Genomic DNA, 72,089 nt, shown 5'->3' on the forward strand with positions numbered 1-72,089 from the left:
GTGTGTTGTGCGTCTAGGTGCATGTCTGTTTGTGGATGCGTGCGAGCGTGTGTGTGCTTGCACGCATCTGTGCATGTGTGTGTGAGGGGTCAGGACAGTGAATGAAGGGCGTGATAGGGGCGCAGGGTTTGGTAAAGGGCCAGGTCTACAGGGGAGAAAGAGAGAGGGGACTTTAGAGAGAGGACACAGGATGTGCCACAGCCCCTCTCTCCTCTCCCATCGCCTCATGCTGTCATGGGATGTCGCCGCGGGTGACAGTTGCCCTAGCAACGCCTCGGTGCTCGGAGGCTGCATGCTCGGAGGGTTATGCAGAGCGGGGATGGGGTGATGGAGGTGGTACAAAAGGGTTGGGATGGGGGTGGGGGCGGGGGCGGGGGGAGTGCTAGGGGGGGTCCGTACCAAAGAGGTAAACATCAACACACACTTTCTCTTTTTTCTCATCAACACTAGGCTTGATTAAAGCGGTAACGAAAAACAAAATGAGCCCTCATTTGCATATACATGCTGCGTAAAATTAAACTCATACTTTGGTGTGAATTTGCTTCGAACAGGGCCGTGGTAAATATATCCAATAATCACATCGAAAAAAGCTGAATAGTGTCTCTTTACTCTTGTTTCACATCAGTTTCCTACCATGTTCTACAGACAGTTTACACTAAACCAACATATCACCACATAACATATAACCCCATCATAATGTCTGGATATACAGTATGGATACAACACAGCCACTGTTGGTGTTATGTGTCTCTCTGTGCTCAAAACAGATGGAGTACGTAATAGCTTCTCCTAATCACTGATATGGGGTCAGCTATTTTATCATCCCCCTGATGGTTAGGATTAGGGATATGGTGATCTGACCCTAGATCAGTGCTTAAATCTTCTACCTGAAGTGCAGTAGATACTCACCCCTGCTCTCTCTGCCAGTGTGTTCTCCAGGGGAACTCTGTCAGTGCGCCCCCTGCTGTCTCTCAGGGTGAAGTGGTCCTCCAGGTTGCCTATCTGTTTGGGTTGAGCACATATTTGTTACTGAAACACACACACACACACACACACCACACCACAACATCAAACTCTATGCTAGCACACAACTATAGTATCGCCCCATTCATGTCCAGTGCAGCCATATGCCGTTTAGGACCTCTTTTCCGAAGGGTTGAGGTTACGTTGAGGGTTAGAGAGGTTTATGATTTGATACCACCTGAGCTAAGTGTAGAAACGAGAGCATATCATGAAGATACCCTTTTATCACCCATGTGACCCCTTCCACAACATGATTTCAACATTTACCCTGACCATCTGTCTCTGTAGTGGAATTGCTCAAAGAAGTGGTGGTGCTAAAATCAAATAGCCCACATTTCATCTGGCCAAATCCCAGGCTTTTCATTTCCAAGCCTTATAAACTCAAACCTTTTGACTCGCCTGGGAGACCTAACTAAGTGAAATCTACTTTGTGGCAATTGTGTGCCTTGTACGAGAGGGGGTTGTGTATGTGCACTGTGTGTGTGTGTGTCTCTTGCTGATTCTATCTTCCTTCAGTTTCATTCTCTCCTATTCTCTGTTCCCAAGGTACATCAGGGCTGAGACTGCAGAGTAAATTGTCCCAAATTGAGTTCCTTTTCCTTGGCAGATACAGGCTACACCCCCACCGTTTAGAGAGAGAGGGAGAGGAAGATGGAGAGAGAGAAACAATATCACAGCACACGCTTGCACGCTTAACAATTTCCTCTAATTTCTCCCTCTCTCCCCATCCCTTTTTCTTCCACATTTTTCTCCCTCCCTGATTTCCCTATTGCCTCTCTTTTTCTTCCCTCACACTATTCTTATCCTCCTCTCTCTATATATCACTCCCTACGTGCTCTCTTTATCTCCCACACCATGTATCATTTCAGCCTTCCCTCCCTCTGCTTTTTTTCCTCTTAAGTCAGTGCTCTCTACTCCCTGTTCTCTCTCTCCTCCTCCCTCCCGTCCTCCCAGGCTGGCTGTACTCAGGGACACACTACCCATCAGTGCAGACCCCCCGGGCAGCAGAGTCCCGCTCTGACAATAATCACACAGTAAGTTTATAATGCTGGCAGTCCTGAGCCCAGCTGAGCTGTGCTGAGAGCATGCGACTCCCCTGGCTCCTGCACACTCCATTAGACTCAGTGGGAGGCAGGCTGGAAGCAGGGACTGCGGATGGAGCTGACTGGGGCTGGGGAGTGAACTGAGACTATAGGATGGGGATGACTAGGGATGGGGATAGAGTTGGGGGTGCGGATGGGGATAGAGTTGGGGATGGGGATAGAGTTGGGGGTGGGGATAGAGTTGGGGGTGCGGATGGGGATAGAGTTGGGGGTGCGGATGGGGATAGAGTTGGGGGTGGGGATAGAGTTGGGGGTGCGGATAGGGATAGAGTTGGGGGTGGGGATAGAGTTTGGGGTGGGGATAGAGTTGGGGGTGCGGATGGGGATAGAGTTGGGGATGGGGATAGAGTTGGGGATGGGGATAGAGTTGGGGGTGGGGATAGAGTTGGGGGTGGGGATAGAGTTGGGGATGGGGATAGAGTTGGGGATGGGGATAGAGTTGGGGATGGGGATAGAGTTGGGGATGGGGATAGAGTTGGGGGTGGGGATAGAGTTGGGGGTGGGGATAGAGTTGGGGATGGGGATAGAGTTGGGGTGGGGATAGAGTTGGGGGTGGGGATAGAGTTGGGGGTGCGGATGGGGATAGAGTTGGGGATGGGGATAGAGTTGGGGGTGGGGATAGAGTTGGGGATGGGGATAGAGTTGGGGATGGGGATAGAGTTGGGGATGGGGATAAAGTTGGGGATGGGGATAGAGTTGGGAATGGGGATAGAGTTGGAGATGGGACGGATATGGATGGGGCTGGGTATGACTGGGGTTGGTGATAGGGTATAGAGCTGGGGTTCTGACTCGGGCTGGGGCTGTACTCGAACACACAACATGGAAGCCAACCTACATTACACAAAATGACTGCATCCATCTACTGACGACACCCACCAAAAAAAACTACCCAATCCCACCAAAACAAACACAGCCACCCTGCCAGGGCAGGTTCTGTGGAGAACAATATGAGGACAATCAGTGTTAGAGTTGGTATGGATCTTCCCCCTGCTAATGAAGGCACTTTAAAAGGTAATCTAATTCTCCACCAGCAATTAAAGCGGGTAGAGACTTGTCACTATTAATTATCCACTCCTTCACTCATGTCCTCCAGTGTGGAAGTATAAGGCCTTACACACACACACACACACACACACACACACACACACACACACACACACACACACACACACACACACACACACACACACACACACCGCCAATGAGAGAGAACACTAATCATATCACACATGGGAGCAGACAGAACCTCTGTCCCTACAACCCTCTCTATGTGTTAACACATCAACATATCTCATAACCCATCAGCCAACGTATCAGTCCAGCTTCAGGTTGTGTTTAGTATGGAGTCATCAAAATAATGTGTTGTCTCGATAGCTCGATATTGATAGCTCTAGATCTTGAGTGGTATAAAGCAGTACAGTATAGTAGTGGTCTTGGCCTTGAGTGCATGGGTCCCTGATGTATGTGTACTGTATATGAATAAAACATGAGCTAAATCCTTTATTCTCATAGGGCGAGAGTTAAAAGTCTTCAACAGCCAAGGACTGACCTCTGGCATCCAACCAACCTCCCAGCCTTCACCCTCTGATCCTAGTTTACAGAGGATACAGTTAATGCTGTGTGTAGGGCACTTCACCTCTCTCCCCTAGACCTGAGCTATGAAAGAAGCACCTTTTTCTGCCAGTCCCTCTTTAAAAGAGAAAGAAGGAAAATCTGAAGGAAAACATTTTGCTTTTTTAAAACCTGGGAAAAATCGAATTGGCTTTTAATTTATGGAGGGGACCTTTTGTAATAAGGACCACCAAGGGGGGAAAAATATTCAAATTGCATAAAGGGCAGAAAAAGGTATCCTTAATTGAGTGTGTGTGCACCTGCGTCCGTGCGTGTGTGCGTGTGGGCGAAACGGCGTGTCTGCTTGTGTTTATCTATGTAGAGTTTAGGTATTGAAACCGTCCTTAAGATATGATTCTTTATGTGTGTGCATGAATCAAAGCTTGAAGTCACTGCTCATCATATGCATCACAACATACAGGTGTAGGATCTTAATTTGATCACCCTGTTGTCGCACACTTGTAGTGTATTCAAGGTTTAAAAAGGCTTCTAAAGTTAGTCATTTCCACTTTAAAATGTCAGACTTGATTTGCCCTATTGAAAAATGTATTAACCCCTACAAAAATGTCCATTAATTATAATCCACATAATAATTTCATATTTCCTGTTGCTGCAGGATTATTTTACTGCTGCGACAATAATGGTCAAATGAAGATGCTACCATGCCACTGGCATGTTGTGACTATTATCATTACCTGTCAATCAAAATCTGCACTAACCCAGTGACTACACCAGGGCTGCCCAACCCTCTTCCTGGAGATCTACCATCCTGTGGGTTTTCAGTCCAAACCTAATTTAACACACCTGATTTTACTTATTAGCTGCTCAACAAGACCTTAACTAGTCAGATATGCTAAATTAGGGTTGGACTGAAAACCTACAGGACAGTAGATCTCCAGAAAGAGGGATGGGCAGCCCTGGACTACACCATCTAACCTTTTACTGCAGTGGCCTGTCACGATCGTCGACAGATGTGGACCAAGGCGCAGCGTGATAAGCGTACATTCTTTATTTAGTACACACGAACCAAAACAATAAACAAACGATACGTGAAGTCCTAGGTTAATAACACAAACCTTAACGGAACAAGATCCCCCAAAACTAAAATGCCAAAAGGCTGCCTAAGTATGGTCCCCAATCAGAGACAACGAGCTACAGCTGTCTCTGATTGGGAACCACCCTGGCCAACATAGAAATAAACGATCTAGAACAAAACCCATAGAAAACTAAACATAACAAGTCCACAACCTGGCTCAACATTTAAGAGTCCCCAGAGCCAGGGCGTGACAGTACCCCCCCCCCCCCCCCCCCCCCAAAGGCGCGGACTGCGACCGCGCCAACCAAACACAACAGGGGAGGGGCCGGGTGGGCATTCCGCCTCGGAGGCGGATCCGGCTCTGGGCGTGACCACCACTCTCCCTCTACCCCCCCGTAGCGCCCCTGGTCTGGTCTGGCCCCGCTGGCCGGAGCTGGACTGGACACCGGTGGAGCGGATTGCTCTGGCTCCGGTGTGGAGCAGCTGACCGGTGCCGGACCAGGCACCAGTGGAACAGGCATGGACCGTGCCGGACTGACGACGCGCACCACTGGCTTGGTGCGGGGAGCAGGAACGGGCCGGACCGGGCTGGCGACGCGCACCACAGGCTTGGTGCGGGGAGCAGGAACGGGCCGGACCGAGCTGACGACGCGCACCACTGGCTTGGTGCGGGGAGCAGGAACGGACCGGACCGGGCTGACGACGCGCACCACTGGCTTAGTGCGGGGAGCAGGAACGGGCCGGACTGGACTGTGGAGGCAGACTGGAGGCCTGGAGCGGAGAGCTGACACAACCCGTCCTGGCTGAATGCCTATCTCCACACGATATGCGTGAGGCATCAGCACAGGACGTACAGGGCTGTGCACTCGTACTGGCGCTACAGCACGTGGAACTGGCGCAGGATATCCGGGACCGAGGAGGGGTACTGGAGGCCACGAGCGTTGAGCCGGCACACTCCGTCCTGGCTGCATGCCCACCTTAGCACGACACGTGCGTGGTGCTAGCACAGGACGTACAGGACTGTGCCGGAACACTCGCGCCACAGTACGTGGCTCCGCATAACCCGGAGCCTGCCCAGTCTCACGCTGCCTAGCCTGAGTACGGGGAGTTGGCTCTGCTCTACCTCTAGGCTCCGCCAACCACCCTTCCAGCCCCCCAAACCTGGTGGCCTCCTCTCCTAGATCGCCGATGCGCCCTGTAGCTGCCTCCAGCAGCCCCGTCGTCCACGCCGTGTGCCCCCCCCCCCAAAAAATTACTTGGGGTTGCCTCTCGCGTGTCCGTCGTCGGCACGGTTGGCGCCGTTTCTCCTCTCCTGCCTGGGCATTTATTTTTGCCCATGGCCCTCTGCCCGCGAATATGTCCTCCCAAGACCACCATTCGCCCACCTGGGACATCGCCAACTTCTCCTGTTTGGCACGTTGCTTGGTCCTCTGATGGTGGGATCTTCTGTCACGATCGTCGACAGATGTGGACCAAGGCGCAGCGTGATAAGCGTACATTCTTTATTTAGTACACACGAACCAAAACAATAAACAAACGATACGTGAAGTCCTAGGTTAATAACACAAACCTTAACGGAACAAGATCCCACAAAACTAAAATGCCAAAAGGCTGCCTAAGTATGGTCCCCAATCAGAGACAACAAGCTACAGCTGTCTCTGATTGGGAACCACCCTGGCCAACATAGAAATAAACGATCTAGAACAAAACCCATAGAAAACTAAACATAACAAGTCCACACCCTGGCTCAACATTTAAGAGTCCCCAGAGCCAGGGCGTGACATGGCCTGAATCAGGGTCACACAGAGTGTTTCTTGGTAGTCTTAAACAAATCTACTTTGAAACAAAAGTATACAGCTCACACACATGGTTATGGGCTTAAAAAAAAGAAGACACCTGTACCATGTTAGATACAAAATTTGAGTTTGCATCCCAATATTACACTTTATATACATCACAGAAGACTGAAATATAACAAAATCATTTGACATTGAAACACCGGACTTTCGGCGGGTTTTTATTAATTATGAAATTATGAAAAATATTAATAACATTCCACCCATGAGGCCACTAGGGGGCAATTTGATCATTTGAGTGCAGGAAAGGGCTACGAGTCAATGTCTCTGAGTTAACAGGTCACAATACACTGATGCGTAGCAGCCTATCTGTGACTTTATAGCTATGCCTGCCTCCATTCTAAGTCTGCGTCCCAAATGGCACCCTATTCTCTATATATCGCATTACTTTTGACCAGAGCCATATGGACCCTGATCAAAAGTAGTGCAGTTTAAATGGAATAGGGTGCCATTTGGGACGCATCCTAGGTCTGCCATAGTATGGATTTGAACAGCTCTCTGACACATCTATCAAACAAGCCGCATGAGCTGCTCCCACTGACAGCCTCCGACAGACAGAGGAAGGGAGGGGACGGCGTAGAGGAAAAACAAAAACAAACAGAGACATCAAGAGTCACTGAGGCGGTGTGCAAGAGCCACGTGTGGCGGGCCCACCCTATGGAGAGAGAGACAGCTGGTGTGTATGCTTACTGCTCTACAGGGGTTTAGGCCTGTGGAAGCCAATAGAAGCCATAACTAAGAGATACGACCAGGCGTGTGTGTGTCTGTGTGTGTGTGATAGAGAGAGAGGGAGAAAGAGTGTGGGGGGGAGAGGGGTTGTGTGTGATGGTGCCCTGTTGGATGGGGTAAGTGGGGGGAGCAGTGATGTCTTGTTGGCTTCAGGGTTGGTAGAGAAATCTGGGCTGTGTAGTTGGACAAAGGTGTTTTAGATGAAGGTCTGCTCTGCTGCTAACACAGAGGGAAGGGTAGTACTGTGGTAGTGTGTCACGATCGTCATAGGGAACAGACCAAGGCGCAGCGTGATGAACAAACATACTTTAATTAGTTAAAGTTTAAACATGAATACAAAACAAGAAACGACTCGTGACGTCCACGGTATCAATGACCGAACACGGAACAAAAACCCACAAACACAAAGGGAAAACAGACAGTTTAAATATGGCTCCCAATCAGAGACAACCAGCCAACAGCTGACACTCGTTGCCTCTGATTGGGAGTCACTCAGGCAAACATAGAAATCAACAAACTAGAACCCCCAACATAGAAATAAACACATAGAATAAACACACCCTGGCTCAACAAATAGAGTCCCAGAGCCAGGGTGTGACAGCACCCCCCCCTAAACTGCGACCGCGCCTCAACTAAACAAAACAGGGGAGGGCTGGGCGGGCATACCTCCTCGGCGGCGGTTCTGGCTCCGGCCTTGACCACCACCCTCCAATACACCCCCCATAGCGCCCCTGGTCCAGTCTGGCCCCGCCGGCTGGAGCCGAACTGGACTTAGCAGGAGCGGTTAGCTTCAGCTCCATCGTGGAGCAGTTGACCGGTACCTTACCAGGCACGGGTTGTGCTGGACTGACGACGCGCACCCCTGGCTTGGTGCGTGGAGGAGGAACGGGCCTTACCAGGCTGACGACGCGCACCTCTGGCTTGGTGCGTGGAGGAGGGACGGGCCTTACCAGGCTGACGACTCGCACCCCTGGCTTGGTGCGTGGAGGAGGGACGGGCCTTACCAGGCTGACGACTCGCACCCCTGGCTTGGTGCGAGTGGCAGGAACAGGCCGGGCCGGGCTGGCGACGCGCACCGTAGACTTGGTGCGAGTGGCAGGAACAGGCCGGGCCGGGCTGGCGACGCGCACCGTATACTTGGTGCGAGTGGCAGGAACAGGCCGGGCCGGGCTGGCGACGCGCACCGTATACTTGGTGCGAGTGGCAGGAACAGGCCGGGCCGGGCTGGCGACGCGCACCGTATACTTGGTGCGAGTGGCAGGAACAGGCCGGGCAGGGCTGGCGACGCGCACCGTATACTTGGTGCGAGTGGCAGGAACAGGCCGGGCCGGGCTGGCGACGCGCACCGTATACTTGGTGCGAGTGGCAGGAACAGGCCGGGCCGGGCTGGCGACGCGCACCGTATACTTGGTGCGTGGAGCAGGGACTGGCCGGACTGGGCTGGCGACGCACACCATAGGCTTGGTGCGTGGAGCAGGGACAGGCCGGACCGGGCTGGCGACGCACACCGTAGGCTTGGTGCGTGGAGCAGGGACTGGCCGGACTGGGCTGGCGACGCACACCGTAGGCTTGGTGCGTGGAGCAGGGACAGGCCGAACCGGGCTGTGGAGACGGATAGGAGCCCTGGAGTGAAGAGCGGCCACAACCCGTCCTGGCTGAATGCCTACCCTCACACACTCTGTGTGAGGCATCCGCACAGGACGTACAGGGCGGTGTATCCGTAACCTGGTGGCCTCCAGAATCCGCCCCTTTTTTTCCTCCGTCAGCCCCGTCGTCCATGCCGTGTGCCCCCCCCTAAAAATTTTCTGGGGTTGCCTCTCGACCGCCCGACGACGACCCTGATCACGCCGTTGCTCCTCTCTACGGCGCGCCTCCACCGTCTCTTCTCCCGGCGCTTCCTCCCATGTCCAGCCCAAGAGCTGCCCCTGGACACGCTGCTTGGTCGTTGCATGGTGGGTTTTTCTGTCACGATCGTCAGGGAGAGACCAAGGCGCAGCGTGATGAACAAACATACTTTAATTAGTTAAAGTTTAAACATGAATACAAAACAAGAAACGACTCGTGACGTCCACGGTATCAATGACCGAACACGGAACAAAAACCCACAAACACAAAGGGAAAACAGACAGTTTAAATATGGCTCCCAATCAGAGACAACCAGCTAACAGCTGACACTCGTTGCCTCTGATTGGGAGTCACTCAGGCAAACATAGAAATCAACAAACTAGAACCCCCAACATAGAAATAAACACATAGAATAAACACACCCTGGCTCAACAAATAGAGTCCCAGAGCCAGGGTGTGACATAGTGGTTCTGAAACCTCTCTATATCGCCCGCTAATCTAGAGTCCTCCTCACACTCCTTATCCACAGTTCTGAAATATTCATTCATTTCTGCCTGTGGTTGGACGAACAGTAAGTGATGAGCAGAGGAAGATAGCATGCTACCTTACACTGACCAACCTGAATAGAGTACCATTGACAGCACTAATACACTGACCAATCCAAAACACAGAATGACCTACATGATTATTCACCAACCAATCAAAATTAGCATTACATGATCTTTGCACCACACTGTAAAAAAAATACTTTCATCTAACAAAAATAAAGGATTTAATAAAGCTAATGTATGTCTTGGTCTTCAGTGCATTTTCTAAAGTCTAATTTCTTCCAAATATCGCCATTATCTACAGTAGCTATAACAATGCTAAACCCCCCACGCTAAAAGGTCTATACAGCAATATCTCTCATAGCAAGTCTATTTCCACATAGCCTAAGTGCATTGGGTGAGTAAATGTGTTTGTGTGTTTCTCTCTTTCTCCAATCCCATCCCATCCCCTCCCTCTCCCTCTCTCTCTCTCTCTCTCTCTCTCTCTCGCTCTCTCTCTCTCTCTCTCTCTCTCTCTCTCTCTCCTCCTCTCTCCTCTCCTTCTCCATTTCAATATTGAAGAGAGTTTTATTAAAGGCTGGACTCAGGGGTGCTGAGGCGCTCTCAGTAATTTTCCTACAAAGTGCTTTAATCCATCACACTACCAACATGTGGCCTTTGCAGCCATACATCATCTCAGCCTGGAGAGAGAGAGGAGAGAGAGGGAGAGGGAGAGGAGAGAGAGAGGAGAGAGAGAAAGAGGAGAGAGAGAGAGAGCACCCAACATAATTTCTGCTCTCCTCCTTCTCGTCCTCCATTTCTTCCTGGCATTCCCACCTGGAAGGGAGAAACTGACATCTACATCTTCCATAGTCAGAGCCTACTCTTTGCCTGTTTTTGTGTCTGTATGTCCGTTTTTCCTCCCTGTCTTTACGTTTGAGAGTGAGGCATGAGTAGGAGAGGTGGAAGAGGAGATAAGAGTGAGCAAAATCAAAAGAAACGCGGTGCATTTTACAGTGTGCAGCTACCCTCCTGCCATGGCCATCACCTGCCTCCATTACGCACACACACAGAGAGAGAGAGAGAGAGAGAGAGAGAGAGGAGTGAACCCTCAGCCCTCTAACTAATGGAATGGGGCCTCACTCCTAGCCATTAGAGTATTGGTGTTCCTCCCCGTGCCCCTAAGTGTCCTGCACAAAGAGCAAAGCGAGGGAGAGGACACAGGAGAGAGGGAGGGATGGAGGAGGGAGAGGAAAGAGAGGTGTGCCTTGGGGTCTCTTCCATGCCATAGAGAAACCTGGTCATTGCATTTCAGCCAACATGCATATGAACACTTCGGGAATGGAGGTCGTTCGGAAGACTTAAATGTCCAAACTTTATAAAATATATTTATTTGTGTATTTACCTGCATTTTCTAATAATTTAGCCAGATACTGTCAATATTGTATCTGTTTTAGCACATGTAAGCAGCATTTACGTTTGTCTGCAGTCCGCATTTTACATGTCCTTGTCACGATCGTTGACTGAAGACACGGACCAAGGCGCAGCGTGATAAGCGTACATACTTTTATTTAACGTACTTAACGACAAAAACAACAAACAAACGATACGTGAAGTCCTGAGGTTATAACACAACAAACCTTTACGGATCAAGATCCCAAAAAGACTAGTGCAAAACAGGCTGCCTAAGTATGGTCCCCAATCAGAGACAACGAGCTACAGCTGCCTCTGATTGGGAACCACCCTGGCCAACATAGATCAAATGATCTAGAACAAAAACATAGAAAAACTAAACATAGCAAATCCACACCCTGGCTCAACATTTAAGAGTCCCCAGAGCCAGGGCGTGACAGTACCCCCCCCCCCCCAAAGGCGCGGACTGCGACCGCGCCACACAAACACAAGAGGGTAGGGGCCGGGTGGGCATTCCGCCTCGGAGGTGGATCCGGCTCCGGGCGTGACCACCACTCTCTCTCCACCCCCCCATTGCGCCCCTGATCTGGTCTGGCCCCGCTGGCCGGAGCTGGACTGGACACCGGTGGAGAGGATTGCTCTGGCTCCGGAGTGGATCCGCTGACTGGAGTTGGACCGGACCCCGGTGGAGCGGATTGCTCTGGCTCCGGAGTGGAGCAGCTGACCGGTGCCGGACCAGGCACCGGTGGAACAGGCACGGGCCGTGCCGGACTGGACACACGCACCACTGGCTTGGTGCGGGGAGCAGGAACGGGCCGGACCGGGCTGACGACACGCACCACTGGCTTGGTGCGGGGAGCAGGAACAGGCCGGGCTGGACTGGGAACACGCACCATTGGCTTGGTGCGGGGAGCCGGAACGGGCCGGGCCGGACTGTGGAGGCGGACTGGAGGTCTGGAGCGGAGAGCTGACACAACCCTTCCTGGCTGAATGCCTATTTCCACACAATATGTGTGAGGCATCAGCACAGGACGTACAGGGCTGTGCACTCGTACTGGCGCTACAGCACGTGGCACTGGCGCAGGATATACGGGACCGAGGAGGGGTACTGGAGGCCACGAGCGTTGAGCCGGCACACCCCATCCTTGCTGCATGCCCACCTTAGCACGACATGTGCGTGGTGCTAGCACAGGACGTACAGGACTGTGCCGGAACAGTCGCGGAACAGTACGTGGCTCCGCCAACCACCCTTTTAGCCCCCCAAATTTTTTTTATTGGGGCTGTCTCTCGGGCTTCCTCCCCGGCCGGTACCCTCTGCGTTGCCGCTGCTCCTCTCAGTAGCGCGCCTCCACAGTCTCCTCTCCTGCCTGGGCATTCACCTTTGCCCATGGCCCTTTCCCCGCGAATATCTCCTCCCAAGACCACCATTTGCCCACCTGCGACATCGCCATCTTCTCCTCCTGGGCACGCTGCTTGGTCCTCTTATGGTGGGATCTTCTGTCACGATCGTTGACTGAAGACACGGACCAAGGCGCAGCGTGATAAGCGTACATACTTTTATTTAACGTACTTAACGACAAAAACAACAAACAAACGATACGTGAAGTCCTGAGGTTATAACACAACAAACCTTTACGGATCAAGATCCCACAAAGACTAGTACAAAACAGGCTGCCTAAGTATGGACCCCAATCAGAGACAACGAGCTACAGCTGCCTCTGATTGGGAACCACCCTGGCCAACATAGATCAAACGATCTAGAACAAAAACATAGAAAAACTAAACATAGCAAATCCACACCCTGGCTCAACATTTAAGAGTCCCCAGAGCCAGGGCGTGACAGTCCTGGTTTGATATTGCACGTTCGCTCGGTTGACTGGTCAGTCTGTAACTCGGAGGTTTGTATATTTTGTTGAAAGTATATTGAGATTCTAAATGAGGTATACAGACTAAGCCCTGTTCAAAGGTAGTTTTAAGCGTGTATGACAGCCGAGCTGACTGAACTCTGAGCGCTCTGATTTCATTTAGCCCAGTAAATCCAGTTCTCTACATCAATTACATGTGCTTTACTCATATAGAAAACACACCTCAAGAGTATGATTGGTTTAGAGAGACAGGCAGAAAACACACCTCAAGAGTATGATTTGTATAGAGAGACAGGTGGAAGGTAGGGTATGTGTAAAATAGGCATGGGGGGGTTGAATCTCTTGATGAGCTGATACAATGTCCACAGACACCAACACAAGCTGTGCTTTGGTAATGTTATGGTAATGATATGGTAATGATATGGTAATCTGGTGGCAGTATTCCACATCACTAGAGAGAGGGGAATTCTGGGAGGCCTTTCACCATTGGGTGGAGAGGGGGGACTTCCTGGTCTCAGAGTAGACAACAACAACAACAACAACAACACACACACATACGGTCATATGTACTACTATCACATATACACACTCTCTAGAGTCAGTAAAACAAATACGGCATAACATGATACGACACATTTACAAATACACATGCAGAATGCATATGCGCATGTGAGTGCAAGGGCTCTGAAGCCTGTACAGTATTTTGAGTCCGTCTGATGTTCTGTGTAATAAAATGAGTATGAGGAGATTAAGGGGAGTGTGTGTGTGTGCTAGGGGCCATGAGAAGTAAATGTGTATGTGTGTGTGTGTGTGTGTGTGTGTGTGTGTGTGTGTGTGTGTGTGTGTGTGTGTGTGTGTGTGTGTGTGTGTGTGTGTGTGTGTGTGTGTGTGTGAAGTGGTTAAGAACGATCCTGTTGTTTTCCATGTCTGAAACCTCACACCAGTAATGTCTGCTATTACCTACCCTGTCTGAGCGTGCTCTTGTCACACACACACACACACACACACACACACACACACACACACACACACACACACACACACACACACACACACACACAACTACAAACAATGGACAACTGCAACCGTGTACTACATGGGTTTGGAAGACATATTCTGACAATAATCCGTCCTGAGTACACACAAACACATGCATGGGGGAGTTTATGGTACTACAACTCACATCCTAGTGATCCTCTGTAGCTCAGCTGGTAGAGCACGGCGCTTGTAACGCCAGGGTAGTGGGTTCGATCCCCGGGACCACCCATACACAAAAATTTATGCACGCATGACTGTAAGTCACTTTGGATAAAAGCGTCTGCTGAATGGCATATTATTATTATTATTATCCTTATCCTCTCTTGAGAGAACTAAAACTAACTTAAAATATGAGTTTTTTTCTGTTCTATATTTTCACTTCGCCTCATCTGAAGATTTTCTGACGTTGAGACATCTAAAGTACAGGCTTGCTGAAGGTTTTAATACCACCCTTCAAATGAGAGGAATCTTTAACGCCCTTTTGAAATGACTGCTCAGGCAAAAAGCTGGGAGCCATACAGTATGGTAAGAGAAAAACAACATTATGATGTTTAATCATGGCCATCATCATCAGAACCAAAGAAGAAGAGCACTGAGAAATCTGGACAGCGAACTGCAAGTGTCCTCTTGAATCTCCCCAGTTACCGTCAATTAATCAAATAAAATCCAAAATAGGAAGGTGAATATTCTGCTGTGTTGGGGTCAATATTGCTTTTCAGTCAAATTCTGACATTATTACAAATTCTTTTTTTTAAATTCTGCCACTGAAAAGCAATGAGGAAAACTGGAATTTGGAAATGTCAGTTTACTTCCTGAATGAATTGATATGGAATTGACTCCAATCCTGTCTGCTATGCTGTATTATACAGTATTGAAGAGTGTGCCCACAAAGTAAACAGGCCTATAGTGCATTGTTGTAAAATATATGTCAAAAATGTCTCTGTTTTTACCTTTTTGCTTTTTTTATCCCAGTTGAAATTAATATGTCAAGCCAGCACAATACAATACACAGAAACCTGATGATATTCTCCTAGGTGCGCTACTAAATCAAAGAGACCACCAATATGTTGAGTGCTAGCGTCAAGAGACATTTGATTCCCATTCAGTTCATACAATATTACCACTGGAATGCTAGAAGCAGATATCATAATCCTCCAAAGCCCGCCGTGCTGTCAAACTTTTCATTTCACTTCAATGTTTTCAAAAATATCACAGTCAATTGTGAAGTGCCGGTCTTGATATACAATATTGTATGCATGCAATGAGCAAATCACCAGTGACACAATTAAATTGGATTTTACTTAACAAAGGGATTTAATGTCATTGACATTTAGCATCAGCCTGTGGCGACAGGTAAAACAGGCCAGTCAGCAGATTGGAGGAGCTACAGGAACCTGACATGGTTGGCTTGGCGTTCCTCTGCAGCTGAGACCAAAGTTGCTGAGACTATACTATACACAAGAGAGAGAGAGAGAGAGAGAGAGAGAGAGAGAGAGAGAGAGAGAGAGAGAGAGAGAGAGAGAGAGAGAGAGAGAGAGAGAGAGAGAGAGAGAGAGAGAGAGAGAGAGACACTCTCATTAATACCTGAGAAGAGAGGCTACATTTACACGTGTGTGTGTGTGTGTGTGTGTGTGTGTGTGTGTGTGTGTGTGTGTGTGTGTGTGTGTGTGTGTGTGTGTGTGTGTGTGTGTGTGTGCGTGCATGTATGCTTGTGTGTGTATATGTGCCTGTGTGTATGGGTTCAAGATGGAGGGACACTGTCCAATAAACTCCTGATAAAGGTCAACTCAATGTATTATTCATGGTCCAGGCAGCAGCGGGCAGAGCCAAGGCTGAGATGTGCTTACGTCCTCAGGGTGAGCATTAGGGAGTCGACCACCAGGGCAAAAGACACATCCCTGATCACTTATCAATAACCTCACACTCTCTCACCCTCTCCTTAATAGTTTGGCCAGGCAAAACCAGAACTTGGAAACACCATATACTGTATAACACAAACACTGTACCTCAAACTACAAAAAAATGAAAATCTTGGCGAATTACATACAGGATCTACAAAATCTACTAAGACACACAATTACAAAACTTGACTCAAACTCACGTCCCCTAAACATCCATGGCATCAGCTACACAAACACCATGAATAGGCCTACACACTTTACAGATGACAAGACAATAGATACATTGGAAGCCAATAGGGCTAATCATTTCAAAAGACATTCAACTGGATTTCTTATATCAAATTTTTGTATAGGATTCCAAGGTTGGCCAGTGACGATAGGTAAGAGTGAAAGTGAGTGTGTCCGTGTGTGTGTCCGCATGTGTGTGTGTGTGTGTGTGTGTGTGTGTGTGTGTGTGCGTGCGTGAGATGGGGTCTTTGATCAGATATGAAATATTCAGAAAGGCTGCTGTAATTTGATGAAAGTCAGATATCCTCAAATGGAAATGGAAGTCAGCACTTTCATACATCTCCCGACAAAAAGCCCCTCAGTAAACGGATTTAAAGAATGAAAATTGCGGGTCCATAGGATGAAGTAATAAAGGCAGGTTTTAAATATGCACTGACCCGTGATATGAACTGTAGCCCGTGCTGCTCGGCCAGGGCTTGTGCGGCTCTGGTGCCTCCGTCCATCTCCACAGCATAGAAGATGTGGGGCTTGGTGCCGGGCTGCCTCCCTGTGGTCGCTAGAGGCCACTGCAGCAGGCAGCATACAGTCAGCAGCACAACCACCGCCCTGTCCATCAAGGCCCTGCGAACATACAGATACACAGAAATATGGTTTACTAACTCATGCCAAGTTAAAGCCTGAGGCTAGTTACTGTGAGAGAGCAACTACAGAATTTAAGCTTACATTTCTAAATCCTCAATTACAAATCAATAGTGTTTACAAGTTACACATCATTATGGTTTGTTAACCAGCACAGAGCATTAACATTTTAACTAGCTATGAAACTGCATAGCCATAGAATAACAAAATGTTGTAACAAAATCAAAAGGTCAAAGGGTCTGCAACAGTAGTAAGTTTGACAGGAAAATGCCTAGGTCAATAAATAATTACATGATCAGTTATGTATCGAAATTCAACAATCACTTTCTTGCATCATGAAATAGATAAATAGGGGATCCACTGCATGATAACTCCCGCTTTCAGAGAGAGTGTGACTGGGGAAATGCAGGCCTGAGGGCCATCCAGCTAGAGACACAGAAATAGACAGATAGTACCGATAGTACTGAATGTTAAGTCCTTCGTGTTGCTTTACAAGCAAAAGAAGGTGCCTGCCTGAGCCTGACCGGCTCAACTTAATGAGTTATTAAGTGAGAATAACATTATAATGCATTGTAAGATTTGTCATGAGCAAGACCCCTTTATAATGTATTATAATCATCTCGGACTAAAGAACAGCCCATTTGAGACAGTTTAAAATGTTATGCATAGAGAGACCTAACAAATAAGTGTTGTTATAAGAAATAATAAAGGCTCTGGATAAGTGTCTGCTAAATGACGTAAATGTAAATGTACATACTTATAACAAGGTATAAATCCTCTCTCAGAGGCATGGTGTAGATTTAAATAATCTACTAGCCAAATTATTGCTGAAAATGTACTGAAACAACCCAACCTAATTCAAGCAGGAGCATATAGTGTAGATGTTAGTTCCCCTTCAGGTAATTACTTTTGCAGAGTATCATAGTCCGCAAGTTGTCATATCATATGACAATGACTATGGCTTTGTAACAATGCAGGACCACGGTTAGTAACAGGATCCAGCAACCTCTCCCTAGGCCTATAACATTATACTGGAACATTTAATAATAGCAAACCGTCAACATAGACCCTAATACTTCCCATATGAGCCACTGTATCAAATTCACATGTTGCCTATAGTGTACAGTATAAATACCACCCACCTGCAGCAGCAGAAAGTGAAAGCAGAAAGTGTCAGAGTCTGATCCTTCACTGGTCTCTGCCCGTACGCTGCACTGGGTTAGAACTCTGGCATAAGAGCCCAAAGCATGAAAAGACACACTTTCACACACACTCTTCCCACACATTTAATCTCTTGGCCTTAATGCAAATGTCTCAAATGCAGAAACACAGCACTCTCCTTCTGTGGACTTTCATCTTCATGCAAAACCAGCTCTTTATCTGCCTTTTTATGCCATCCCTCTATCTATCCTCTTTATTTGCGCCACCATTGTGTGGGGCTCATGTTATTACATTGGGTTACTGCTATAACCTACTCATACCTGTTCACTGAGCCTAAAAGGTCCAATGCAGGCGTTTTTATCTCAATATCAAATCATTTCTGGGTAATAATTAAGTACCTTACTGTGACTGTTTTCAATTAAAATGATCAAAAATAAACAAAACTAGCTTTTTAACAAAGAGCAATTTCTCAAGCAAGAATTTTGCTAGGACTGTCTGGGACAGAGTGGTTTGGAACTCTCTTTTGTATTGGTCTATTAACTAATTTGTCACCAGGCAGGACAAAACTCCATCCCACCAAAACAGGCTTAAATTTAAGTTGGCCTTTTCAAACAGCTCTTACTAGAAGGTCATTATAATAATTTTCACAATTTCACAGTATTATTCCAACCTCATAGAGTGGAAATATATATAAAACACAGAAAAATCATGTTTTTTAACTGCACTAGGCCTTTAAAGGATGTATAGGAGACTTTAGATGTATCGACTGTAGGGAAGCCATAAGGATTTCCCAGGGAAGAATGAAACACTATATACACAAAAGTATGTGGACACCCCTTCAAATTAGTGGATTTGGCTATTTCAGCCACACCTGTGTATAAAATGTATAAAATCAAGCACACAGCCATGCAATCTCCAAGACAAACATTGGCAGTAGAATGGCCTTTCTGAAGAGCTCAGTGACTTTCAACGTGGCTCCGTCATAGGATATCACCTTTCCAACAAGTCAGTTTGTCAAATTTCTGCCCTGCTAGAGCTGCCCCGTTCAAGTATAAGTGCCGTTATTGTGAAGTGGAAACATCTAGGAGCAATAACGGCTCAGCCACGAAGTGGTAGGCCACACAAGCTCACAGAACGGCACAGCCGATTGCTGAAGCACGTAAAAATTGTCTGTCCTTGGTTGCAACACTCAATACCGAGTTCCAAACTGCCTCTGGAAGCAACGTCAGCACAATAACTGTTCATCGGGAGCTTCATGAAATGGGTTTCCATGGCAGCCGCACACAAGCCTAAGATCACCATGCGCAATGCCAAGCATCGGCTGGAGTGGTGTAAAGCTCGCCGCCATTGGACTCTGGAGCAGTGGAAACGCGTTCTCTGGAGTGATGAATCATGCTTCACCATCTGGCAGTCCGACAGACAAATCTGTGTTTGGAGGATCCAGGAGAACGCTACCTGCCCCAATGCATAGTGTGGTGCCAACTGTAAAGTTTGGTGGAGGAGGAATAATGTTCTGGGGCTTTTTTTCATGGTTCGGGCAAGGCCCCTTAGTTCCAATGAAGGGAAATCTTAACGCTACAGCATACAATGACATTCTGTGCTTCCAACTTTGTGACAACAGTTCGGGGAAGGCCCTTTCCTGTTTCAGCATGACAATGGCCCCGTGCACAAAGCGAGGTCCATACATAAAATGGTTTGTTAAGATCGGTGTAGACGAACTTGACCGGCCTGCACAGAGCCCTGACTTCAACCCCACCGAACACCTTTGGGATAAATTGTAACGCAGACCACAAGTCAAGCCTAATCGCCCAACATCAGTGCCCGACCTCACTAATGCTCATGGCTGAATGGAAGCAAGTCCCCGCAGCAATGTTCCAACATCTAGTGGAAAGCCTTCCCAGAAGAGTGGAGGCTGTTATAGCAGCAAAGGGGGGACCAACTCCATATTAATGCCCATGATTTTGGAATGAGATGTTCGACGAGCAGGTGTCCACATACTTTTGGTCATGTAGTGTATCTATGAAGGACTATGATATACGGACAGCAGAACAGCTGTAAACAGTTTTTGGGGAAGCGATAGTTCCCCCAAATACAAAATGACATATTGGTTTCCTTACACTGTAAGCAGTCTATGGACAAGGTACAGATGTAGGATCTCTTTTCCTGTTGTTGCAAACTGGCTCAAATTAAGATTCTACGTATGTAAGACAGAAATCCAAGCATGCAATGGTTTCGTTTACCTGGCTAATGTTTTCAAATGCTAACTTTTTAGCATTTGTGGCAAAAATCCAAGTCAAGCCACATTACACATTTCCCTCCATTTCTCCCCACACAAATGGGATGATTGTTTGATTAATAATAATTTATGTTTAATTATGCCTTTGTTTTCATTCACAGGTTTACTATTGGCCAGAGTAATGTGAATTGTGCAATCAAATTGCCATTAAAGTGTATTTGGTGATTGTTTTTCATATACTGTCCATACTGTATATTTTGTAAATAACCCATCTGGATCCAACCTTCTTCATCACCTGCACTGTAAAATATATTCTTTTTTTTGCACCTGACTGAGTCTGAACTGTTGCCTCTCCACATTACACAAAAAATCGTAGAAAAAAAAATACTTACTTAAATGAATCATTTAGCTTTACATTTCCTAAAAGAGTAGCTTACTTAGACTATTAAAATGTGTTCATGTTTGTTCTTTATCGCTGCTGTTTCAATTTATCCCTCTATATTCACTGAGCAATGATGAACACGTCACTCGGGTTATGCTCTTTCTCCTTCCTTTCCTCTTTCACATCAGCTCCCTTCAAAACACTCAACAGTCAGCCATATGAAAACGGCTACCCACACTGCTCCCCAAACTACCCCATCAATAGGATCATCGTGGTTCAAATCTACACAATCACTCAGGCCTAATCTACAGTAAGAATCCCCTAGCTGAAATCAATAACATCGCCAGGGGACTTAGCCCTAGTCAATCCCTGTGTGGAGCTGGAGGAGCCGGGTCTGGGCTGTGCAGGGCAGGGCTATACAGTACGCCCCCTCTGTAAGCAGGCCCCAGGCACAGGCAGGCTGAACAAGGGACCAGATGGGTCGTAGAGTGAATGAGCGTACAGGCAGCAGCAAACTGAATGCAGAGGCGGCCTGGGGGCCTACTGGGATGCTGATAAAGCACCTGGACATTTTTATAGACAAACTACTTATTTCCGTCCTGCATATCGGCTTGGAAAGACTGATAACTTTCTATTCCTCTCAGGCGGAAGGATGAAAGGGCCAGGGGAGAGAGGCCTTTCAGGAGTTTAATTGATCAAGCAGAGGCCACAGGGCCTTACCAGAGATAAAAGTGACTACCACTCTGCTCAGCACAATGAGGAGATCTATTTAGGAGGAGACCCAATGAAGAAGGAGAATGTAGCTCATTATGCAAAGTCATTATGGGACTCATTTTTTAAAGATAGTTTTTAAAGAGTTTGTGGTAGAATTGAACATGATTTCCAGAGGTCAGGCTATAGGTCAGGCTATAGGTCACGCAACACTGCCAGGGTGTTAACTTGTAGACCAGACTTGTTACTGTACTCAGTACAATTAAAAGACATTTAAAAAAACAATGCTGCTCCTTCCTTGAGCATGACATATCTATAGATCCCCCGTTTAGCATGTTTACAATTTCTTTCCTAAATCATATCTTAAATGGATTGTGTTGCTCAATGACTTAGTATACAATTATTTTGAGATGACAGGGCATGAGATTTAAAACATGGTAAACGGGGGAAATTGTTACATTATTTATTGCTCTGAAAATACTAGCATGGAGCCTATGCATGGAACCTATGCATTAGCAAAACATTTGCATTTTTGTACCGTTTCAGAACTAGTGGGTAGATTTAAAAACACTGAATCCTACATACTTAATGGAAAATATGGTTGGAGAACCTTAACCCATGAAACTGTGGTTTGATTAATTCTGAAAGTGCCACATTCAGTTCTTCAATCCATGGTAGGTATTTCATACTCAAATGTTGAGTTCCGTAAACCTCTAAGGAGCGCCATTTGTTCCTTATTTTCCTTGTAACATGACGAGCGAGCTTCTGCAATTACAAATAGCGAACTTACCTAAATATTGCTAGGTTTTTACCCCAAATGACATATCTGGGTTTCACTTTACTGAGAGCCAATCGACTGGTCAGTTCGTCTTACTGCTAGAAATTGAACAACTTAACTCCTCCACCTCCAACTCCACCTCTATTGCCTCATTCTGGGGTCTGGCTCCTGGCGTGGCTTTGTCTCTGTACTGCCTGCTCGGTATTCCCGGTAACATCGCAGTGATAGTCGTCCTCCGTCGGAACCATGATCTATCCAGTTTGAGCCGGAGACTGATGTTGAACTTGGCTGCATCTGACCTACTCTGCATCCTTACCCTACCTTTGCGAATATACAACCTAGTCTTCACCTGGAGCCTGGGTCTAGTGCTCTGTCAGCTCAACATGTACCTTTTCTACTGCAGTATCTGTACCAGTCTGCTGACTGTCACATTTCTGAGCATCCAGCGCTACCTCCAGGTAGTGCATTCCCACAGCTGGGCCAGACTGGGAGTGGCAAAGGAGAGGGGGCTACTGGTTGTCCTGTGGGGGGTAGCTGGGGTCCTGTCCATCCCTTATGGGGTGACGGTGCGGGATGTGAAGGAGGAGGATAATGGATGGGTCCGGTGCCAGTATGATTTTGCATCAGATGCTGAGCTGGTGGCTGTGTTGCTCCTGCAGACTCTCCTGGCATTTGTAGTTCCTTTCTTCATCATGGCCACAGCCTATATCCGCCTCCAGAAAAGGGTGAACCAAACAGCTTTCTTCAGTCACCCCAGGATGACCAGATTAGTGAGCCTCATCGTTGGGACCTTCATAGTTCTATGGACTCCTCACCATGTCATGAACGTGCTGGGAGTGACGGCCATCTTGGCAAAGAATAAGGCTCTGAGAGTGTTCTGGGAGGACAATTGGAGGATTGCTGGATCTCTGGTCTTCATCAACAGCAGCTTGGTTCCATTCCTCTATGCCTTTGCCTCCAGAAACACCCAGAGAGCACAGAGTAATGACAGTCAGGTAGTGACCACGAGTAGTCACAATCTGTAAGATTTCAAGTCACTCATTGGTAATTTCAACTATTGAAATACAGTGGGGAAAAAAAGTATTTAGTCAGCCACCAATTGTGCAAGTTCTCCCACTTAAAAAGATGAGAGAGGCCTGTAATTTTCATCATAGGTACACGTCAACTATGACAGACAAAATGAGAAAAAAAAATCCAGAAAATCACATTGTAGGATTTTTAATGAATTTATTTGCAAATTATGGTGGAAAATAAGTATTTGGTCAATAACAAAAGTTTCTCAATACTTTGTTATATACCCTTTGTTGGCAATGACACAGGTCAAACGTTTTCTGTAAGTCTTCACAAGGTTTTCACACACTGTTGCTGGTATTTTGGCCCATTCCTCCATGCAGATCTCCTCTAGAGCAGTGATGTTTTGGGGCTGTCGCTGGGCAACACAGACTTTCAACTCCCTCCAAAGATTTTCTATGGGGTTGAGATCTGGAGACTGGCTAGGCCACTCCAGGACCTTGAAATGCTTCTTACGAAGCCACTCCTTCGTTGCCCGGGCAGTGTGTTTGGGATCATTGTCATGCTGAAAGACCCAGCCACGTTTCATCTTCAATGCCCTTGCTGATGGAAGGAGGTTTTCACTCAAAATCTCACGATACATGGCCCCATTCATTCTTTCCTTTACACGGATCAGTCGTCCTGGTCCCTTTGCAGAAAAACAGCCCCAAAGCATGATGTTTCCACCCCCATGCTTCACAGTAGGTATGGTGTTCTTTGGATGCAACTCAGCATTCTTTGTCCTCCAAACACGACGAGTTGAGTTTTTACCAAAAAGTTATATTTTGGTTTCATCTGACCATATGACATTCTCCCAATCCTCTTCTGGATCATCCAAATGCACTCTAGCAAACTTCAGACGGGCCTGGACATGTACTGGCTTAAGCAGGGGGACACGTCTTGCACTGCAGGATTTGAGTCCCTGGCGGCATAGTGTGTTACTGATGGTAGGCTTTGTTACTTTGGTCCCAGCTCTCTGCAGGTCATTCACTAGGTCCCCCCGTGTTGTTCTGGGATTTTTGCTCACCGTTCTTGTGATCATTTTGACCCCACAGGGTGAGATCTTGCGTGGAGCCCCAGATCGAGGGAGATTATCAGTGGTCTTGTATGTCTTCCATTTCCTAATAATTGCTCCCACAGTTGATTTCTTCAAACCAAGCTGCTTACCTATTGCAGATTCAGTCTTCCCAGCCTGGTGCAGGTCTACAATTTAGTTTCTGGTGTCCTTTGACAGCTCTTTGGTCTTGGCCATAGTGGAGTTTGGAGTGTGACTGTTTGAGGTTGTGGACAGGTGTATTTTATACTGATAACAAGTTCAAACAGGTGCCATTAATACAGGTAACGAGTGGAGGACAGAGGAGCCTCTTAAAGAAGAAGTTACAGGTCTGTGAGAGCCAGAAATCTTGCTTGTTTGTAGGTGACCAAATACTTATTTTCCACCATAATTTGCAAATAAATTCATAAAAAATCCTACAATGTGATTTTCTGGATTTTTTTCCCTCAATTTGTCTGTCATAGTTGACGTGTACATATGATGAAAATTACAGGCCTCTCTCATTTTTTTAAGTGGGAGAACTTGCACAATTGGTGGCTGACTAAATACTTTTTTTCCCCACTGTATACCCCTTGATACAGACAAATATGACATATAAATACCTTATTGAGATTAGCACAGCTGTCTTAGCTTATAATAACCACCCCAAAAAACAAAAGGAACTGTATGCATTGTTTATGTTTTTGTAAAGCTTAAAATCATGTTTAAATAAAGTAATATTGCTTTCATGACCAAAAATATTTTTGAGATGATTTGGGCATGATATTTCAGCAAGTTTAGAAGGGGTGAGTGTAATGGAGTTAAGAACGTACCGTAAGCTCCCTCCACAGCTAGCTTGAAATGTCGCCGATGGAGCCATCCAAGGGGTACCTTTTGTATAGCTCAATCGGTTTGCACAGTGTCAAGGAGGGTGGTCATGTGTGTTGTGAAACAGAGGATAATTGGTTCGAGCCCAGCATAGGGCAGTCGGACAGTGGAGGAAGCTAAGCTGTTAGCAGCACTGCTTAGCTTCCTCCACTCAGGAGACACTCTTATCAGTTGCCCCAACTAATTTTCCCATCAACATGCATTTTCTCTCCGCATCGAGAGCTTGCGACTACTGTATAAGGTTCTATCTGCATTTTTGTCAAAATTGAGTTATTGACATAGCCTTGTTCTGTTCAATGTTCTCTACCTATATAGTACCTCAAAATACCCCAATTCATGTTGTTAAGTTGAAAAGAATACTCAATACAAATTGCTGACACCATTCAAACCAATGAGGGTTCGGAAATGTAAAGCCAATTATCTCAGAATTATCTTTTTGCAGATAGAACCTTATAGTCCCAAGCTCTCGGTATGTCTCACATGCTGATTACGTTCACAAGTAAAAACGAATACTGTATTTCCGAGAATCAGTTGCTGTTTCACTGCAACTTACATGACACAATTCTGGGTTACACCAAGGGGAAGGGGGCAATACAGTAGCCCTATATAATAAATTACACTAAATAATGCAATAAAATCAGTGCGTTTCTAGGCCAATATTATGGTGGGTTAATAAGAGGCAGCTAGGGGGCCCACAACTAAGGGGGAAGTCAGGAAGTCAATTGGGGTCTCAACTTACTGTAAGTAAGGATAGTAGAATACACAATGTGCAATTTCAAAAATGTGGTAGTACATCAGCAGTTTTCATCAGTTATGTTTTCATCAGTTATGTCAGTCACTGTCACTGAATTAGTCCATGTCAGCTAACATTTTATTGATTGCTAGGTAAGTTAGTCTAGCCAGCTATCTAAACCTTGTAGTAATCATGGCCAAATTATTGGCTGGGCATGCAAAGAACGCACGTGCCCAGGGGCCCTGACCTCGAGGGAGCCCCCATTGATTTTGTTAGTTACTCTCACTCAGATGTCATATGAACATGGCATAACTCATTGCAAAATGTGTAGAACTGCAAGAAATTTGCTAAAAAACTGAAAACAATTATCTCAACCCCATGGACAAATGTGTAGAATTGCAGGAAATTAGTTTTAAAACTGAAACATTTTCTCTCTGTCCCATGGAAAGTTTTAATTTGCTTTAAAACTTTAAAATGTTCCTTATGCTGCCAAATATTTTTCCCGGAAGGTGGAAGGGCCCCCCAACCAAATCTCGCTTAGGGTCCCCAAAAGGCTAGAACGCCCCTGAATAAAACGACAGAATTGATATCATATGTACAATTGAGCATCTCACAACATAATGGACCATTTGGAAAGACTAAGTTACACACTTTTTCACTGCAACCCATCAAAGTGACAGAGATTTTGAGGGCTTGTGGGAAGGGGATGTATTCATTTACACAGGCTGAAATTGCCCTCCCCTCTCTTCAAAGAAAGATTAGCAGAAATGATGGAACCTACCTTCACATACAAGACGACTCGGTGTGCTTGCTTTTGGGTCTGGATCTCTTGATTGAAAAACATATACGTTACCGGGAGAACGCCAAACAAATCCAATTCAATGTCTCTCGGTCCTCTTTATTGTCTCTGCCTGTGGTGTGTAGGGGGATATTCATAAAAATTCGCCCAGTGGTATAAACACGCAGTTGTATGCACATTTATCTAGCCTATATATTCCCTAGTTCTCGAGCATGCATGCAAACGAAAGCGAATTAAATCCCGTCACAAACTACTCCAGCAAACGAAAACATTCTGCTCCTGTCGAAAAGGATTTTAGAAAAGATGTGAATATGCATTTGAACGCAAGCATGGTGAGATGGCGAGATACCGTTTTGCAGAGACAGATCTGCATATGGAAATTAGGGTTAGCCTGGGTCCAATTTTATTTCACTATTGTACTGTTTTTAATGAGACGGGGACAACACGAGACAGAATGTCACGGAAGGGCATAGGACGTGACTTTTATATAAGGCTACAAATGACATACAAATATAATGCATTACATCATCTATACCAGGGATGGGCAACTTTGATGGAGGTGGGGGCCACAAAAACCTGAACTCATCACCTGAACTATCCACGTGTGCATACCCCACCCAACCCTACCACATTGCGAGCAAAACAGTGTAGCAGCCCCCCTGTTTTTTTTTTTTTACGTTTTAGTTAATTTCGTGCAATTCTATACATTTTGCCATGGGGCAGATACGTTTTCGCAATTTTACAGCAAATTCCCTGCAATTCTACACATTTTGCCATAGGGTGGAGAGAAATGTTTGCAGTTTTTAATATGATATGAGTGAGATTGACTAACAAAATCAATGGGGGCCCCCGGATGGCAATTTGACCATGATTACTAACTTTAGATAGCTGGCCACTTACTAATTTACCAATCTAAAAAATGTTAGCTGACATGGGCTAATTGAGTGACTATCAGTGACTGACATAACAAGAGAAAAAATGCTGATGCACAACCACATTTCGAAATTGCACATTGTGTATTCTACTATTCTTGCAACAGTAAGTTGAGACCCCGACTGAGTTTAATATATATATATATATATATATATATATATATACATACATGTAATGTAATGAGGCCATTGGATCAAATAAATATATATATATATACAGTATATATATACAGTTGAAGTCGGAAGTTTACATACACCTTAGCCAAATACATTTAAACTCAGTTTTTCACAATTCCTGACATTTAATCCTAGTAAAAATTCCCTGTTTTAGGTCAGTTAGGATCACTACTTTATTTTAAGAATGTGAAATGTCAGAATAATAGCAGAGAGAATGATTTATTTCAGGTTTTATTTATTTCATCACATTCCCAGTGGGTCAGAAGTTTACATACACTCAATTAGTATTTGGTAGCATTGCCTTTAAATTGTTTAACGTGGGTCAAATGTTTCGGGTAGCCTTCCACAAGCTTCCCACAATAAGTTGGGTGAATTTTGGCCCATTCCTCCTGACAGAGCTGGTGTAACTGAGTCAGGTTTGTAGGCCTCCTTGCTCGCACACGCTTTTTCAGTTCTGCCCACAAATGTTCTATAGGATTGAGGTCAGGGCTTTGTGATGGCCACTCCAATACCTTGACTTTGTTGTCCTTAAGCCATTTTGCCACAACTTTGGATGTATGCTTGTGGTCATTGTCCATTTGGAAGACCCATTTGCGACCAAGCTTTAACTTCCTGACTGATGTCTTGAGATGTTGCTTCAATATATCCACATAATTTTCCTTCCTCATGATGCCATCTATTTTGGGAAGTGCACCAGTCCCTCCTGCAGCAAAGCACCCCCACAGCATGATGCTGCCACCCCCGTGCTTCACGGTTGGGATGGTGTTCTTCGGCTGGCAAGCAACCCCCTTTTTCCTCCAAACATAACGATGGTCATTTTGGCCAATCAGTTCTATTTTTGTTTCATCAGACCAGAGGACATTTCTCCAAAAAGTACGTCGCAATGTGCAGTTGCAAACCGTAGTCTTGCTTTTTTATAGCGGTTTTGGAGCAGTGGCTTCTTCCTTGCTGAGCTGCCTTTCAGGTTATGTCGATATAGGACTCGTTTTACTGTGGATATAGATACTTTTGTACCTGTTTCCTCCAGCATCTTCACAAGGTCCTTTGCTGTTGTTCTGGGATTGATTTGCACTTTTCGCACCAAAGTACGTTCATCTCTAGGAGACAGAATGCGTCTCTTTCCTGAGCGGTATGACGGCTGCGTGGTCCCATGGTTTTTATACTTGCGTACTATTGTTTGTACAGATGAACGTGGTACCTTCAGGCATTTGGAAATTGCTCCCAAGGATGAACCAGACTTGTGGAGGTCTACATTTTTTTTTCTGAGGTCTTGGCTGATTTCTTTTGATTTTCCCATGATGTCAAGCAAAGAGGCACTGAGTTTGAAGGTAGGCCTTGAAATACATCCACAGGTACACCTCCAATTGACTCAAATATATGTAAATTAGCCTATCAGAAGCTTCTAAAGCCATGACATCATTTTCTGGAATTTTCCAAGCTGTTTAAAGGCACAGTCAATTTAGTGTATGTAAACTTCTGGCCCACTGGAATTGTGATACAGTGAATTATAAGTGAAATAATCTGTCTGTAAACAATTGTTGGAAAAGTTACTTGTGTCATGCACAAAGTAGATGTCCTAACCGACTTGCCAAAACTATAGTTTGTTAACAAGACATTTGTGGAGTGGTTGGAAAACAAGTTTTAATGACTCCAACCTAAGTTTATGTAAACTTCCGACTTCAACTGTATATTCAACTGTATATATATATATATAGAGAGAGAGAGAGAGAGGGAGAGAGAGAGAGAGAGAGAGAGAGAGAGAGAGAGAGAGAGAGAGAGAGAGAGAGAGAGAGAGAGAGAGAGAGAGAAAACTGATCCAATAGCCTTCAAAACAAAAACAAAACAAAGTACAGTGGATAAAAAGACAATTAGGCACATATTTTAGTTTAGATAGCTACAATTTAATTACGCTTTTTTGCCGACGTTTACTGACACTGGACGGGTGTTGAGCTTTCCTAAATTATTACATTATTCTGCGCTCTGGCACACTCAGACGATGTAATCGGAGTAGATAGCCAGAGGGCATTTACGAACGCACCCTTTAACAGATCATCTACATCACGCCTCTTGACAGACTAAAATGTAAATGTTATGAAAGATTTCACAGCAAAGGAGTTAAATGGAATATTATCAAAAGCCGTACCAAATTCTCAGGTCCTAGAGCCTGAGAAGGGAGATATGGAGAACTAAAAGAAAGAAGAAGTGGGAGTTTTGTTTGTTTTGGCAATGTACTATTTTTATTAGGGTGGATTGTTAGCATCAGTATTAAGTATGGATTTATTTAAATTTTATTTTTGGTTTCAAACCGTCCAGTTGGTGGCGGAAATACAACTTTTGGATGTAGTCCGCCATAAAACCCACAGAAGAAGAAGAAGAAGAAGAAGAAGAAGAAGAAGAAGAAGAAGAAGAAGAAGAAGAAGAAGAAGAAGAAGAAGAAGACTCTCGAAAGAACTTCGGACCAATCATCGGAAAGATATCGTTTGCGGTGCCCGAATTTGCGCATGCGTAGCGCGTGTGCTCCTTTGCGCGGGAGAGACAGGCTAATGAAGTGAAAACCCCAACAGAGCATTCAGAAAGGATTTCAGGATTTCATCTGGATGTAAGCTAGCTCGTTAACAAACTGTGAACTGTCTTTTGACTTTGCATTTACTTTGATGGTGCAACTGCAGTTTATTAAACAGTGCCGTTAATGTAGGTGTTTTGACGATGTTATTCTCGGCAGGGCATAAAGTCAAGACTCAGAGTAACTGCTACTACTGATCCACGGCACAGATAAAACAGTGAGTTAGTTAACGTTATTCAAATATTTCAGTGAACTGTAACGTTAAATAGCTAAGTAACGTTAGAGGTTTGCCAACATTAGCCTTGTAAGGTTAACGTTACTAGGCTAACTACCTGTGTGTTTATTGATATGTTATTTAATTGTTTATGTTGTCATTTGTATAGTTAAAAAAATTATTATATCGATAATTCATTGACTGTCATTCCCTGCACTTAACTTACTAACAGTATAAGCTCTAACTATTAATTTGACACTTCCACAGCCCCATCCCTCATCTTGCCAACTAAAGTGCCATGGCCAGACTGTTGAAATGACAGATTGTGTCTTCAATGTCGCTTCTCTAAAGTGAACACAATGGAAGAAGACTTCAGCCAGTCGCTGACCCCGCCGGTGTCACCCTTCGTAGGGGAAAGCCAGTGTGAGCTGACCCCAGCCCTGCCACCCTGTTTCTCCTGTGCGTCTGACCCGGGTCGGGAAGACACCCAGCCACTGTCATCTGACAGTTATATTGGCAGGGGCTCCCTGAAACGGTAACGTCTCTATGAGCACACAGCTAAGGCATATTTTAGCAGGCTAATATTATATTGAACAAAAATATAAACACAACCTGCAACATTTACAAAGATTTTTACTGCGTTACAGTTCATATAAGGAAATCTGTCAATTTAAATAAATTATTACAGACAGAAATACTCCTCAGATGATCCCGCAGGTGAAGAAGCCTGATGTGGAGGTCCTGATTTGGCGTGGTTATACGTGGTCTGCGGTTGTGAGGCCGGTTGGACGTACTGCCAAATTCTCTAAAATGACGTTGGAGGCAGCTCATGGTAGAGAAATTAAGATTAAATTATCTGGCAACAGCTCTGGTGGACATTCCTGCAGCCAGCATGCCAATTGCACACGCCCTCAAAACTTGAGACATCTGTGGCATTGTGTTGTGACAAAACTGCACATTTTAAAGTGGCCTTTTATTGTCCCCAGCACAAGGTGCACCTGTATAATGATCATGATGTTTAATCAGCTTCTTGATATGCTGCACCTGTCAGGTGGATGGATTATCTTGGCAAAGGAGAAATGCTCACCAACAGGGATGTAATCAAATTTGTGCACAATTTGAGAGAAATATGCTTTTTCTGCATATGGAAAATATCTGGGATTTTTTTATTTCAGCTCATGAAACATACGACCACTTTACATGTTGCGTTTTATATTTTTGTTCAGTGTATAATCTACTGTATAAGAGTACAGAGACATTACATAAGCCACTTGCCATGACACATGACAGGATGAAAGTCCCGCCTACTTCATGGATCATGTCTCGCAGTGTTTTTGAATGGCCTTCAAGAATATATAATCAAATTCATAAAAAAGCGGTCATTTTAAGATATATGTAAAATTATATTTGTATTCGTGGATTAATTTACTCAATCAATCAGAAATCTTCATTAAAGGCATCAGGTAGAAGTAAATTAATCCGCAAATACGAATACAATTTTGCATGTATCTTAAATTACAGCGTTTTCATGAATTTGACAATATAAACTTGAAGGCCATTCAATAACAGCGTGGGACATGATCCAGGAAGTAGGTGGGACTTTCATACCGTATGTGACACATAGTAACTCAAAAGATTGTGGACAGCTGACAACAGTGGACAGAAATAATACATATTATGTTGATCTTGTTATATTACAACAGAATCATTACCAACAATATTGTTTGAGGAAAACTCCCTGTCTTCAGTGTCTTGTAGGCTGCAGCAGATCTAAGTTACTATTGTCTTCCATAGGCTGCTGTTGCGTCTGGCCCCAGCCCCTGCAGACTATGAGGAGGACACAGTGGATATCTTTGGCTTCCCATGGGTGACCGAGACTGCTCTGGTGGAATCTACCAAACTTTTGTTCGGCCTGTTCAGGTGGGAATACAGCCAGATAATGTGGAGTGTCATTCATTTTTTTCAGACTATGTATAGCTGCCTCACTGTCTCTAATTCTCAGGGTTTCGAGGTCAGTGTGTCACAATTTGTTGTCACCTTTCAGGCAAAAGCTTCTTAAACTAGAGACCCTGGTGCAGTCCAGCTCTCATGACTTTGGTAAGCTAACTTAATGTATACCTTGCTGCTCATGGTTTTGTGAGAAGGAGTTCACATGTTGATATTATTTGATAAAAATTTGTGGTAATAACAAAGATAGTGCCTGTGTGATGTGATTTGGTATGGTGGTTGTTAGATTTTTTTCTGAGTTGTGATGGGGAAATCTTGTACTGTTTTTGTTGTACTGTATGTACTTGACAATGTTATGTTTCAGGCCAAGCCAGCAGCCTCCATTATGAGGCAGAAGACCTTAGGCAACAGTGTGTGCTGTTTCTCCAATATGTCAAAGTCTTCCTATACAGGTAATGCTACTGGTCAGTTATTACTGATTCTTACTGACTGTGTCCCTGGCCTAGGGCATAGGCTATATTTACTTAGCTAGTTCCAGTAAAACACTGTAAGGATTTGTTCTTTGTTTAAAAGGTAAAAGGATAAGCAGTCAGGTCTGACACCTGACTTTTCTGTGACTCCCTGTGTGACCTCTGCACCCTGCAGGTACCTGGAGCCCACCTGTCCCCTGGAGGAGGGCCCCTGTCACCCCTATGAGGAGCTGGAGGCTCAGCTACCCTCTGCTCTGCTGGAGGAGCTCTTTGGGGTCACCCTCCTCATAGGGCGCCTCAAAGACCTAACGGCCAACATCCAGAGTGCCCTCACCATACAGCACCAGGGCAAGGTAGCCCCCCCCCCCCCACACACACACACACAAAAAAGCATGAATATTGTGAGTGAATACCAGACCTGGGTTCAAATATACAGTGGGGAGAACAAGTATTTGATACACTGCCAATTTTGCAGGTTTCCCTACTTACAAAGCATGTAGAGGTCTGTAATTTTTATCATAGGTACACTTCAACTGTGAGAGACGGAATCTAAAACAAAAATCCAGAAAATCACATTGTATGATTTTTAAGTAATTAATTTGCATTTTATTGCATGTCATAAGTATTTGATCACCTACCAACCAGTAAGAATTCCGGCTCTCACAGACCTGTTAGTTTTTTTTAAGAAGCCCTCCTGTTCTCCACTCATTACCTGTATTAACTGCACCTGTTTGAACTCGTTACCTGTATAAAAGACACCTGTCCACACACTCAATCAAACAGACTCCAACCTCTCCACAATGGCCAAGACTAGAGAGCTGTGTAAGGACATCAGGGATAAAATTGTAGACCTGCACAAGGCTGGGATGGGCTACAGGACAATAGGCAAGCAGCTTGGTGAGAAGGCAACAACTGTTGGCGCAATTATTAGAAAATGGAAGAAGTTCAAGATGACGGTCAATCACCCTCGGTCTGGGGCTCCATGCAAGATCTCACCTCATGGGGCATCAATGATCATGAGGAAGGTGAGGGATCAGCCCATAACTACACGGCAGGACCTGGTCAATGACCTGAAGAGAGCTGGGACCACAGTCTCAAAGAAAACCATTAGTAACACACTACGCCGTCATGGATTAAAATCCTGCAGCGCACACAAGGTCCCCCTGCTCAAGCCAGCGCATGTCCAGGCCCGTCTGAAGTTTGCCAATGACCATCTGGATGATCCAGAGGAGGAATGGGAGAAGGTCATGTGGTCTGATGAGACAAAAATAGAGCTTTTTGGTCTAAACTCCACTCGCCGTGTTTGGAGGAAGAAGAAGGATGAGTACAACCCCAAGAACACCATCCCAACCGTGAAGCATGGAGGTGGAAACATCATTCTTTGGGGATGCTTTTCTGCAAAGGGGACAGGACGACTGCACTGTATTGAGGGGAGGATGGATGGGGCCATGTATCGCATGCATTGAAGATGGGTCGTGGCTGGGTCTTCCAGCATGACAACGACCCGAAACACACAGCCAGGGCAACTAAGGAGTGGCTCCGTAAGAAGCATCTCAAGGTCCTGGAGTGGCCTAGCCAGTCTCCAGACCTGAACCCAATAGAAAATCTTTGGAGGGAGCTGAAAGTCCGTATTACCCAGCGACAGCCCCAAAACCTGAAGGATCTGGAGAAGGTCTGTATGGAGGAGTGGGCCAAAATCCCTGCTGCAGTGTGTGCAAACCTGGTCAAGACCTACAGGAAACATATGATCTCTGTAATTGCAAACAAAGGTTTCTGTACCAAATATTAAGTTCTGCTTTTCTGATGTATCAAATACTTATGTCATGCAATAAAATGCAAATTAATTACTTAAAAATCATACAATATGATTTTCTGGATTTTTGTTTTAGATTCCGTCTCTCACAGTTGAAGTGTACCTATGATAAAAATTACAGACCTCTACATGCTTTGTAAGTAGGAAAACCTGCAAAATTGTATTTGACAGTATGTTCAAATACTTATTTCAAATGCTATTTTTAAATACCTGGGTTAAATGCATGGGAGTGTATTTGAGTCAGTGGATTTCAGTTTTTCAAATATTTCCAAATGCATTAAAATATTCAACTACTTGTCTTTTCAAAGAAAATATACAGTACCAGTCAAAAGTTTGGACACACCTACTCATTCAAGTGTTTTTCTTTATTTTTTACTATTTTCTACATTGTAGAATAATAGTGAAGACATAAACTTTGAAATGACACATATGGAATCATGTAGTAACCAAAAAAGTGTTAAACACTTAAGTAGCCACCCTTTGCCTTGATGACAGCTTTGCACACTCTTGGCATTCTCTCAACCAGCTTCATGAGGAATGCTTTTCCAACAGCATATGCTGAGCACTTGTTGGCTGCTTTCTCTTCACTCTGCAGTCCAACTCATCCCAAACCATCTCAGTTGGGTTGAGTTCGGGAGATTGTGGAGGCCAGGTCATCTGATGCAGCACTCCATCACTCTCCTTGGTCAAATAGCCCTTACACAGCCTGGAGGTGTGTTTTGGGTCATTGTCCTGTTGAAAAACAAATACATTTACATTTACGTCATTTAGCAGACGCTCTTATCCAGAGATAGTCCCACTAAGCGCAAACCAGATGGGATGGTGTATTGCTGAAGAATGCTGTGGTAGCCATGCTGGTTAAGTGTGCCTTGAATTCTAAATAAATCACTGACAGTGTCACCAGCAAAGCACCATCACACCTCCTCCATGCTTCACGGTGGGAACCACAGATGCGGAGATCATCCGTTCACCTACTCTGCGTCTCACAAAGACACGGCGGGTTGGAACCAAAAATCACACATTTGGACTCATCAGACCAAAGGACAGATTTCCACCGGTCGAATGTCTATTGCGCGTATTTCTTGGCCCAAGCAAGTCCCTTCTTCTTATTGGTGTCCTTTAGTAGTGGTTTCTTTGCAGCAATTCGACCATGAAGGCCTAATTCACGCAGTCTCCTCTGAACAGTTTGATGTTGAGATGTGTCTGTTACTTGAACTATGTGAAGCATTTATTTGGGCTGCAATCTGAGGCTGGTAACTCTAATGAATGTATCCTCTGCAGCAGAGGTAACTCTGGGTCTTCCTTTCCTGTGGCGGTCCTCATGAGAGCCAGTTTCATCATAGCGCTTGATGGTTTTTGCGACTGCAATTCAAGAAACGTTCAAAGTTCTTGACATTTTCCAGATTGACTGACCTTCATGTCTTAAAGTAATGATGGACTATCGTTTCTCTTTGCTTATTTGAGCTGTTCTTTCCATAATATGGACTTTGTCTTTTACCAAATAGGGCTATCTTCTGTATACCCCCCTACCTCGTCACAACACAACTGATTGGCTTAAACACATTAAGAAGGAAAGAAAATCCATACATTAACTTTTAACAGGGCACACCTGTTAATTGAAATGCATTCCAGGTGACTACCTCATGAAGCTGTTTGAGAGAATGCCAAGAGTGTGCAAATCTGTCATCAAGGCGAACGGTGGCTATTTGAAGAATCTCAAATATAACATATCATTTGATTTGTTTAACACTTTTTTGGTTACAACATGATTCCTTATGTGTTATTTCATAGTTTTGATGTCTTCACTATTATTCTACAATGTAGAAAATAGTAAAAATAAAGAACCTTTTTGAATGAGTAGGTGTGTCCAAACTTTTGACTGTTACTGTATCTGAATACCTACTTCTGATATATGTGAAAGTAATTTAGATATTCTGGTGAATACACCATGATATGCTTTTATTGTGTATCTCCCCTCAGCTGTTTCCTCCCTCCTGGCATTTGTTACACCTCCACCTGGACATCCACTGGTCAGTGTTGGAGATTCTCCACTTGCTGGGGCAGAGGATGCAAGGTATGTGTTGTTTTTATTGTTGGTATTTAGGCTCTCGTCTAACCTATCATAGGGTAATCTTCCAAGGCAAAACAAATGACATACGCAGTACTATAAAAATCAAACACGGATCTGAAATACACAATATGAAGGGAAAGAAAGTTGAGGCTGGTGTTGTCAGGTTGGTGTTGTCAGTGTATTGTAGGTCTACTACATCCTTATTTGTCTGTTTGACCTTTGCAGGTCAGGTGGTGTACGCCCACCAGTTTGTGAACCTGACAGGGGAGAACCTGACCAACAACAGCCTGTTTGAGGAGCATCTTTGCAACCTGCTCTCTGACCTCACTGGCCTGGCCATGGGCAAATACAGCAAGGTACTGTGTATGGGTTTATACATTTGTGTTGTGTTCCTTAACAACGCTAACCATTGAGTAAGCCATGAGGTAAACCCTTGAAAAATGCTCCAGGGGCGCCACACTATGGCTGAACCTGTGCTCCCATCTCTCTGTGGGTGGGTGGTTGTGTCTAAGAGTTGGGGGAGAAGAAAAACAAATTCCTAATAACTTTTCGTATAGTTATAATACTGCCTAGATAGGGTGAAATCGATAGATAATTTAAAACCTATAGGCAACATTTACATCTCCCTAAGAGTTAGTAGCCTCTTCCGAGGCTGAGGCTTTTGGGGTAAAGGGTATTCCTAACTCTGTCCTCTGTTGTAGGTAAGGCCTACTGAGGCCCTGACCAGCCATCACTACCACTGCACCTGCACCAAAGAGCTGTGGATACTACTTATACACTTACTGGAACACAGGAGCAAAGTGTTACACACACAGGTGAACACGCACACATTCACACGTGATGCAACTGAATGATTTGGTGACCATCCGATTGTATCTACAATTAATCAAATTTGACATAGTGTTTTTATTTACAACTGTGTGTGTGCACTTGTGTGTGTTTCCCCCTAGTCTTTCTGGAACTACATGAACACACTGCTGCGGTCTCTGATCAGTGGCCAGCCTGTAGCAGAGCAGTACAGTGGGCTCCCTACACACTGTAAAGACCCTCTGGGCTTCACATGGTGGCTTGTCACTCACTTGGCTGAGCTGGGACAATACAGCCGCAACGGGGCCTTCCAAAATGAAGTAATCTACCTGAGATTAGGGGGCTATAAGGAGGGATGTCCTAAACTGTAAAGGGATGTGATTTTTCCGGATTAATCAGATATGGCTGATTTTCTGAAATATGTCCTCCAGTTATAGTTGAAACGGTCAAAATCATCCCCTGTTAAGATGAAAGACAGGCTGCAATTTTGACTTCTTGCCAAGTTTATTAGGTTGTATGTTTTGTTGGTAATATAATGTATGCTCTGGTCTCACAGAAACAGCTGGAGGACAACTGGAGTTTTGTGGGTGAGCTGCTCAAGTCCACCTGTAACCCTAAGGTAGGCTCTCGCTCAAAGAGGATATGGGTTATGGATGGGAGCATGGTTTCTGTGTACAGTTATAATTAGTTTGTTCATTGATCTGTGTGTGTTGCAGGGAGCGCTACAGGAGGATCAGATCAGAATGCACGTCCACTGCTGCCTGAGTCTGTCACTGCTATGGGAACCTAACAGTAGCACTGTCACCACACTCTGGGAGTACTACAGCAAAAACCTGGTAAGGAACACCTCTAACACATCACTCTAAAACATGGACAATATGTAATGTACAGTGTGTATGAGATGTTATGTCTGTTATTATATACAGCAGAATGATGTGCCCAATAATCCCCCCCCCTTGTGGACAATAAAGTTGATCATATCATGTTGTACTCTTATCTCTCAATTAATGTTGGATTGAGAAATATCCCATTTACATTCTCCCCTCCGTCTTCCCCTCCCTCCAGAGCGGTTCGTTCACAGTGCCCTGGTTAGGGGTGTCGGGGCTCGGCAGCGTGAGCAGAACCCCCCTGTCCCTATTGGACCAGGCCCGGAGCTGCTGCTCCCCCTCCCCCCTTCACTCCCCCGGCCACACCCAGCTGTACCGCTCAGCCAACTCCTTTCACATCTTCCTCAGAGTGCTGGCTCTCTACCTGGCCCAGGAGAACGCAGGCTGTGCCCCCTGGAGGCAGATCAAGGGCAGGTGAGGCGTGTGTGTGTGTAGGGATGGGTAACATGGAGGGGTACAGAAAAGGAGGCCAGTTAAACCCCTAAGGTACTCTTTAAATGGAGCTCAATTGGTTTTGTTCAATATTATGTTGATACGGAATACTGTCCCCTAAGGGGGGGAAGGGAGGGCGGTGAAGATGACAGGTGAGTCCACACTCACAGACGTGACTCTTGACGTGTGTGTGCGTATGTGTGTGTGCCTGCCAGGTGTGGCACAGCCCCTCTCTGAGGCTTTGCTATTTGCTCAGCCTCCCAGGGAGAGCAGGTGTCTCAGGAGGAATCTCCACCTACCTCGCCTCTCCTCCCAGCAGAGACCAGCCTAGTCCCACTGAGCCCCACATAAAACCCACAGCTGCTTCCCAAACTCCCCCAGCCATGGCTCCACCTTTCTGGGGGAGACCAAAGATGATAAGCCCATCCAAGCCCATGGACCCAACATCAGAACGTGGCCTGGGACGGGCCCGGCTGGGCGCCAGCGAGGAGGATAAATCCGCCTAATGACTTCCCTCTGTCTGGAACGTGCTCAGCCGCTCCGCAGACATGAAGGCTAATTAGCTAACGAGCATGGCGGTTAATTCCCCTTAACGAAGCCGTGTTGGTTTCCAGCACGGATGGGGGTGGGCGGCGGCAGGGAGGATGCTGGCAAGGACCGGACTGGGCTGGGCCTGGTCCAGATTAGAACACCCTCTCTCCCTCTCTCTCTGCTCCAGTTCCCTCGAGAAGAGCTGGGCGTGCTTACGGCGTTCCGGCAACGTTCCGGCAAAGTTCCCGCTGGCTGGCCCGGCTCCGTGGGAGGCCCGTGGTGTCTGCATTAATGGGATCGACTGGGAGAGCGCTGATCTCTTATGCCAGGAGTCGTGAGCATCTGCTCGCCTCCGGAAAAAGCTGTCCAGGATAAACAAACACACACATTCACACAGACTGTCTGTCTGTCAGACAAACACAAAACACAGGAAAAAGCCTCTGCTGCCTCCCAACCTGTTACAGCTAAACTGTATATCCATTTCCCACTACTGTTTTTCTCTAAATGGATCTCCCTATCTACCTTTTGGTAGATAGGCTATAAGGTGAATGCACCAATTTGTAAGTCGCTCTGGATAAGAGCGTCTGCTAAATGACGTAAATGTAAATGTAAATGTTCTCGCTCTTCCTGCCTTAGGTTATTTCTCTACATGGATACCATCCATACACCTTCTCTCTTTCTCACCACTCTCTCTCCCTGTAACATGTAGCAGAACTTTAGAACCAGTCATGGTTAGGGCTGTTACGGTGACCATATTACCGCCACACCGGCAGTCACAAGTAATGACAGCAGTCAAATTCCACGTGACCGTTTAGTCACGGTAACTAGGCTTCTCCGAGCTCTGTTGCTGCTGATGGTCATTAGTAGCCTACCAAACTTGCTAACTGCCTGGTGCTCAGACTCTATTGTCCTTCTAATCACTCTGACATCAATGCAAATATAATTGCAAATCAAATCAAACATTTAATGAGAGCTCATGTTGCATAACATTTCTATAGGCTATGCAATTGTGTGGGAAAACAGAGTTTTGATGGGCTCTATTAAAAAGAGGACGATCCCATCAGCTTTCAATAGGCTAGGCCTACTATATTTATTTCTCACGTTCCTAATATTAAGCACATTGCTTCGCTTTACAACAGGAATATAGCCTACCTGGCTGACGTGAAAATGAACCACGGGAAAAGCGTCCTCCATTCGCTATTTAAGTGCATAGATTACATGTATTTTTTTCCCCTGCCCCTGTTCTGAGACAGGTGCATGATAATGGTCCATTCTAAATCTAAACTAATTTCACACACACACTACCAGTCAAAAGTTTGGACACACCTACTCATTCAAGTTTTTTTTGTTTTTTTTGGACTATTTTCTACATTATAGAATAATAGTGAAGACATCAAAACTATGAAATAACACATATGTAATCATGTTGTAACCAAAAAAAGTGTTAAACAAATCAAATGATATGTTATATTTGAGATTCTTCAAATAGCCACCCTTCGCCTTGATGACAGCTTTGCACACTCTTGGCATTCTCTCAACCAGCTTCATGAGGTAGTCACCTGGAATGCATTTCAATTAACAGTTGTGCCTTCTTAAAAGTTAATTTGTAGAATTATTTACTTCTTAATGCGTTTGAGCCAATCAGTTGTGTTGTGACAAGGTAGGGGGGGGTATACAGAAGATAGCCCTATTTGGTAAAAGACCAAGTCCATATTATGGCAAGAACAGCTCAAATAACAAAGAGAAACGACAGTCCATCATTACATTAAGACATGAAGGTCAGTCAATGCGGAAAATTTCAAGAACCTTTGAAGTTTCTTCAAGTGCAGTCGCAAAAACCATCAAGCGCTATGATGAAACTGGCTCTCATGAGGACCGCCACAGGAAAGGAAGACCCAGAGTTACCTCTGCTGCAGAGGATAAGTTCATTAGAGTTACTTACCAGCCTCAGAAATTGCAGCCCAAATAAATGCTTCACAGAGTTCAAGTAACAGACACATCTCAACATCAACTGTTCAGAGGGGACTGTGTAAATCAGGCCTTCATGGTCGAATTGCTGCAAAGAAACCACTACTAAAGGACAACAATAAGAAGAAGAGACTTGCTTGGGCCAAGAAACACGAGCAATGGACATTAGACCGGTGGAAATGTGTCCTTTGGTCTGATGAGTCCAAATTTGAGATTTTTGGTTCAAACCGCTGTGTCTTTGTGAGACGCGGTGTGGGTGAACGGATGATCTCTGCATGTGTATTTCCCACCGTAAAGCATGGAGGAGGAGGTGTTATGGTGTGGGGGTGCTTTGCTGGTGACACTGTCTGTGATTTATTTAGAATTCAAGGCACCCTTAACCAGCATGGCTACCACAGCATTCTGCAGCGATACGCCATCCCATCTGGTTTGGGCTTAGTGGGACTATCATTTGTTTTTCAACAGGACAATGACCCAACACACCTCCAGGCTGTGTAAGGGCTATTTTACCAAGAAGGAGAGTGATGGAGTGCTGCATCAGATGACCTGGCCTCCACAATCCCCCGACCTCAACCCAATTGAGATGGTTTGGGATGAGTCGGACAGCAGAATGAAGGAAAAGCGGCCAACAAGTGCTCAGCATATGTGGGAACTCCAAGACTGTTGAAAAGCATTCCAGGTGAAGCTGGTAGAGAGAATGCCAAGAGTGTGCAAAGCTGTCATCAAGGCAAAGGGTGGCGATTTGAAGAATCTCACATTTAAAGTATATTTTGTTTTGTTTAACACTTTTTGGGTTACTACATAGGTGTTATTTCATAGTTTTGATGTCTTCACTATTATTCTACAATGTAAAAAAAAAAAAGCCTTGAATGAGTAGGTGTGTCCAAACCTTTGACTGGTACTGTATAGGAATTAGTATATGTAAAGAAAATATTATATTACGAAAGGTCTGATGGATGACAATATCATCCTTTCACTTGTGAAATTTTGTATTATCTATTGCAGCCACACAAGGGGGATGCTGCAGGGAAATTCGAGGCCTGGAGAGAATATAAGTGCTTGTCAAATCGTGATTGAGAGACTGATGAAGTGTGTACAGCCTGCAGAAAAAAACAAAGCAGAGCTCATGCCTTTTCATGCAACCTTTTTTAAATCATCATCAGTCGCATCATGCAGCCTTAGAATGTTTTAAAAATCAAAACATACAGTGCATTGGGAAAGTATTCAGACCCCTTGACTTTTTCCAAATTTTGTTACGTTACAGCCTTATTCTAAAATTTATTACATTCCCCCCCCCCCCCCTCATTAATCTAAACACAATACCACATAATGACAAAGTGAAAACAGGTTTTTAGAAATGTTTGCTAATTTATTAAAAATGAAAAACAGAAATACCTTATTCATATTTGTATTCAGACCCTTTGCTGTGAGACTCGAAATTGAGCTCAGGTACATCCTGTTTTTGTTTTGTCATTATGGGGTATTGTGTGTAGATTGACGAGGGAAAAAAACGATTTAGTCAATTTTAGAAAATGAGGAATACTTTCCGAATGCACTGTATAGCCCAATGTTTGTATCACAACTGAAGTTGCAATAATAACTCTAAATTAAGCAAATAGGAGGACTTGTTTCTTTGTTAACCGCTCAATACAGAATAGCCGCATGTGCGTACTCCCTCTGAAATCATTTGGAGAAAATATCCTTTCTATTTTGTTCAGCTATGTTACATTTTTATTCTTCATACTATAAAATAATGCCACGGAATTCTAAGCAAATCCTGTCTGCTAAATGAGCTAGTGTAGCCCACAGCCATATGGCAGATCAGGGCCTAACATAAGGACAAATCAGAGTATGCTATTATGTTCTGAAATAGATAATTTTCTTCATATCATGTTTCTTTAGACCTGTCTAAAATAAAGAATGGATTTATTGTGATGGTATAGGCAATATTTTATGGATTTTTTTAGACTTTAAAATGTAGATGTTCCAAAGGTCTGCATCAGTGGCTTGTAGGCTATGCATGGAAGCCAGTAGATGCTAATTGTGTTTATGTTAATTAACGGTCATTTTTTTCCGTGAGACCGGCAGTTATTTGCTTGACAATCACCGGCTGCCAAAGTTTCATGACCGTCATGGCAGTGTTCATAATTTGTATGGGAGAGTTTGTGTGTTTGTGTTGACTTGAGTCTCTGGCCCTGTTCCTCAATATGTGCTGTATCCATTCTAGGGGAACTCTGGAGCCCTCTGGGTGCACTGCAGGGGGTAGCGTGTGTGTGTGTGTGTGTGCGTATATGATCTGTGTGTGTGTGTGTGTGCGTGCATGCTTTTGTGCTTGTGTGTATTATCTGTTTGTGTGTGAGTGTATGATCTGTGTGTGTGTGTAGTAGTTATTGATCTCTAACTGGTGTTGCAATAGATTGGTTTGACTGCAGAGAGGGCGACTTCGTGCCTACCGCTGAGTGTCTGATATTTAACATGATCTCTGAAGGCATTTGTTCACGGTGCCCGCAGGATCTAACAACGATGCGCTGGTTGTTTTTCTCACACACACAGGCACACACGCACACCTGGCATGCCTCTCATTAGCACCAGAGAAGGAGTGATGGAGCTTTGTGATGGAGGATGGGCGGTCCACTCTGATCTTGACTAGAGCAATGCAAAGTCTCAGTGAAAGATGAATAATATGAATGTCACACACTCAATTTGAACTGTGACACTACTATCTCTTCATCTTACTATGACCAATGGAAACTCATGTCCCTTATTTCTCCTCTCTCTCTCGCTCTCGCTCTCGCTCTCGCTCTCCTCCTTCTCTCATGCTCCTCTCCAGGGTGTACTCCAAGTTCCACCAGCGGCGGATGCAGGAACTATCCGAGGCTGGGCTAATGAACTTCCTGCTGCTGTTCGTTGTGGTGGCCCGGCAGGCCGAGCTGGAGGATGTAGCCTGCCGGGCCTGTGAGCTGCTGGGCCTGCTCCCTCCGGACTCCCCCCCTGCCCAGCGGAGCCTGGTATGGAGGGGCCAGCTGGCTCTCTTACTGCTCTTCCAGGAGAGAGGTCTTGACGTGGGGGCCCAAGCTAGCTGGCTGGCCTCCTCCTTCTCTCAGACAGCCAGGGAGTTCTACCTGAAGACCACGGAACCGTCTCGCCGCCTGGCCCTCTGGGGCCCCCTGGGGTCCTACCTGGAGGGCGTGGCCGAGGTGTTTGAGACGAGCGTGAGTCTCGGCCTGTCGGAGGAGAGGCTACTCAACGAGGGGTTCGGTCTGCTGCTGCCCGCTTGCCGCCAGTCAGAGCTGAGCTCCGCCCTGGGCTTTCTGCAGATCGTGCTGAGGGAGCTACGGTGAGAGAGGGGGTACAAACACTCAGCAACCCCCTGAGACACACTTGACACAAATGCCCACACACACACACTACACATTGACGAGCGGACAGACATGCTTTCAGGCATTGGCCTTAGACCCTACAACTAGAGCCTGGAGTTTTTGCTGGCATGATCACGTGAAAAAACTCCTGGCCCTACCTATCATTGCTGATATCTAATAATAATAATAATATGCCATTTAGCAGACGCTTTTATCCAAAGCGACTTACAGTCGTGCGTGCATACATTTTTGTGTATGGGTGGTTCCGGGGATCGAACCCACTACCTTGGCGTTACAAGCGCCGTGCTCTACCAGCTGAGCTACAGAGGAGCAGGAGACGGGTCCCCCTTGCCCCCAGCCCAGTCAGGCCCCAGTACTGACACCTTCAAAGGCAGGAATGTGCTGTCCTCTGTCCCCCCTCCATCCCAATGGTAAACCCAGCCCATCCATTGTGTACGGAGGCCCCTTTCTGTCTCTTGGGGCCATGTGGCCCCCAGGTCACCTTCAGCAGGTGCTGGCAGAGGTCTTATAGTTATGGCCCCTAGGGTTTCCCTTTGCAGTCACCATGGGTATAGTGGCAGATCGTGAGTGTGTGGAGTGACTGTGTGGCGGAGAGTGGAGACGGCGTCAGGGTGAGTTCACCGGCGGGCCACGGGTGTGTGTTACACAGATGACCCGATCAGAGGTCAAAGGTTTAGAGAGAAAGGCACAGGTGAAACCGGTGTCTGTTTGGTGAGAGAAGAAGTAAAAGGGTAGGACAGAGGCTTCAGGAGGGAGAGGGTGTCTGGTTGTATCTGAATGGACCGGACCACTACAATGTTGTGTTATTGTTCAGTTTGGATTACCCTGAGTCAGCGCTAATGAAGCAGTAAGCTGCCAGCAACAATCCTCACTCACGACTTATATGAGTGTGTGCTTGCTTTGACTCTCCTGTGTATACATGCACACACTCCCACAGACACATACCTTCAAGGTGAAACACTAAGTGTGCTAGGGCTGGGAATTGCCAGGGACCTCACGATACGATATCACGATACTTTAGTGCCGATACGATATAAAAAATAATATTGCGATATTGTCAAAACGATACGATACGGAAAAAAATCCAGATATGTAACTATAGATTTTTTCCCCCCATCACTAAAGTGTGCTCTTTTATTTCAGTCCAGGCTCCCGTAACGTGGCATATCTCGCTAGGTTCGTTAATTCAAGAAACTTCCCCCATCTCATATCTCGGGGTTGGAGGGCACTCATTTGCACATTAATGGCAGACGTCACAGAAGAGAGGAGCGAAAACTCCCAAAGGGGACCGTGTTATGGGCGAGATCACGCTGACCCATTTAACAAAATAAAAAAGCTCTCTCTCAAATTCGTCCCGCCAAATTACGCTTAATTCTCCGTCCTGGCAGTACTTGATATCTCTGTGATTAATGCGTTTTCAGTGACACAATTAACAGGTAATTATGTAGTCCTGCAAATTGTGCCTCGCCGTCATTGTTTATTAAGAGCAGAGCAGAATCTGCACATATCAAGAGAATTATCCCGCCAGAGGCTGTGACCGAGAGGTGTGTGCGTGTGTGCACGTGTGTGTGACAACCACTGACTCGGATGGCCCTCGCTAAGGCCGGCCGCCCAAAGCCAACCAGGAGGCTAATTCCTCACATTGCATTCCATCCCATGATCCTGCGCGTGGGGGCCTGAGACCCCTGTGTCGCCAGAGGGTGTGTGTATGTGACGTCTCAGTGCTACACATTCAGTATTATATTGGGGGGCGGGTGGGGGACAATTATCTGAGATCTTAATTAAGTGCTCTCCTCTGTATCTAGACCCTACGCCCCTACACCTTGGCCCTCCATTGGACCCTGAGTCTCTCTCTAACGAGCAGTGGATGGGCATTATGGAGATGGTGCAATGCAATAGTTGTTTTTCCCTGTCATTATTTAAGGCCCAGTGCAATCAAAAATATAATTTTCCTGTGTTTTATATGTATTTCCACACTGAGGTTGGATAACACTGTGTAAATGTGAAAATTATGATAATGCCCTTTTAGTTTAAGAGCTGTTTGAAAATACCGCCTGAAATTTCAGCCTGTTTTGGTGGGATGGAGTTTTGGCCTGCCTGGTTACATCAGTTAATAGACCAATAAGACTCCTTCTCATTTAACTAACTTAATTCTGTAATTTGTATTCAATTTTGCATTGATTAGAGATCTCCCACATTGGTTGCTACACATGGAGCCACTGTAGACAGTGCCACTTTGATTGGCCGACAATAACAACAAACGCATTAAACCCGTGTAGGCTACAGTATGTCTTTTTATGAGGCGCACATCATAAAAACTACACTGAACAAAAATATCAAACCAACATGCAACAATTTAAAAGATTTTACTGAGTTACAGTTCATATAAGGAAATCAGTGAATTGAAATAAATTCATTAGACCTCTATAGATTTCACATGACTGGGAATACAGATATGCATCTGTTGCTCACAGATACCTTTAAAAAAGAAGGTAGGGGCGTGGATCAGAAAACCAGTCAGTGTGACCACCATTTGCCTCATACAGCGGAACACATCTCCTTCGCATAAAGTTGATCAGGCTGTTGATTGTGGCCTGTGGAATGTTGTCCCACTCTTCAATGGCTGAGCAAAGTTGCTTGATATTGGCGGGAACTGGAGCACACTGTCGTACACGTTGATCGTACAGAGCATCCCAAACATGCTCAGTTTTTTAATTTTTTTATTTCACCTTTATTTAACCAGGTAAGCCAGTTGAGAACAGGTTCTCATTTACAACTGCGACCTGGCAAGTGGGTGACATGTCTGGTGAGTATGCAGGCCATGGAAGAACTGGGACATTTTCAGCTTCCAGGAATTGTGTACAGATCCTTGCGACATGGGGCTGTGCATTATCATGCTGAAATATGAGGTAATGGTGGCGGATGAATGGCACAACAATGGGCCTCCGGATCTCGACACGGTATCTCTGTGCATTCAAATTGCCATCGATACAATGCAATTGTGTTCGTTGTCCGTAGCTTATGCCTGCCCATACCATAACCCCACCACCACCATGGGGCACTCTGTTCACAACGTTGACATCAGCAAACCGCTCGCCCACACGGTGCCATCTGCCAGGTACAGTTGAAACCGGGATTCATCCGTGAAGAGCACACTTCTCCAGCATGCCAGTGGCCATTGAAGTCTGTTATGACGCCAAATTGCAGTCAGTTCAAGACCCTGGTGAGGACGACGAGCATGCAGATGAGCTTCTGACAGTTTGTGCAGAAATTCTTTGGTTGTGCAAACCCACAGTTTCATCAGCTGTCCGGGTGGCAAGTCAGTCTCTGTGTGTGTGTGTTAGTGGTTGCGTTTGGGGGAGGGGTTAAGTGGGGTCTCTAATGGTGTGTGTGTGTGTGTACAGCTATAAGAAGCGGCAGTGGGGAGGATTAAGTGGGGTCTCTGACTATGTCTTGTACAATGAGGCTTGATGGGTGTGAAAGGCCCATTCCGCCTTAGTAACGAGGCTAATGAATTCAGACTTTAATCGATTGTCTCAGCTCTCTCTGGATTAGATGCAACCTTGCTGGAAGGCGCAGGCAGAGGTGTGTGTGTGTGTGTGTGTGAGAGAGCGAGACGTTTTGGGAGTGCAAGGGGAGCTGAGGGGGTACCAGTACTCACCCCTGCCTCCCTCCCCTCCGTCCCTCTCTCCCTCGCTCCATCCGGGCGAATGAGGGGACAGGAGGATCATCTCCAGTCTAAATGAGATTACAGCTCCTTCAGCTGCTTATCTGGGCTAATGCCAGCCGCCGTGGTGCCAGGCAGGCACAGAAACAGAATCCAGAGCCCAGCCTGTGTACAGGGGATCAGCCCCGCTCTGCTCTGCCCTGCCCCGCACGACCTAATCCCCCCAGAGATGGGAAGAGTGAGAGAGCGAAGAAGGGGGATGGTAAGAATGTGAAAGAGAGGAAGGGAGCAGAGTATAGATAGGGATGCAGGTGGAGAGGTGGTGTGAAGGAGAGGGAGATACTGTGTTTCTGTTGAATAATGATGTTATTGGTGTGTGCGTCCATGTGTGTTTCTCTCATGTTGTGTTTTGTGTGTGTGTGTGTCCTACAGGAGGGTCCATCAGCGCAATGTCCAGCCTGGCCACTCAGCATGCCCCCCCGGTGCCTGGCCGCCTCCTCCCAATGCCAGCGTGGGTAAAGAGCGCCACCTAGCGGTGGCAGCAGCTCTCTGGGCCCACTTTTTCCCCTTCCTCTGCAGCCTGCGCCTTTCCAACACCCCTCATGCCCAGCTGGCTGACGCTGCCGCAGGTCAGACACACACACTGGGAGAGGGAGAGAGTGGGAGGAAGGGGGAGGAGGATAAATGTTCACTGTGTACAACAATTTCACATTGTGGGTTGCACACACACACACACAAACAATTGTCTTTCTTATAAGATAATATACACTGTCTGCCTTTGTCTCACTGTTTCTCGCTCTCTCTCTCTCTCGTCAGTGATTTACTCTCAACATCTTGCATCTGTGCATTGTGTTGAGCATTCAGTGAAAAATATTTCCGTTACAGTATGACTCTCTCAAACTTCTTTGCCATGGTAGTTACCGTAAGGTAACATGGTATGAATGTTGACTCTCTTTTCCAGGTTTTACTCTGCTGGCCTTTGACTTTCCTAGCTCTGCCCCCCAAGACCTCCAGCCCAACCCCATCCAGTCCATCATGCAGTGCTTCGGCTGGGACGACATGCTGCACCCCCTGCTAGTCACTCGCTACCTGCCCCACCTGCTCCAGAACAGGTAATATTACTCCAGTACATTACCCTAGTAAGCAGGGTCTGAACTCCAATAAGAAATGCTTGTTTTTGTTTTCTGTTGCAAAACACTTTGCTACGGAGTTCACTAATGAATACGACCCAGGTGTGGTGGCACACATCAGAGATGATCATTCTGAGAAAGGTGCTGCACAAAATCACTGATCTACAAATCCCCTTTGCATTCCAAACTACTATCCATCATGTGATCTTATACAGATTAGCACATCTGTGCAGCGCCTTGCTCCGGTGGAACATAGAGATTGAGATAAACTACATTGCAGTCAGACTGCGCAGAATCACTGATCTACAAATAAATCACCTCGCATCCCAAATAACAACTCATTATTCAATCAAAATTATCTATTCTGCGCCTCACCTCACTTGTGATTCCCTTGAACACATTTGTTGTCTGTTCTATGTCAAACTGACTCTCTTCACCAGCGAGCTGGTGTATTCAGTGAGTTACGGCTGTGGAGGTTCCGTGTCAGGCTCAGCCCAGACTCTGTCTGTGAGAGCCTGGTTCCGCTGTGTTCTGCAGCAGCACATCCACAAAAACCCAGACGGCACCGACAGCAGAGCAGGTACAGAACCTCAAACTAAAACCCTGGACATCCGACCCCTCTCTCCTGAGATGATAATAATATGCAGTGCATTTGAAAAGTATTCAGACCCCTTCCCTTTTTCCACATTTTGTTACATTACAGCCTTACACCCTATTTACATAAGTATTCAGACCCTTTGCTATGAGACTCGAAATTGAGCTCAGATGCATCCTGTTTCCATTGATCATCATTGATGTTTCTGCAACTTGATTGGAGTCCACCTGTGGAAAAATTCAATTGATTTGGACATGATTTAGAAAGGCACACACCTGTCTATATAAGGTCCCACAGTTGACAGTGCATGTCAGAGCAAAAACCAAGCCATGAGGTCGAAGGAATTGTCCGTAGAGCTCTGAGACAGGATTGTGTCGAGGCACAGATCTGGGGAAGGGTACCAAAACATTTCTGCAGCATTGAAGGTCCCCAAGAACACAGTGGCCTCCATCATTCTTAAATGGAAGAAGTTTGGAACCACCAAGACTCTTCCTAGAGTTGGCCAACTGGCCAAACTGAGCAATCGGGGGAGAAGGTCCTTGGTCAGGGAGGTGACCAAGAACCCGATGGTCACACTGACAGAGCTCCAAGTTCCTCTGTGAAGATAGGAGAACCTTCCAGAAGGACAACCATCACTGCAGCACTCCACCAATCAGGCCTTTATGGTAGAGTGGCCAAATGGAAGCCACTCTTCAGTAAAAGGCACATGACAGCCCGCTTGGAATTTGCCAAAAGGCACCTAAAGGACTCTCAGACCATGAGAAACAAGATTCTCTGGTCTGATGAAACTCTTTGGCCTGAATGCCAAGCTTCATGTCTGGAGGAAACCTGGCACCATCCCTACAGTGAAGCATGGTGGTGGCAGCATCATGTTGTGGGGATGTTTTTCAACGTCAGGGACTGGTATACTAGTCAGGATAGAGGGAAAGCTGAACGGAGCAAAGTACAGAGAGATCCTTGATGAAAACCTGCTCCAGAGCGCTCAGGACCTCAGACTGTGACGACGGTTCACCTTCCAACAGGACAACGACCCTAAGCACACAGCCAAGACAACGCAGGAGTGGCTTCGGGACAAGTCTCAATGTCCTTGAGTGGCCCAGCCAGAGCCCGGACTTGAACCCAATCGAACATCTCTGGAGAGACCTCAAATTAGCTGTGCAGCGACGCTCCCCATCCAACCTGACCGAGCTTGAGAGGATCTGCAGAGAAGAATGGGAGAAACTCCCCAAATACAGGTGTGCCAAGCTTATAGCGTCATACCCAAGAAGACTCTAGGCTGTAATCGCTGCCAAAGGTGCTTCAACAAAGTACTGAGTAAAGGGTCTGAATACTTATGTAAATGTGTTTCTTTTTTTTATACATTTGCACCAAAAAAAAAACGTGTTTTTGCTTTGTCATTATGGGGTATTGTGTGTAGATTGATGAGGAAAAAACCCTATTTAATCTATTTTCGAATAAGGCTGTAACATGACAATGTGGAAAAAGTCAAGGTGTCTGAGTGGCGCAGTGCTAACTGTGCCACTAGAGATCCTGGTTCGAATCCAGGCTCTGTCGCAGCCGGCCGCGACCGGGAGACTCATGGGCGGTGCACAATTGGCCCAGCGTCGTCCAGGGTAGGGGAGGGAATGGCCGGCAGGGATGTAGCTCAGTTGATAGAGCATGGCGTTTGCAACGCCAGGGTTGTGGGTTCGATTCCCACGGGGGGCCAGTATAAAAAAATATGTATTCACTAACTGTAAGTCGCTCTGGATAAGAGCGTCTGCTAAATGACTAAAATGTAAATGTAAATGAATACTTTCCGAATGCACTGTATGCCATTTAGCAAACGCTTTTATCCAAAGAAAGTTAGTCATGCGTGCACAAACTGGCCAGGCCTCACTGGTCTCTGTTCAGCAGTCAGCAATGAAAATACATCCTCAGTCAGTTATGCCACATTTAAACACTTGTAACCTACACTTCTTGTCTATTACCATATTAGGATCATTTACCATTAGTTTCCCTTTTTAAGTATGTGTGGCTCAGTTGGAAAGAGTGTGGCTCTAGAAACACTTAAGGTCGTGGGTTCAGGTCCCATAAGGAACTAATACACATCCTAAAAATGGCCAGTAGGTCACTTGGCTGCATTTACACAGTCAGCCCAATTTTGATATATTGCCCAATTATTGGTCTTTTGACCGATCAGATCTTTTGCCAATAATTTGGCAAAAGATCAGAATTGGGTTACCTGTGTAAATACAGTATTTGGATAAAAGTGTCTGCTAAGTGGCATATATTATTATTTATTATGTGTTACTGACTTTTTCCAGGCAGGGCTCTGGAGGAGCAGTTGTCAGAGCTCACTAGGCTCGTATTGAGGCTCCCTGAGGTGGACTCCCTACTGCAGAGGGCTGGGCTGCAGCCTGGAGCCGGCAGCAAGCTAGAGCCCAGGCCTGCTCTGGAGATGTTCATCAAGGTACTACACACACACACACACTGTAACAGGGTAGCACCTCGTCACGCACACAGTGTAACAGGGTAGCACGTCATCTCACACACGCATGCGCACAAGGATATTTGCAACATGCAAGATACATACAGGTAACTGCCAAAATAAAGGAAAGACTTGAGTAAATGAGGGATACAAAGTATATTGAAAGCAGGTGCTTCCACACAGGTGTGGTTCCTGAGTTAATTAAGCAATTCATCCCATCATGCTTAGGTGTCATGTATAAAAATGCCCATTTGCCCATTATTTTGGCTACCGTGGCTAGAAGAAGAGATCTCAGTGACTTTGAAAGAGGAGTCTCAAAGTAGCATAGGGGGTTTAAAGGGGGTGTGTGTGTGTCTCAATCACCAGATCGCAACCCAATTGAACACTTATGGGAGATTCTGGAGCGGCGCCTGAGACTGCGTTTTCCACCACCATCAACAAAACACCAAATGATGGAATTTATTTTGGAAAAATGGTGTCGCATCCCTGCAATAGAGTTCCAGACACTTGTAGAATCTAATTCAAGATGCATTGAAGCTGTTCTGGTGGCTCGTGGTGGCCCAACGCCCTGTTAAGACACTTTATGTTGGTGTTTACTTTATTTTGGCAGTTACGTGTATATCAACAGCAAACGCTGAAAGGCAAGTCTGCATTTCCGTACAAATACACCTTAACTACATCGTCACTTTTGTATTTTTCTCTCTCAGGCTGTGGGGCGTGTGTACAGTGGGCTGCAGGTGTTGTCTGAGCGTTCTGTCATGGTCGCCCGTGCTCTGGACTACACAGGGGACATCATGAAGTATATCAAACCCTACCTGGTCAATAAGAGTCCTCAGGAGGGGCTGCTGCTGGCCTACTGGGCTGTGGGTGGGTGTATGCATCACTGAGGCCTGCCCCTATCCCCCTAGGCATTTGTTTGAATCTGTAAGGACTGGATAAGTGTAAGGTGGAGCTATAACCATATTGCTTCTACCTATTCAATAATTTTGGATCTCCGCAAGTGCATAGAAAATATATTGGCAAGAGGTCAATTTGGTATTGGGCGAGAAGGAATCAGCGTGTTTGAGAGTATCAGGATATGATCATGATGAGCAATTCTGCCCAGTAACTTGCTTCGAGTCTATCTCCTCAAACACGTTGAATGTCTGTCATCCTTGGTGTTGACTGTGTGTGTGTGTGTGTGTGTGTGTGTTCTCAGGGTGCGTGGTGAAGCACTGGAGTCCCCTACTGGCCACCTCCAAGGCCCAGCAGCTGCTGTTCAACATTGTCAACGGGCTGCTCCTCCCTAACTCTCTGTCCGGGTTGGACAAGGCCTTGAGGGACAGCCTGCCCCTCTACCTGCAGGTGGGACACACGCACATACACCTGCGAACACACACACATGCAAGCACACTCTCGCACACAGACACTCACACTCCCTCTACCTAAACATCATGTTACTGACTACCCCAGTTTGGATACTTCAGAAAAAAGTATTGTTTGGATACTTCCGAAAGTACTAACAGGGTTGGAGGGGAGGAAAGAAAAATGCAGAGGTATTTTCCATCAGCATTAGTAATACTATACTAACTGACCTCTCTCTGTGTCTCTGTCTCTCCTGTTTCACTCCTTTCCTCCCCTCCAGGGTCTGTCTATAGCAGCCAGTATGTCTCAGTCTCAGGGAGCCTACCTGAAGAAGCAGCTCCGTGATGTCATCTCCAAGTACCTGGACCACTTCCTGCCTGCCACGCCATCGGTTGGGGCCGTAGCCAATCACCCGGTGCTGCTGGCGGCCTGCGAATCCACGCCCACCCCATGTGGGGCAGCGCTGAGAAGGAGCATCCTGCAGGTGATCAGGTAGGATTCTGACGCTCTCGGTAGAGATTGCTCTTAGGTACAGATCCAGGATCAGTTAACCCTGCCCAAATCCTCACCTTAATAATTAGGGAGGGGAATGCAAAGCCAAACTGACCTTGGAGCAGTGTCTCAGGACAACTTCATCCTACTCCACATTGACAGCCTCCTTAGAGCATCTACTAAATGGCCAGACATTACTGGCTCTGTGTCATACCTCTTCTGTGTCTATCTCCATAGTGAGAACTTCCTGCAGTTCAAAGTCCACGCCCCTCCTCCCCGCCTGGCCACGGTCCTGGCCTTCCTATTAGAGCTGCTAAGACGGAACAATGACAGTGACCCCGCCCTACTCACCATGCCCCTCCCCTCTCTGCTCCGCTGCCTGAAGCTGGTCAACGAGCCTCATGGTGAGAATACACAAATAGACACGTACACACAGTAATCATATTTGTGAACAATATGTGAACATGCTTGCTCCTATGGGTAGTGTTTTTATAGGTTTTCGTGTGTGCAATGTGCGTGTGCATGTGGTAACTAGTCTAACAGCAGCTGTGCGTTCACAGTGAGGAGGACCAGTACAGAGGCCCTGCAGCTGGTGGTGGAGAGATGTTCAGCCGCCGCAGGGGATGCACCATGTAACCAGACCGTCACTGTTCTACGGTGAGTGACACCAACTACCATAGCCTTTACTCTTCCTCTCTGCACTTGAGTCGTGTCTATTATTGTGCACCGTAGCAAAGTGTTTTCAAACGTTGGACAAGTTCATATAATACCTCCCTGTTTCACTCAGTTCCGAACATTTTCTTCCATTTCGTGCCTACTGAACATGACACTGTTCTAGGGCAGCCATGCTATTGACCATCACGGTTAGAAATATATATATCTGCAATGCTTTGTGTGTGTATAAAGCATGTACATTGGTGTTACAGTATCTCTATGTCTTACTGTGTCTGTGTGTTCAGGTCCTTTGTGGAGGAGAATGAGGGGGTGTATGACAGACAGGTGTACAGTGTTCTGGAGACGATAGCGGTTCTGGACAGTCATGTGGTCCAGGTTCTGATCCCTGTTCTGTCGCTGAGTCTGAGAAATACAGAGCACAAGAGAGGACTGGGCAAGAACACCACACTGAGGTAGAGTTCTAAACCTGACCGTATCCCAACCACTAGTCTAACCTAACCTAGACATAATCCTATTTTTATGGTTCATTTATATTTGGAGAGATGCGGAACAACTAAGTACTATTGCATTATGGGAATTAGCAGTCCGACAGCACGTAGGATGCCTTTTTATCCGATTCCCGCAGAAAATCTTGTCACCCGACCTGATATAATGCTACATTTGCGCACACCATGGGGAACCATTATCGCACTGTATAAATTGCGTGGTGGCCTATGTGGGGAAAACATCTGAAGTGTCGGGAATATTAAAATGCTTTACAGTAGTCATAAAACCTTCATTACATACATACATACATTACATTACATGCCAGATACCAAACCACATCATTAATAAAAACACACAACCCCACACACACACAGTTGAAGTCAGAAGTTTACATACACCTTAGCCAAATACATTTAAACTCAGTTTTCCACAATTCCTGACATTTAATCCCAGTAAAAATTCCCTGTCTTAAGTCAGTTAGGATCACCACTTTATTTTAAGAATGTGAAATGTCAGAATAATAGTAGAGAGAATGATTTATTTCAGCTTTTATTTCTTTCATCACATTCCCAGTGGGTCAGAAGTTTACATACACTCAATTAGTATTTGGTAGCATTGCCTTTAAATTGTTTAACGTGGGTCAAACGTTTCAGGTAGCCTTCCACAAGCTTCCCACAATAAGTTGGGTGAATTTTGGCCCATTCCTCCTGACAGAGCTGGTGTAACTGAGTCAGGTTTGTAGGCCTCCTTGCTCGCACACGCTTTTTCAGTTCTGCCCACACTTTTTCTATAGGATTGAGGTCAGGGCTTTGTGATGGCCACTCCAATACCTTGACTTTGTTGTCCTTAAACCATATTGCCACAACTTTGGAAGTATGCTTGGGGTCATTGTCCATTTGGAAGACCCATTTGCGACCAAGCTTTAACTTCCTGACTGATGTCTTGAGATTTCCTTGCTGAGCGGCCTTTCAGGTTATGTCGATATAGGACTTGTTTTACTGTGGATATAGATACTTTTGTACCTGTTTCCTACAGCATCTTCACAAGGTCCTTTGCTGTTGTTCTGGGATTGATTTGCACTTTTCGCACCAAAGTACGTTCATCTCTAGGAGACAGAACTCGTCTCCTTCCTGAGCGGTATGAAGGCTGCGTGGTCCCATGGTGTTTATACTTGCGTACTATTGTTTGTATAAATGAACGTGGTACATTCAGGTGTTTGGAATTGCTCCCAAGGATTAACCAGACTTGTGGAGGTCTACAATTATTTTTTTGAGGTCTTGGCTGATTTCTTTAGATTTTCCCATGATGTCAATCAAAGAGGCACTGAGTTTGAAGGTAGGCCTTGAAATACATCCACAGGTACACTTCCAATTGACTCAAAGGATGTCAATTAGCCTATCAGAAGCTTCTAAAGCCATGACATCCCTTTCTGGAATTTTCCAAGCTGTTTAAAGGCACAGTCAACTTAGTGTATGTAAACTTCTGACCCACTGGAATTGTGATTAAGTGAAATAATCTGTCTGTAAACAATTGTTGGAAAAATTACTTGTGTCATGCACAAAGTAGGTGTTTTAACCGACTTGACAAAACTATAGTTTGTTAAAAAGAAATTTGTGGAGAGGTTGAAAAACGAGTTTTAACTGTATACACAGTGCATTCGGAAAGTATTCAGACCCCTTTTTTCCATATTGTTACGTTACAGCCTTATTCTAAAATTGATTAAATTATTTTTTTACCTCATCAATCTACACACAATACCCCATAATGATAAAGCGAAAACGGGTTCTTAGAAATGTTTGCAAATGTATAAAAAAAAAAAAACGGATACCTTATTTACATAAGTATTCAGACCCAAAATTACGCTCAGGTGCATCCTGTTTCCATTGATCATCCTTGACATGTTTCTACAACTTGATTGGAGTCCACCTGTGGTAAATTCAATTGATTGGACATGATTTGGAAAGGCACACACCTGTCTATATAAGATCCCACAGTTGACAGTGCATGTCAGAGCAAAAACCAAGCCATGAGGTCAAAGGAATTGTCCGTAGAGCTCCGAGACAGGATTGTGTCGAGGCACAGATCTGGGGAAGGGTACCAAAACATTTCTGCAGTATTTAAGGTCCCCAAGAACAGTGGCCTCCATCATTCTTAAATGGAAGAAGTTTGGAACCACCAAGACTCTTCCTAGAGCTGGCCGCCCGGCCAAACTGAGCAATCGGGGGAGAAGGTCCTTGGTCAGGGAGGTGACCAAGAACCCGATGACAGAGCTCCAGAGTTCCTCTGTGGAGATGGGAGAACCTTCCAGAAAGACAACCATCTCTGTAGCACTCCCCCAATCAGGCCTTTATGGTAGAGTGGCCAGACGGAAGCCACATCTCAGTAAGAGGCACATGACAGCCCGCTTGGAGTTTGCCAAAAGGCACCTAAAGGACCCATTCTCTGGTCTGATGAAACCAAGATTGAACTCTTTGGCCTGAATGCCAAGTGTCACGTCTGGAGGAAACGTGGCAGCATCCCTACGGTGAAGCATGGTGGTGGCAGCATCATGCTGTGGGGATGTTTTTCAGCGGCAGGGACTGGGAGACGAGGGAAAGTCAGGATCGAGGGAAAGTTGAACGGCGCAAAGTACAGAGATCCTTGATGAAAACATGCTCAGGACCTCAGACGGTGGCGAAGGTTCACCTTCCAACAAGACAACGACCCTAAGCATACAGCCAAGACAACGCAGGAGTGGCCTCGGGACAAGTCACTGAATGTCCTTGAGTGGCCCAGCCAGAACCCGATCGAACATCTCTGGAGAGACTTGAAAATAGCTGTGCAGCGACGCTCCCCATCCAACCTGACAGAGCTTGAGAGGATCTGCAGAGAAGAATGGGAGAAATACAGGTGTGCCAAGCTTGTAGCGTCATACCCAAGAAGATTTGAGGCTGTAATTGCTGCCAAGCCGCTTCAACAAAGTACTGAGTAAAGGATCTGAATACTTATGTAAATGTGATATTTGCGTTTTTTATTTGCAATTAATTTGCAAAAATTTCTAAAAACCTGTTTTTGCTTTGTCATTATGGGGTATTGTGTGTAGGTTGATGAGAGGGGAAAAAACAATGTAATCAATTTTAGAATAAGGCTGTAATGTAATTTTTTGGGGAAAGTGTCAAGGGGTCTGAATACTTTCCGAATGCACTGCATATATACGGTGAACCCTGATGCAGTGTTCAGTGACACAGTCAACTCTTTGTATGAAATATACTGGATCTTGTGCGGTGACATCTTTGAGTCATTTTGTGACCCCCCTCTCACTCACTCTCTCTGCATGTGTGACAGGAATGCATACAGGAATTTGCTGACCCTGCTTGGGGACGGTGGTCAGGCGGAGATCATCAGCCTGGAGGAAGACTGACCCTTGACCCCAGGACCAGGTCACCATGCTGTTGACCACAACACCACTGGGCTTGAAATTAATGTATATACATGTACATAATGTATATAAATTGTCCTGTTGGAGTTATACAGATCATAATTTATGATCAAGTTTCCATCTTCACATTGAAATATTTTTCAAAAAGGTGTTAAGAAATTAAATAATGTGCTGGGAAAAAATTTTGGAAGTGCATGTGTTGTATTTCAGTTTCCTAATTTCACAGGCTTGGGAAGAGTGTGCGATGCATATAGATAGAACAAAATATTATACATTTAACTATTTATATGGTGTGATAGTAACTACTGATAGTAGACAAACATTATCTCTGTGTGCTAATGCACTCTTGTGTTGGCCCAACTTTACAGGCAGAACCACCTCCTTTCCTGACACTGTATCCCTCATCAGAGTCCGAAAGATTACTTCTGCTTTTCCCATTCCCTTTTTCCTTTGCAATCAGGCTTCATTTCGGCAGTCATCATTTCACGCCTGGTCCAACTTGAGGTGTCATAAAAAAATGCACCCCCCTCCCCAATGTAACACATATTTTCACATGACCCTCCCCTTGTACTGTAGTTATTTTTTGGCATACTCTCCCCCTCATAGAATTAACTCAAAATAATGTTAACAACCACAAATAAAAATAACTATAGCGACCATGTGTTTATAAATGTGGATATCGACTTTACCGCTTCAGCATGCTTTTGTGGCACAGTTGATGCCACGCAGGGCTACGGTACAGAAGTTTCAGGGTTCGCCGACCACTACGGGCAAGCTCATTCTCCCTGTCTATTTTATTACACTACGATCAGAGCCAGCTGCAGACAATGATCAGCTAGGGGGAAATCTGCAACGAATGATCCACCAACAGGTTTCTGTGCCAATGCACCACACAACCAATAAGTGAAGCATACCGACTTCAAGCGCTTCAGTATCATGGTTTGCGTTTTAAACACCACAATCAAATAGACTGTGTCAATCTAGACAAACAGAAAATAGGCTTACATCCCTCCCTACCTTGTAGGTCTACCCAGTATCGAAGGCTTGGCTTGACAGTCTCCGATTGTCATTAAACTTTTGTGTTTTGTAATGTGTCTTTTCATTCATCAAATGGACACTGCACAGTTTGGATGCTGGAATTATATTTTAGACGAAAGTGCGCAGGCATCCTACAGGAGACTTCTGAAGTAATCAGATTAAAACATTGTGACTGGTTGGGTTTATGCCACACATAAAAGGCAATTAATAAATTGTAAAAGTAAAATGACATATTTAGGCTATATTGAAGCATTAGATTCTAGGTGCATGAAGAATAGCTGCTCAGATCAGAGAGGAGGCAGAGCGTGATGAGCTTTCCTGAATAACTGGGCCTGCTGTGAGTCACATTATTGTGGCCACATTATTATAGGACGACATGAGAGAATGCTGATCCGCAACAAGACAGCACATCTCAGTATCAGAAGTAGAAATACAACCAGACTGGCCTGCTACTGTGCCTTTCTAGACCTTATAAACTGTGGAGAAAGACCCGCAACTGATCCAGATGGAGTGAAACATTCAAATCGCAGGGCTTTTGCACCGTTATTCAAATGACATTTTCACTGCAGCCTAGGGTAGAAGTTTGAACTCACTTGAAAACAATAATGCAATTATTCATTCCATTGTGGTGTTGTAGGCTAGTCTATGTAGGATAATTATATTGTCCCTAAACAAGCTCAATAGGGGAGCTTTTTGAGCTGCGTCTCATCTTTCATGCTCAGTGATGCACCTCGCCTGTCCACTTTCTATCAGCTATTCCTCTCTGTTATGTAGATCTATATTGAATATTGGTGCAGCTTTGAATGATTGTATGTGTGCTATGATTGCTAGGTAGCCTATTGAGTACCACAGTACGAGTCATTAAACACGGAAATGGTTCCAATCGTTTTTTCACCATTAATTTTTCCATCTGGGATTTTAGAACTACTTCATATAAGGTCTTGGTTTCATGTGGGCTTATCCTAGCGTGACGTTTTGATAACCGCGCAAATCTCTCTCAGACAAGGTAACTTTTATCAATAATTAGCATTGCACATTTTTTTGAGTAAATTGAGGCTAATATATTGATAAAACTAACCTTTTCCTTGAGAGAATTACACGGTTATCAAAACGTCACGCCAAGGTAAGCCTACACCAAACACACAATTAATTGTGAAAAATTAATGGCGGATAAACCATTGGAATCATTTCTGTGTTTTTATGCATATTATGATGCGTCCACTGTGGCAGACTATTGCAGATCTGGACAAACGGTCCACCTTCCACTATTGTCACTATGAATGGTAGATAGAGGGCAGCATAGACAGACTGGTAGAGAAGACGGAGTATACCAAACATTAAAGAACACCTTCCTAATATTGAGTTGCAACCCCACGGCTGTCAGCCAATTAGCATTCAGGGCTCGAACCACCCAGTTTATAATAATAGTTAGTGTGTGGAAAAGCGTAGTGCCTAAGGGAAGTACCAAAACACCTTGATATTGGGGAGGTGCATGCAAGCAGATGAGAAAATTGTAAATGTAAACCAGGGGAAAAGTGCACTACCCTCCCCTGTGCCCATTAAAAAAAACACACAACCCCCCCCCCCCCCCCCCCCCCCCCCCCCCCCCCCCCCCCCCCCCCCCAGTAAATGTCATACTGTCCCTAAGACAATACGGGCAGATGAACAACTTACTCGATTCAACTTATTATGGGCTTTATTCATACAGTACCATACCTCTTTATTCCGAAAACAAAGACATCTTTCTCACACTTCCTCACTGCTGGAGGCTGGTGGAGTTACGGAATTACTTTTGTCTTATTTTTTGGTCAAAGTAAAACAAGATGTTTTGAAAATGTCATAATACAGTGGCAACACAGCTTAGGTTCTCCTACATACAGTATGTTGAGTATATGCACTGTATGATAACAGTGGTCAGACACATTCATTGAACTGTTAAACAGTCTTAAATCCTGAGCTTGAATAGAAAACACACGCTCAAGAAAGAGTAAGATGGGTCCACAGTTCACACAACAGGTTTCAACTGAAATGTCCTTGGATGGGTCCATTGGCTTTGTATGAAGTAGATGGGTTATGGTAAGTAGTAAGTAAGTGCAGCTAGTTAGAGTGACAATAGCCCTATAGTGCATTAGTAAAAGAGGGAGCCGTTTCACTCCGTAGAGAGCTCCAGCATTGCGATCTTCTGTTCTGCACCAGTTTGACTAGAGCAGCCCTTTATTCAACCAGTCATCTGAGCAGGGTTGGGGTCAATTCCATGTTAATTCAGGATATATTATTCCAATCAATATATATTATTCTCAATGCTTTTCAATTAGCAGAAATTGTCATCAGAATTTCAGTTGACTTCCTGAATTGACTGAATTGAAATGGAATTTACACCCACCCTGCAGCTGATGGAACATCAGTCTATCATCACAGGGTAGCTGGATAGGAATATGGAACCTCCTCAATGTCCTCTTGAGGACCCTCCTTTTTCCATTCAGGGCCACGTTCTTTTCAGTTCATAGGTAGTGTCAAGTCCTCAGGATGGGCAGTGACGCCTGCACTTGAAGTGGTTAGGTTGGGATCCTGACACTGGGGAAGATGTGGGTAATCTTATATGGGTGGCAATTGTGTGTGTGTTTAGTGTAGATATTGTGTGTATGCATTTAAAGGAAGAGTGGGGCTGTTGTAAAGGAGTAGACCTTTGGTTCTATTATTTTGTGTTACATAATTGTATGTATGTCCTTATGAGCTGTTTGCATGTTTGCATGATGTATCTATGTAGACATTTACTGTAGTCTCTATTAGTGTGTTAGACAGCCCCTATCCTGTGATGGGGCACTTGAAGAGTCTGTAGGTTGGGGCAGGTGAAGTATGGGGCAGGGAGGAAACACGTTGCTATTCCATTGGAGGCGAATGGTAGAGTTGGTCCATAGAACACTTCCTCCTTCCCCTCCGTGCTCACGTCTAACACCTGGACCACAGGAAGTGAAATATAAATGTCATACACATGAAATAATAAGATAATTTAATAAGATAACATTTGCTATGAACACCCTCTTTCTTTATAATGCATTATAAGGTGTTTTGAATGCACTTATAAACTATGCATAATGATTTATAATGCACAACATATTTTAATAAAACATAACATTTTCAGGTTATATCCTCTTAAATCTGTCACTCACCTGAATACACGCTAGGGGCTCATTGGTCCAAATAGAATATCCACCAACAACATAGATTCGGTCATCATGGACTGCCACGCCAGACTCGTTCTGACCTGCGGAGGAGAGAGAGGAGATAGCGAAAACAACGATTCACTGTGCCAAAGAGAGGCCATATGATTCAATGTCACCTGAGACATAGCGTGCATTCAGAAAGTTCTGAAAATAACTCTGTCTCCTCTCATGACTTCACCTTGAACTTATTTGACAACTTCACAGGGATTCAAGGTCGGGAGGGGTGGATAGTCACAAGGGAAAAAGGAGAGGAGGACAGTGATCTTATCTAGTATGTGTGCATGCGTACGTGTGTGTCTGCCTGCCTGTGTGTGCACGTGCATGCGTATGCATGAGCGTGTGTATGTGCAGCCCACCCACCCGTGAGTAGGCTGAAGGTGCAGCGGGTCCACTGGTCCATGTCTATGTCATAGGAGTCGATGTGGCGGACCAGGATGCGGTCGTTGTTGTAGTCCAGGTCATTACCTCCCAGCACATACAGCTGCCTTCTCACCACGGCCATGACATGGTACACTCGCCTCTGCAGCATGGGACTGCGGGCCAGCCACTGGTTCTGTCAGAGAGAGAAAGGTGGAGAGATGGGGAAAGAGAGAGAGGGGTGAGTGGAGAGGGTGGGAATGGAGGAGAGAGGGGTGGGGTGAGAGAGGGAGAGAAAGAGGTGGTGGGGAGCAAAAAGGATGGTGAGAAGATGTTGAATAGATGGATTAATATTTTAGCATATCCCTGCTTGGGTAATTGATGTATGTTCAGTGCTGGATAAATAATGTGTCACCAGGGCTATGACTTTTCCTAGTGATTTCTCCCCATTCCTAATAATATACTTCACCCTCTCCATTTTACATGGAGTATCCGACTGTGCACATTTGACTAAGTGTGTATATGGTTGTTTTGTATGTGTGTGTGGGGGAAAGGGGGGTGAGCGTACGTGACCATGTTTGTGTGCGTATGTGAGCTAGTGTATGTGTGTGTGCGCGATTGTGTATGTGTGCATGCGTTCGCATGTGTGTGTGTGCGTATGTCTGGTGGGAGTTGACGGGTGGCCATCTGTTGAGGGTAGTGTGGGTGGGGGGTGGTGTTCCTGGCAGGTGAATGTAGCTCCACGGTGAATACAAATGAGACTTTCTCTGTCTCCTGCTCGCTTACTCTCTCTCTCTCTTGCTCTCCCTCCCTGCCTCACTCTTGCTCTCTTTCTCTCCCTATTGCTCTCCCCCTTGCGCGCGGGCTCTCTGTCTCACACGCACACAAACATACACAAACACACATCCTCCTATTGCAGTAAACAAGCGTATTACCCAGCTATCACATAAACAGAAACTGTTCTGAATCCATGGTTCTTAAATGTTTTGATGACATTTGTCTTACTGTCTTTTCTCTTATTTCTCTGTACTACCTGTTCTTCAGTTACCTGTTCTGGGTCGTACACCATCAGTCTATTCTGGTACTGAGCTGTGTTTGTGACTCCACCTGTAACAGAGAAGAGTATTACACACAGGTGGCGTGCATGTGTGTGTGTGTGTATATGTACAGTATGTGTGTGTGTTCAGTCTGTTATGCACTATTCTCCATCTGGGTGTGTGTGTACCTGAGACCCAGAGCAGGTCGTCAGCCACACAGCCGGCGTGGCAGGACAGCGAGCGGTCAAAGGACTGGACGAAGGTCCACTTGTTCCTCCTGGGACAGTAGCGTTCCACGGTGGGCAGCACCTGTCTCAGTTCATTCCTCCCCCCCACCGCGTACAGGTACTGGCCCAGAGCCCCCAGGACAAAGTGTTCCCTGCACGCCTTCATGGAGGCTATCTCTGTCCAGCGGTTCCCCCGGGGGTCGTACCGACAGGCGGTCCTCACCGCACACATCCTCCCCGTGGAATGCTCCACCTCGCCGCCCGCCACAAACAGGAAGTGACCCATGACGGCCACACAGTGGTGGCTGCGCCCGGCGGGCATGGGCGCCAGCTCGCTCCAGTTGGAGCACCCGGCCACGCGCACGTTCTCCTGGGCGGCCGGGTTGAAGTAGCGCAGCTCCCGTACGCGGCTCACCTCGCGCTTGCGCCCGCCGGCGATGTAGAGGGTGAGAGACTGGAAGCGGGGCTTGGTGTGGGCGGTCTGGTGGAGGGGTTGGGCGTAGGTGGCACGGTGGTACTCTATAGCCTCGTCCACTAGGGTGGCGGCGGTGGCACTGGACTGGACCAGCGGGTGGCACTGTGCAACGTGGTGCAGGGCGGCCACATCCATAAGGCCGTAACGAACATGCTGTATCAGGTCCTCTGTGTACTGGTACCGACAGTCATGCTCTAACCAGCACACTACCAGCTAGAGAGGAGAGGGGAAGAGGAAGACAGAGTGAAGCGATTCATACTTATTAGTATTCTAAATGCCTACAGAGCAGTGTTGCAAGATCAAGACGAGTGTGTTACTGTATACATTAACACACTTATACAAACGCACACACACACACAATAGTGTGTTGTGTGCAAGCATCATGAATATCCACCGGTACATTCCTTTGTTGAGGACCAGGAGAGGAGAGAAGCAGAGAGGGGATTTAATTGAACTTGAGAGCAATCGGAGGCTGTTTAGCTGCGGCAGCAGTGTGTGAATGTGGGTGAGATGGCTGAAGATCACTGATACCATTATCAGGGAAACAAAGTGGCTTTTAACACAATCAGTACAGAGACAGGGAACTTATTATAGCACTGCAAGATTACTGAGCTGGAGCGGTTCACTGTCAGCACCTCCTCCTGACTCGCAGGCACACTGCATACACACTGAAATTATATTCAAACATTACACTGGCTCGTATATGCATTCAAACCATATTCTGTACAAACAGCACACCAAAACACCATTTACATAGACACAGACATATTCACACATCAATCACACATGCACTGTATATATTGTCCTGCTACTGTCAATGCCTCTCCTTTTTCTCTTCCTTCTTAAATACATCCTCATATTATGCCAACACAACAGTATTTACACCCCCCCCCCTTCCACTCTCTGCTTTGTCCTCTTCTCGGTCTTGCTATCTACACCCCTCTCCCCCTTTCTCTCTCTTTCCCTCGCTCTCCCTCCTCCTCCTCCTCCCACCTCTGAAGTGGCGGAGGGGTGTGTGCGCTCCGGTAGGCTGACTGTGAAGGTCACGCTGGATCAGAGAACTTCCTTGGGGCAGAGAATAAATCAACATCCCCTTCCTCCCCTCCTCCCCAAAGAGAGAGACAGAACGGGAGAGGGAGAGAGAGAGAGCAGCCAGAGAAAGGCAAACTGCAAAGAGGGGGAAAAAAACAAAGACCCAAGAAAATGTGATTTCCAGAGCGTGAGACTCGGAGAGAAGTCGGTGTGACGATGATTGACAGGCAAACTATATCGGCTGGGTATTGGCGCCCGCACGTTTTTTCGGGCGGATGCCCAAATTAACCTTCTCGGCAGAGTGAAGGAGGCCCAAAGCAGCCTAATCAGGGTCTGATTATGGCGGCATCGCCTGGCTAAAGGGTCAGGGTAATTGTGCCATCAGAGGCCTGATTGTTTTCAATCAGTCGGGCGGCCGGAGTGACAGCTGGGGGATTGGGGCCCTGATGAAGCCGCGGTGGGCCTAATCAGAGAGGGTGGGAGAGAGAAGAGGGGGAGAGAGGGGCCTGATTGGTGCAAATGAATAGTCAAAACGCACAGCCCCCCCCCCCCCTCCACACTTCACCCATCCCTCATACATATATACACACAGATACATATGCCTTCCTTTCCTATTCACTCCGATACATAAATATAAATAGTGCATTTTGGTGCAGGCAATGAAAATTGATGTTTTATGACACATTGTGTGTTGTAGTATATCAAAGTCTGTGTGGGTCTGGCTGTATGGAAGATCTGCATTTTATGGTGTGCATATACAGTTGGGAAAAAAAGTATTTAGTCAGCCACCAATTGTGCAAGTTCTCCCACTTAAAAAGATGAGAGAGGCCTGTAATTTTCATCATAGGTACACGTCAACTAAGACAGACAAAATGAGAAAAAAAAATCCAGAAAATCACATTGTAGGATTTTTAATGAATTTATTTGCAAATTATGGTGGAAGTATTTGGTCAATAACAAAAGTTTCTCAATACTTTGTTATATACCCTGTGTTGGCAATGACACAGGCCAAACGTTTTCTGTAAGTCTTCACAAGGTTTTCACACACTGTTGCTGGTATTTTTGGCCCATTCCTCCATGCAGATCTCCTCTAGAGCAGTGATGTTTTGGGGCTGTCGCTGGGCAACACAGACTTTCAACTCCCTCCAAAGATTTTCTATGGGGTTGAGATCTGGAGACTGGCTAGGCCACTCCAGGACCTTGAAATGCTTCTTACGAAGCCACTCCTTCGTTGCCCGGGCGGTGTGTTTGGGATCATTGTCATGCTGAAAGACCCAGCCACGTTTCATCTTCAATGCCCTTGCTGATGGAAGGAGGTTTTCACTCAAAATCTCACAATACATGGCCCCATTCATTCTTTCCTTTACACGGATCAGTCGTCCTGGTCCCTTTGCAGAAAAACAGCCCCAAAGCATGATGTTTCCACCCCCATGCTTCACAGTAGGTATGGTGTTCTTTGGATGCAACTCAGCATTCTTTGTCCTCCAAACACGACGAGTTGAGTTTTTACCAAAAAGTTATATTTTGGTTTCATCTGACCATATGACATTCTCCCAATCCTCTTCTGGGTCATCCAAATGCACTCTAGCAAACTTCAGACGGGCCTGGACATGTACTGGCTTAAGCAGGGGGACACGTCTGGCACTGCAGGATTTGAGTCCCTGGCGGCGTAGTGTGTTACTGATGGTAGGCTTTGTTACTTTGGTCCCAGCTCTCTGCAGGTCATTCACTAGGTCCCCCCGTGTGGTTCTGGGATTTTTGCTCACCGTTCTTGTGATCATTTTGACCCCACGGGGTGAGATCTTGCGTGGAGCCCCAGATCGAGGGAGATTACCAGTGGTCTTGTATGTCTTCCATTTCCTAATAATTGCTCCCACAGTTGATTTCTTCAAACCAAGCTGCTTACTTACCTATTGCAGATTCAGTCTTCCCAGCCTGGTGCAGGTCTACAATTTTGTTTCTGGTGTCCTTTGACAGCTCTTTGGTCTTGGCCATAGTGGAGTTTGGAGTGTGACTGTTTGAGGTTGTGGACAGGTGTCTTTTATACTGATAACAAGTTCAAACAGGTGCCATTAATACAGGTAACGAGTGGAGGACAGAGGATCCTCTTAAAGCAGAAGTTACAGGTCTGTGAGAGCCAGAAACCTTGCTTGTTTGTAGGTGACCAAATACTTATTTTCCACCATAATTTGCAAATAAATTCATTAAAAATCCTACAATGTGATTTTCTCAACAAAAAAAATCTCAATTTGTCTGTCATAGTTGACGTGTACCTATGATGAAAATTACAGGCCTCTCTCATCTTTTTAAGTGGGAGAACTTGCACAATTGGTGGCTGACTAAATACTTTTTTTCCCCACTGTATACAGTGTGTGTGGTGTGTGTGTGCGTGCGTACGTGCATGTGTCTGTATATGTGCATGCATTTGCGAACATGTGTTTGTTGCTTCCATTGTGTGTGTTTGACTGTGAGGAGCCAGTGCAGTGTACCTGCCAGATCTCCTCCTCGTTGAGGGAGGTGAGGTGGTCGCTCTTCAGCACCTCCCTGAGGAGGCGGTAGGGGAGCAGCAGCACCTCCTCCTGGCGGCTCTGCTGCAGCTCACACAGGTGTTCTACCAGGAAGCTGACCACAGCCTCCTCCAGAGCAGGAAGGTGGAACAGATCAGCCACACGGTAAAGGTCCAGGTAATTAACACTGTTCAGCTCCTGTTGTGGACACATTGGCATAGGGTAAAGACTCATAAGGTAAATACATTTACATTTGAGTCATTTAGTAGCGGAGTTTCTCAACTCCACGACGACTGTGGGCGCACTGAACCTCCGACTACATTGAGTAACTGTCAGTCGATACTTGTAAAAAATATATATTCTTCAACCTATGTTTCTCCTGTGTAAAGGCGTGCCTTTCTTTGCTGAAATCCATACTTTTTAATAAAACTTTATTCAAATACAACCACCGACTGTTAACCTCGTATTAACTGATATTCGTCGCAACCCAACTCCACCGAGATGTACATGTCGTGGAGTTGAGAAACCCAGCTTGTCATTTAGCAGATGCTCTTATCCAGAGCAACTTACAATTAGTGCATTCGTCTTAGGATAACTAGGTGAGACAACCACATATCACAGCCATGGGACTGTGATCTTCCCACAATAAAGTAGCAGGAGGGGGGTACCGTGGGATTTATTTAAGATACTCTTTGAGGAGGAAGGGTTTCAAAACATTTCAGAAGATGGTCAGGGACTCCGCTGTCCTGACGTTAGGGGGAAGTTTGTTCCACTATTGGGGTGCCAGGACAGAGAAGAGCTTTGAGCAGGAGCTGAGCAGGAACTGACCCCCTGTAGGGGTGGGAGGGCCAAGAGACCAGAGGTGGCAGAACGGAGTGCTCGGTTGGGGTGTAGGGTTTGAGTTAATACATACAGTAACACACATAAACACACTGACATACAGTTAAATATCACTCACATGCACGCACGCACGCACACACACACACTCTGGGTCCTACACTTTCTTTCGGGTGTTTTTGAACTGCAGTTTATATATCACTGAATCTAATGAGATGAGACCACATTGTTATTCAAGCAGATCTCAGAGTATGAGAGTATGAGAATGAGTGAGTGAGAGAGAGAGTGAAAGAGAGAGAGAGAGAACAGGAGAGGAGGCAAGAGAATAGAAAACAGAGATTGAGAGTGGAATAAGTCTGCCATCTGCTGGCAGTAAGCAGAGTGATGTACAATATACTGCATGGCTCTGTAAGTATTCAGCTCAAACACTCACCCACACAAACATTCACACACAAAATAATCTGTACAATACCACCTTTCATACAGACAAAACACTTATCTAGAAAGCTAGTGAATATATATATTTTATGTTAACCTGGGCCTTTTCTCTGCATCTTCAGCTGTGATCTAACTGCTATCTAATTGTATAGCAGTTAGATCACAGACAAAGGAGATGACTGTGGACTACAGGAAAAGAAGGACCGAGCACACCCCCATTCTCATCGACGGGGCTGTAGTGGAGCAGGTTGAGAGCTTCAAGTTCCTTGGTGTCCACATCATCAACAAACTATTATGGTCCAAACACACCAAGCCAGTCGTGAAGAGGGCACGACAAAGCCTATTCCCCCTCAGGAGACTGAAAAGATTTGGCATGGGTCCTCAGATCCTCAAAAAGTTCTACAGCTGCACCATCGAGAGCATCCTGACTGGTTGCATCACTGCCTGGTATGGCAACAGTCATAGACTGTTCTCTCTGCTACCGCAAGGTAAGCGGTAACGGAGCACCAAGTCTAAGTCCAAAAGGCTTCTTAACAGCTTCTACCTCCAAGCCATAAGATTCCTGAAAAGCTAATCAAATGGTTACCTGGACTATTTGCATTGTCCCCCCCACCCCCTCTTTTACGCTGCTGCTACTCTCTGTTTATTATCTATGCATAGTCACTTTAACTATACCTAAATGGACATATTACCTCAATTACCTCGACTAACCGGTGCCCCCGCACATTGACTCTGTACCGGTACCCCCCTGTATATAGCCTCGCTACTGTTCTTTTTACTGTTATTTTACTGATTTATTTTTTACTTATCTATTGTTTACTTAACACTTATTTTTCTTAAAACTGCATTGTTGGTTAAGGGCTTGTAAGTAAGCATGTCACTGTAAGGTTTACACCTGTTGTATTTGGCGCATGTGACAAATAACATTTTATTTTATTTACAGTGAGCAGGAAGTTTGTCTGTAGGGACAGTGCAGTGAAATCAATGGTGTGCAACATAGTGTCCATTTCTTTCTCTACCAGTAGATGGTGTATGAGAGCACTGTTTACCATAACGTGATGTAACGGTTTGCCAATTGCCATGCTAATGTATCTCTCTGGTGGTGACAGGGGGGTTTAATGTGTGGTCTTGTGTGGTTCGGAAGAACCTTGAACATATGGAAAGTAGACCCTTGATATACACAAGAAATTGCAGTGTGTGCGAGTGTCTGTGTGTGTGAGTGAGTGAGTGAGTGAGTGAGTGAGTGAGTGAGTGAGTGAGTGTGTGTGTATTTGACTGTACTGTATATGACTGTATGTGTGAGTATGTAATATATGTGAGTGTGTGTGTGTGTCTATGTCTGTCTTGACTCCTCACCTGGACGAGGTAGTGTGAGCAGAGACTGAGCAGCTCCAGCAGCTGAAGGTGACTTCCTGCCGACAGAACATCCTGAATCACCCCTGGCTCCAGCATTATCTGAGGAGAGGACCTGGGTGAGACCACTTCCTGTCCACCTCACACACTGCTCACCTCCCCAGACAGACAGGTTGCGTCCCAAATGACACCATATTCCCTATATAGTGCCCATTGGGTTCTTGTCAAAAGTAGTGCACTATGTAGGGAATAGGGTGCCATTTGGGACGCATTCAATGACAGAAGCACTCAGGACCAGTGGTCACTTTATATAATGCTGCTGATTCATGTGTGTGGGTGTGTGACTGTGGTCTCAGGCCAGGCGTGGTCTTGTGTGCAATAGCATTTAAACTAATGTGCTTTCACTCTTGTGTTACTGAAAGTACTTGAGAGGCATTATTAATGCTATCTGTTCTTCAGTAGACTACATGTGTTGGTCCGACTTTATATTCAGTGTCTATAAAACATGAA

General features: G+C 45.6%; 3 protein-coding genes across 4 annotated transcripts in view; 2 read left to right on the forward strand and 1 right to left on the reverse strand.

Annotated features, from left to right (window-relative positions):
* Positions 1-21,468: 21,468 nt before the first annotated feature.
* On the forward strand, positions 21,469-23,107 carry LOC311140020 (somatostatin receptor type 2-like; the record flags this gene model as incomplete). Its single annotated transcript, XM_084174993.1, has 2 exons — positions 21,469-21,481; positions 22,185-23,107. 2 exons carry the CDS (start codon positions 21,469-21,471, stop codon positions 23,105-23,107), a joined length of 936 nt encoding a protein of 311 aa, XP_084031119.1.
* Positions 23,108-30,211: 7,104 nt separating this feature from the next.
* Positions 30,212-59,230, forward strand: LOC311140760 (protein MMS22-like). 2 transcript variants are annotated; one of them, XM_084175978.1, is made up of 26 exons: positions 30,212-30,293; positions 30,417-30,474; positions 30,739-31,006; positions 32,266-32,391; positions 32,516-32,568; positions 32,783-32,870; positions 33,064-33,241; positions 36,682-36,775; positions 36,998-37,128; positions 37,474-37,587; positions 37,723-37,899; positions 38,136-38,198; positions 38,296-38,415; positions 38,645-38,880; positions 44,228-44,734; positions 48,877-49,073; positions 49,406-49,556; positions 50,015-50,154; positions 52,476-52,621; positions 53,347-53,506; positions 53,838-53,983; positions 54,264-54,475; positions 54,713-54,879; positions 55,036-55,132; positions 55,435-55,602; positions 58,961-59,230. In XM_084175978.1, the coding sequence occupies exons 3-26, from the start codon at positions 30,831-30,833 to the stop codon at positions 59,034-59,036; spliced, it is 3,723 nt and encodes a 1,240-aa protein (XP_084032104.1). In that variant the 5' UTR covers positions 30,212-30,293; positions 30,417-30,474; positions 30,739-30,830; the 3' UTR covers positions 59,037-59,230. The 2 variants fall into 2 exon arrangements, with proteins under 2 accessions (XP_084032104.1, XP_084032105.1); XM_084175979.1 differs by having other exon boundaries at positions 30,225-30,474.
* A 2,542-nt stretch (positions 59,231-61,772) lies between these two features.
* LOC311139115 (kelch-like protein 32) overlaps positions 61,773-72,089 on the reverse strand; it is a 63,403-nt gene continuing 53,086 nt past the window's right edge. The window contains exons 5-11 of the mRNA XM_084174005.1: positions 71,583-71,681; positions 68,934-69,149; positions 64,899-65,625; positions 64,722-64,780; positions 63,677-63,869; positions 63,263-63,357; positions 61,773-63,048 (exon numbers count right to left, since the gene is read on the reverse strand). Of these exons, the coding sequence (XP_084030131.1) occupies positions 62,887-63,048; positions 63,263-63,357; positions 63,677-63,869; positions 64,722-64,780; positions 64,899-65,625; positions 68,934-69,149; positions 71,583-71,681 (1,551 nt within the window). The 3' untranslated portion in view covers positions 61,773-62,886. The remainder of the gene's footprint in view (positions 63,049-63,262; positions 63,358-63,676; positions 63,870-64,721; positions 64,781-64,898; positions 65,626-68,933; positions 69,150-71,582; positions 71,682-72,089) is intronic.

Source organism: Coregonus lavaretus, assembly GCF_964263955.1.
Source record: "Coregonus lavaretus genome assembly, chromosome: 13".
Lineage (NCBI taxonomy): Eukaryota > Metazoa > Chordata > Actinopteri > Salmoniformes > Salmonidae > Coregonus > Coregonus lavaretus.

Excerpts from the sequence above, each read along its gene's own strand:
- LOC311140760 (XM_084175978.1), top strand. The coding sequence starts at position 30,831 with ATGGAAGAAGACTTCAGCCAGTCGCTGACCCCGCCGGTGTCACCCTTC. Across the intron at positions 38,199-38,295 it reads AGTCCACCTGTAACCCTAAG|GGAGCGCTACAGGAGGATCA; the intron begins GTAGGCTCTCGC and ends TGTGTGTTGCAG. Across the intron at positions 38,881-44,227 it reads TGGAGGCAGATCAAGGGCAG|GGTGTACTCCAAGTTCCACC; the intron begins GTGAGGCGTGTG and ends GCTCCTCTCCAG.